General features: G+C 39.9%; 1 protein-coding gene across 1 annotated transcript; it reads left to right on the forward strand.

Annotated features, from left to right (window-relative positions):
* Positions 1 to 24,598: 24,598 nt before the first annotated feature.
* Positions 24,599 to 52,410, forward strand: LOC136863707 (uncharacterized). Its single transcript, XM_067140065.2, has 3 exons — positions 24,599 to 24,673; positions 38,488 to 38,583; positions 50,596 to 52,410. The coding sequence occupies exons 1-3, from the start codon at positions 24,599 to 24,601 to the stop codon at positions 52,408 to 52,410; spliced, it is 1,986 nt and encodes a 661-aa protein (XP_066996166.2).
* Positions 52,411 to 72,089: the final 19,679 nt, after the last annotated feature.

Consider the following 72,089-nt stretch of genomic DNA (forward strand, 5'->3'; position numbering starts at 1 on the left):
TCATTGTTATCATAGGTAAATTTTAATACTTCTTTAGTATTTCTCACCTCCCCTATCTGGACATTATCCTTGTAACCAATAATCTTTACATACTGCTGACTGAATACTTCTGCCTTTCGAAGATCCTCGCATACACACTCCCCTTGTTCATTAATGATTCCTGGATTGTCCTTCTTTGAACCTGTTTCTGCATTAAAGTACCTATACATGCCCTTGCAGTTTTCACTAAAATTTATATGACCAACAATTATGCTTGCCATCATGTTATCCTTAGCTGACTTCTTTGCTAGATTCAATTTCCTAGTAAGTTCCTTCAATTTCTCCTTACTTCCATATCCATTTCTAACTCTATTTCACCGGGCGAGTTGGCCGTGCGCGTAGAGGCGCGCGGCTGTGAGCTTGCATCCGGGAGATAGGGGGTTCGAATCCCACTGTCGGCAGCCCTGAAGATGGTTTTCCGTGGTTTCCCATTTTCACACCAGGCAAATGCTGGGGCTGTACCTTAATTAAGGCCACGGCCGCTTCCTTCCAACTCCTAGGCCTATCCTATCCCATCGTCGCCATAAGACCTATCTGTGTCGGTGCGACGTAAAGCCCCTAGCAAAAAAAAAACCTCTTTCTTTCCAACCTGCACCTCCTTCTTAGACTCTTTACTTCTTTGCTATAATATAGTGGATCTTTACCATTCCTTACCACCTTTAAAGGTACAAACCTATTTTCACATTCCTCAAAAATTGCTTTAAACCCATCCCAGAGTCTATTTATATTTTTATTTACCATTTCCCAGCGATCATAGTTACTTTTTAAAAACTCCCTCATGCCTGTTTTATCAGCCATATGGTACTGCCTAATAGTCCTAATTTTAATACCTTCCTTTCTTTCACATTTATTTTTAACTACGACAAAAACAGCTTCGTGATCACTAATACCATCTATTACTTCGGTTTCTCTATAGAGCTCATCTGGTTTTACCAGCACCACATCCAAAATATTCTTACCTCTAGTTGGTTCCATCACTTTCTGAATCAGCTGCCTTCCCATATTAACTTATTTGCCATTTGTTGTTCATGCTTCCTGTCGTTCGCATTACCTTCCCAATTGACATTTGGTAAATTGAGATCACCTGCTACTATCACATTCCTTTCCATACTATTTCCAACATAGCTGATTATCTTATCAAATAATTCTGAATCAGCGTCAGCGCTACCCTTTCCCGGTCTGTACACTCCAAAGACATCAAGTCGCTTATTATCTTTAGAGATGAGCCTTACACCCAGAATTTCATGTTTTTCATCCTTAACTTTTTCGTAGCTTACAAATTCTCCTTTCACCAGAATGAATACTCCCCCTCCCACCATTCCTATCCTATCTCTACGATACACACTCCAGTTCCGTGAGAATATTTCTGCATCCATTATGTCATTTCTCAGCCATGATTCAACTCCTATTACAATATCTGGTAAGTATATATCTATTAAATTAATTCGATTCCTTTGTTTACAATGCTTCTACAATTGAGCACTAACATTTTTATGTCATCCCTACTTGATTTCCAGTTCCCTGTTCGCTTTACACCGCTCCCTAGGCCACCCCATTTCCCTGAATGTACCTGCCTATAACCCTTCTAAGCAAATTTCCTAACTTATATGTAAGCTATCACTGCGGTTTATGTGAAGGCCATCTGTGCAGATCCCTGTCTCCTACCCACCCATTAGGATCTAGAAATCTCACTCCCAGTTTCCCACATACCCACTCCATAGTCTCATTTAAATCCCCAATCACCTTCCAGTCAGTATCTCTCCTGCACAGTATTCCACTGGTAACAATCTCCGTTTCCTTAAACTTTATCCGTGCTGCATTTACCAGATCCCACACATCCCCAACTATGTTGGTACTTATACCTGCTTGTCTTACGTTGTTAGTACCAACGTGAAACACTACCACCTTCTCCTTTCCCTCTTCCTTCTCTTCTACTTTCCTCAACATAATTCCTGGATAACATTCTACCCTGGTTCCCTTTCCTCCACATACTTACCCCACATGTCTAACGATGGTATCCCCCATGACCAGAGCCTCAACCCTACCCACCTCATTTGATCCCCTCCCCTCCTGTTCAGCCTTATCTTCTCTCACTGCTGCAGAAGCTACTTTCTTCTCCCTTTTCTCCCTCCCATGACCTTGTTCCACCTGTCTTTTCCTTTCCACTACACTACATTTCCCTTTCCTACCTTTTCCCTTCCTCCTACTTCCACACATGGGCGCCCATAGGATAGTTTCTAGGGGGGCTAGACATGGGGGTATGTAGTATTTTTAATATTTTGGAAGATGAATGTCGACTTGTATTCCACGGTAGAATACCACACACGGTATCCCCTATCACTTTTACGTAATTCAGATTTTTAAACCATTTTCTTTAAAGAAAAACAGCTGACTATATTAGATTTTTTCCTTTCCTTGAGAGCTAGGGGGGGGGGGGGCACGTCCCCAATTCCCCCATTTCTTTCCAATCCCTCCTTTACACCTACTGTATCCTGTACATTATTTGAGGGAGGCCTACTTTCCTTCCTGTCCTCTGAGAGAATCCTAATTATCTCCCTCAAACTCTCCAACTTCTCCCTCATACGCCTTATTGCCTGGCCACCCCTACAGTTTCTACACTTGCACTCCTTAGCCATTATTTACGGAATAATGGGAAGAAAAGGAAAAATAAAATAACTTATTCTGTGCAAAATAAAAATGAAAGGAAATAAATATTGCCTATAAAAATTAAAGGAAAGAAATACTGTCTAGGATAGTTCACGAAGATCACACAACAACAAGGTAATTAATATAAGCTGCTACTACACTACAATACTACTTAGTTGTGCGAATTTTTTCTACAACACCCTAACAGAATGAAAATTGCTGTTAATTACTGAAAACCGAAAGTAATACACAAGAATTAGGCCTACACAATTCTTAACTGCAGTTAAGTCTACCCTAATTACTGCAACAGAATTCTAATAAGAGAGTTAATACAGATACCACAGATAATATAGATGCTACAGATACTATACTACACAAATATTTCACAGTAATAGAATAAACACACTAATTTATAATAAGATACCTACTATAATACACTACAATGATTTTAAACTGCGTTCAGACGTATCCTAATTATAATACAACAGGTTATTACTAAGCACAAACTGAAATGGAAATTACAAGTAAAGTTTGAAATTCGCAAGACTACTCAAAATAATAGAATAAGCACTCTAATAAGTCACTACAGTACACTACAACAGTTTTTAAACTACGTTCAGACGTATCGTAATTACAATAGGTTATTATTAAGCACAAATAGAAATGAAAATTACCGAGCTCGATAGCTGCAGTCACTTAAGTGCAGCCAGTATCCAATATTCGGGAGATAGTAGGTTCGAACCCCACTGTCGGCAGCCCTGAAAATGATTTTCCGTGGTTTCTCATTTTCACACCTTTCCTGTCCTATCGTCGCCATAAGACCTATCTGTGTCGGTGCGACGTAAAGCAACTAGCAAAAAAAAAAAAAAAAAAAGAAATGAAAATTGCAATTAGGCCTAAAGTTTGAAATTCGCAAGAACTACCGTACTCAAGGATTACCAACAAAGTTAAACGCGTAGACAGAATATTATTTCTTTAGTAGTACTTTATCCTACTATGCTCTAATAGAAATGAAACCTTGCGTTTGGTTAAATGCTTAAGTATCGAAAGGATTGCCGTACACAAAGAAAAACACGAATATAACAGGCAATATACCGTATCTTCACTACAATTCTCAACTGAAATGTAGTTATGTGATTATTATAGCTGGTGGATTACTATTATTTTCCCTACTCCACGGGACGGAGAATAAAAGTGTTAATTACTGAAAAATACGAGGTTGTCTACAATAATTTCTCAAAAATATTTCTGTCAAAACTATTCCTACTAGGCCTACTTCAGGGGCTTGAATTGCAATGACTGGGATATGTTAACTTTATTATTATTAGCTAACCGCTCATATGTACTGAAAGATCGAGGGAGCGAAATATAAAATACGGGTACTTTAACTACCTACTCAGAACTACAAATGATCGGAATACAAGATCAGCTGATTTTTATTTATACTGTATTTACTTGACTACACTACCGGTACGCCCTTTGTTCACGACTGTAGCCAACAATGGAATATTTTAATATGAAGAGCGACAATAATCAATAACAATACAACGACTGTTAACTATTTCGCCAGTGAAATACTGTATATTCTGTTGAAATCCCTTCTTTAAACAAAATTTACAGCAGTATCGCGTTATTTGAAGAACTTGTTACATTCGTGTCAGGTGGGACAGTCGAACTGCTATTTGGACTGGAGTAGGAACTTGCTAACAGCTGAATGGGAGTGCAAAGCTGGACTTCTGGGCCAGTCCAAACACATTGCCGCCCTGTGTAATTTTGTCAACAATGGAAGGGATTTAAAACAGCCTTCCCTCAATAGTGGGATAAACCAACCAGTTATTAACAGGAATTGTATTCCAATGGAAACAATGTATAAAGCACGCCTAATCAAAAAACCTCATCAATAAATTTCCTTTAAAAGTCTTCAAACTGGCACTATTTCCAGGAGTGAATTTCATTTCCAAATATAAAAAAAACACAGATTGTGCTCTAGCCACAGTATTAAAGGCAGAATATGAAGGGAAATGAGAGATAATTTGTTAGTCTATTTTGCACAAAATGGTGGATAATAATAATAATAATAATAATAATAATAATAATAATAATAATAATAATAATAATAATAATAATAATAATAATAATAATAATAACTGTTTCCGTGTTTTTGTAGGTTGCAGAGAGGTGTAACAAGGTGCAGGATTGAATGGGTGGACAGAAAAAAAGATGAGAGCATACTGAAGAAAACTAAAATTTGAAATTGTATTTCATTCCTTTTTTTCCTTCGAACTTTGATGAACAACAATAAATAACAGTTAACTGGAATTACGATGAGCTCGTCAGCTCTTATAACAATAATGATTTATAGTCCTAAAACAATCATGCACCATAGAGAAAAATGTTGACACAACGAATTCAAAGATATTGTAGCTCCAAAGTGACACTATTTCAAAGAGCACTTTAGCTCCACTCAATTTGCTCTCTAGGAGACTCAGCTCCAAAATTTATTACCGTCCGGCCTCTCAAAGGCACACGTTTTTTTTTATCCAAATGTTATACCAGATAAACCTTGACAACAGCGCTCACTGTCATTTCAGCTCGTCAATCTATAACACACTCATCCATAATTAATAACACCTTAAACAGAGGCAATAAGTGCGCATTCTAAATGGCCTTAGTGGTCAAAGGAAAAGGTTTAAGAAATCGGCCATAAACAAAATGCTAGGAGGCGAAACACTTGCACTCCTTTTGAAATACACTTCGAAAAATACTTAAGATCCTATATGGGCGTATGGCCCGAAGTTACAGGAGCCTATAACTACAGAGGATGACTAGATGGCGAAAATATTAAGTTCCAAAAACAGAGTTAGAAATTTTAGAAAATCATATTCACCCCAATACCAAGTTGAATGGGAATTAAAAGAGGGTGAACGCTCTTTATTCCCTAAGTTACATATTACCCAATAGGGATTTGAATAGAGTCCTTAGACTTGCTTGAAAATTTACATTTAAACGATGATATTAAACTTTAGAAATTTACATCAAGAAAGAATTTTGAAACCTTACCCTCAAGTCAGCTTTCTGGAGCTATCACGTGTTTAAAAGATGTCTGCCATTACCTTGAGCTGGTGGGCCTTCCGACGACGGGCAAGGCTTTTCCCCTGCCTCCACTAACTGTATGCACTCTAGACCGGGGCGGTGAAGAAGACGACAAAATGGCCCAAAAACTCCCAGGTTTTATAGCAGGGGGGAAGGTTCCAGAACTCTCTAGAACGATGGCCTGTACACACCCCCAATTTTGATTGGTTAAAAAATATATATACCAAAATTTCTAATTGGCTAAAAATTTCAGGAAGAAAGAAGTGATAGAAGTGCTAGAAACCTTAGCACACAAAAAGCAATCTACAAACACTTCAGTTTAACAAACTTGGAAAATACAAAATTCCTTTGATAATTAATTGTCACCGGGCCAGTTGGCCGTGCGCGTAGAGGCGCGCGGCTGTGAGCTTGCATCCGGGAGATAGTAGGTTCGAATCCCACTGTCGGCAGCCCTGAAGATGGTTTTCCGTGGTTTCCCATTTTCACACCAGGCTGTACCTTAATTAAGGCCACGGCCGCTTCCTTCCAACTCCAAGGCCTTTCCTATCCCATCGTCGCCATAAGACCTATTTGTGTCGGTGAGACGTAAAGCCCAAAGCAAAAAAAAAAAATTGAAGGGGTCGGGGCAAAAGAGTGCCAAGCAACATTTTCTTAACTTTAAGGGAGAGCAGTTAGAAAGTTTGTTCAAATCGTGAAATCGTACCATTCACGGGAATGATGTAATAATAGCTTTGAACGGTTCAGTAATATTCATTGTATGTGATTTGCGGGCATAATTTCTTTTGGGCTGCTATTTGTAGAGTAAAAGTCAATACATTTAATACCACGTCACAGAATACTGTGGCTTGGCACTTTATTGCCCCAATGGGAGTGACACTTATCTTAGGAATATTATTTTATGATAATGAAACAATGTCTGATATTTCAACTATTTTAATCAGAAATGAAAACTAACACCAATCTTCAACTAAAATAACATTTCCACCAATAATATTTAAATTGGTAGCAGCGGAAATCGGGGTAGAACTGGCAACTGAAACGAAATTTAAATAAATCAGTATAAACCCATACGGAAAAAGGTCTGTTTGTATCTTTTAACTATGATGTTCTTTTCAAAATATGGAATTTAGGGACTTATAACTGCACATGCATAACATTAAAACTAAAAGATCAGCTGCTCCTTTCCTACACTTCTTCAACTTCATTACTGTCTTCAGAATCAGGAATCAAGCTGAGATAAAACTGGTGATGGGCAGGTGGGACGTAGTCCAGGAGTTTCAACACATCTTGCAGTTTATTTTTCTTTATTTTTCGCACAGTAGTGTACTTTCGTTTCAAGCTCAACGTTGTGGTGTTGCCTCTTTTTCGCACCCTACAGTCTTCAAAATCCATATTCACTCTTGTTTTTTAGTTTGATAAACCATGGATTACTTCAAATTTGATCAAATTACGTCTGTGAATTTAAATTCCATGCCACTTACACATGTTTTTTTACTGGTGTTCAGGAGTCCAACTTATAATGCTGCCAGGTCATAAAAGTCGTCTTGTTTCATGTCTGTTACACTGAACTTCTTCTTTCTCCCACATTCTTGAATGATACATTTCTAGTCGGCAGCGTCGTACACAGGCGGCTGATTTCGTTGGTACTTCTCAATTTTAAGAAAGTCTCTGTCTGATAGCAAGAATGTGTGGCCAGATGTTAAAAACCAATTCTCGATCTCATTAAATCGTTTAGTGTGAATTAAATAAGGCCAGAGTGCCATTATATTCCAGCTTTTATTCTGGCCCCCGCAGTTATCAGAAAAAATCACAAGCTTTTTAGCATCGACGGCGTTTGTTTTCAGATACTTCAAATCTGCACTATCTATTTCGTCACTGCCTCTCCTACAATACTCTCATCCCACAAAAACACGCACACTAAGTCTTTACCACAGTCATGAATGCCTACATTGTATGTCCACAATTTCCGTAGCTTGGCTATCCTTCAGGTGTCCTGTATCTCCGTTTTACAGGAATAGCTCCAATACATCCAAATAAACAAGCATTTTGTTTATCAAAATCAGCGAAATCCCAAAACCCATTAAATATTGACAATATCTGTTGTTCTTCAAGTTCAGAACACCTCAGGGGACAGCGACACAGCTCTCCAAGTTTTGCTCCTGGAACAACTTTTCCGGTCTTACGCGCTACATATTCTCTTCCTTCGTTTCGCCTCTTCTTATTCATCTGTATCGTAATACGTCTATTTCTCTTCCTAGAATTCGGGCCTTTCTCAGGCGAATGTTACGGTATCCTTGAATGATCCAGGATATCCTAAACAGTGCAAAACACCAAGTCTTAGTACGAGAAATACCGGTACCCATGTTGTATCCTCTATTATGTAACTAATAACGATACTTTAACAAGAGTGCTGCAAAATTATGCACTAGTTTTTCTGTTGACTCGTATAAACCTCTGGTCGCAAGTGACAATGTAACCTTTCTTGAGAAAAATGATGACTGACAGCAACAGATTTAAAACTGGAGCAATATAGTGCCAAGCCACATAATGAATATTTGTGAATGTTGGTCAACAAAGGCCTTAAACTAACTTGACTAAACTTTGAACTGAAAAAGCCACTTGCTATAGATCCAATAGTGTGTTATAACGGTTCCTAAAACATAACCTAATGACTTAATAAGTTACATACCCCAAGCAACAATGGCGGAAACTTTAGTTATGGTCAAAATAATGCCAAGCAACACTTACCTCACTTCCATTTTGAGAGGAAATTTCACATGCTATGTGAGGAAGATAGTCAGCGTCTACATCAAGATCACTGAGATATTCTTCAGAATCACTCGAAAACACAAGCTTCCTCCTACAATCCATGGTAATCTGCGTCTCCTGGTTGCTTGACACTGTTTTGCTCCGAGTATTTCTAAGAACTGTTGGGGGCAACAAGATGAAAGTCACATGCGGTGCCACTTGAATGTGTTTCTATGCAAGTTTCCAGTGTTTACTGATAGCTTATCATAATCCTCAACAAATGGCACCGACAGCTCAGTTTTGACAAAAATGTTGCTGGGCACTCTTTTGCCCCGACCCCTTCAATTGTCCGTCCTCCCACCGGAGGGGGGACAGAAGTCGACATCTGAAGATTAAAGTTCCAAATTTCTTCTAATACACAGTTCAGGGTTTACATCACAGATGGCCTTCTAAAAGCCGCTCAGTTCAAATGCACGGAGGTGTACCTCCGGTACAATAATAATAATAATAATAATAATAATAATAATAATAATAATAATAATAATAATAATAATAATAATAATAATAATAATACTAATAATAATAATAATAACACCGTGCCCGGTCACCATGCGTGGGGTTTTAACTCTGAATTGAGTAAGGGCTAGTAGGCATAAACCTGCGTGAGACACGGGTGGGGGCCCTCAACCCCGAGCCGGCGCGTCCCAATGGCTGATAGGGAAGTTCCTGTGGATATGCAGGACACGTGTGAGTAAGGCGAAGACAAATTATCACCCGCGGATCAACTGAGGTAAAGAGAAAAATGGTCAGCGGCCTCGAAGGCAGAAGAGGACGTATCCCAATGGCAGAGAGGTCGGAAGAAGCAACCCAAATCCACTTCGCGTCTGACTTGCAGCAAGCGACAAAGTGTTCAGCGTCTGATCACCAGAGATGCGGTTGGAAATTCATGTTTTGGAGCTAACCACTCCAGTCCTAAAAACTGGACCTTGGTCCAAACATGTGATAATCAACTACCATGAGGCGTGGCAGAAATCAAACTTTTACGCCAGGTGGTAACCAATCCGAGGGGCTGCCTGGCCGAGGCGGTAAAGGCGTACTCGGTTCGCCCGGAAGGACGTGGGTTCGAATCACCGTCAGGGAGTCGTAAAATTTAGGAAATGAGATTTCCACTTCCGGAGGTGCATATGGCCCTGAGGTTCACTCAGCCTACACCAAAAATGAGTACCAGGTTAATTCCTGGGGGCAAAGGCGGCCGGGCGTAGAGCTAACCACTCTACCTCATCAAGTGCCGAGGTTACGAATAGTGGAAGCCTTTACCTTCCACCACTCCCAGGGCCTTCATGGCCTGTACGGAGAAGACTTTGCTTTGCTTTGCTTTGCTAACCAATCCACCACTGTCAAGAACAGTACAAGCAGACTGTCGGATTCTGGGTGTCTGGACTGACACGCAAACAGAGGGAGTCGGCCGCTCTGGCCAACTCCGCCCGAACAGCAAAACTTTTTCCGGAACACTGAACATAAATACCCTCATACGAGCAAGAAAGTTGTATGAACTAGAGCAAATACTAAACGAACAAAAAATACAGATACTGATACTCCAAGAAACAAGACTGATGACAAAAGCACAATGGATTTTGGGAACTGCAGACTCTTCAAAAGTAAAACGGACAAATGAATTCTTAAGAACACACCACTTTTAGAAGTTGCTTTTGCAGTCAAGAAAAACGTACTTAATAACAAATGTGCAGCCTGTAACCGACAGACTAATGGCAATCACTGTAAAGTGTGCAAATAAAACATACGCACTAATTAATGCACACATGCCAATCAATGAGGACTATAAAGCAGACCACAAAAAGGTAGACAAATCCTGGGAAACACTAGAAAAAATAGAAGACATTACAATAGCGTCATTAAACCAGAATATCTTTATGGATCAGAAACGCTAATTTTGAACAGGAAAGCAGACATTAAAAACATGGAGGAAAAAAAACACAAAATCTTAAGAAAAATTCTAGGCCCGAAACTCACCGACGGACAATACCAACTCAGAGGCAGACAGGAAATTAAACAATACGCAAATATTCATAGTGACATTAGAAAACGCAGGTTAAGATTCTATGGACATATTAAACGAATGCGCCCAGACAGACTCACAACACGAATAGCCGAATTCTATGAAAACAGGAGTAAAGCCAAATCGGACACAATGAAATGAATTGGCAAAATCAAAACTGATCTGAAACATGCAAGAATTACACCAGCAAATGTCCAGAACCGGGTAATCATCAGAACCAAAATTCATAAATGGCAAGTTGACCAAGAGGAAATACCAAAGAAGAAGACCGAAACAACATAGTCTGAAGACAGAAAGGAAGCCCACAGTAAAAAAATGAAAGAAATATGGGCACAAAGGAAGGCAAACGCACGTCTTTACATACTCTGCGTAGACCTAACGGGCTTATTCGCAAATACGTCGGTGGATGCAAAGTGGGTTTCGGCCCTTGGGTTTCGACCCTTAAGAGGCCACGGCTTTCCCGTGGTCCAACAGCTCTGTACTCTGACCGGCCAACCGAGCAGAGGAAAGTTGACCACGGTTCTACGCCTCTGCATTCGGGAGACGGGCCTGGGGCACAGTGCCGGACTTCACGCCTGGCCCCACCCGTCGGCTGTCCTGAGAATGGTTTTCCTTGGTTTTCCATTCTCCTGCACTAAGGCGAATGCCGGGACAGTTCGTAGTATCGGCCACGGCCGCCCACCCCATCACCTTCTCCGCACATCTCCTTCACCGTAACAAATCTCCCGGCCTGAGAGACGGCGTCACCGTTTAGGAGGCCCGCCTTCCCCTTCAGGGGAGGAATGAAAACGTTTAGTAGTAGTAGTTAGCAAATATATATACACTGCTGAGAAGAAAACATGCAGCATCCTCAAGGACTGTGTTCAGTGGCACCAGCGTATAATATATGCATACTGATGGGTTGTTATGTTAGTGATTCATTTGTTGCGGACATCCTGCAGCCATTTGAACGGGGTCGCATTGTGGGCCTGCTGGAAGCTGGATGGGAGTATCGACGGATTTCTGCACATGCTGTGCCCAGTGTTTCGGTGGTATGTCGCTGCTTTCAGCAGTGGTCTATGGAACATTCCCACACCCGTAGACCAGGCTCCGGACGTCCTCGTAGTACAGACACACGTCAAAGTCAACGCATTGTGCGAGCAGCGGCGGCTGACCGAATACCATCCAGGAACGAAATCCGGTCACATGTTGCATCTGCTGTGTCACCAACGGCCATTGGAAACCGTCCTCTTGGCCGTTATTCTTGAATTTCTAGACCGGAGCCGCTATCTCACCGTCAGATAGCTCCTCAATTGTAATCACGTAGGCTGAGTGGACCTCGAACCAGACCTCAGATCGAGATAAAGATCCCTGACCTGGCCGGGAATCGAACCCGGGGTCTCCGGGTAGGAGTCAGGCGCGCTACCCCTACATCGCGGGGTCGGCTTCCAACCTCGAGTACATGTAATAATTTGGTGGATGGTAAATTATATGTTTTAAATGCTGATTCCCATCACACTTTATCCAGAACGTTGATCTAGAAAGAGCGAGCAGGAACCCAGGCAGGTTAGTGAGGATATCCCGAGATTAAGCTAATGAGACCCACCCCCTTGCTGCAATGACCACAAATCTCGTGTGACTGCTGAGGAATTTCTGTGAGTGGGCACAAGTTGATCTCAGTGACCGCAAATGTCCGTGACCGCAAATATCCGGCAACCGGTTTTTCTCTGGCTAGTCCTGTCATATTTCGTTCCAGCGACACTCCCTAATATAATTTCATTTCATCTATCAGTCATTAATCATTACCCAAAAGAGTGCGACAGGCTTCGGCAGTCGGCAGAGTTCCTACCCTCGCCGCTAGATGGGGCTTCATTCATTCCATTCCTGACCCGGTTGAAACTAGAAACAGGCTGTGGATTTTCATTAAATATGTCTTATCCCCTAGTACAGTACGCCCATAAAGTGGCAATAATTTGACAAGCTCTTCCATACTATAAAATAATCAAAAAACCATTCTAGCAAATAATACAACTTAGCAATGTCAGGACATATCAACACTTTCATCAAATTGGAGTGAAAACTCTTCAGACGATTGCAAATTCTGGTGATGATGATGATGATGACGGTGATGCTTGTTTGTTTAAAGGGGCCTAATGTCTAGGTCATAAGCCCCTAAAATAAATCTAATGTAATTGAGATTCCATGTTACTAGAAATCTGTTCAACCACCGTAGTAACAGTTCGGTGAGACAACTGAAATACTACTTTCGTGAAGCTATAACCGCAGATTTATCTTTATGAGAATCGAACAATGATTCAGCGCCATTTAACATCGTTTGTTTTATTACTTCCCTGTCACTGAAAGCTTTTCTCCATTTAGCAAGGACGTAACAAACTTTGTAAGAAGCTATTGTCAAGTTACGCTTTTGCTGAATTTGCCTCTTAAACACACACTGATGCAAGGCTAATTTAGATCTTAGGACTTTCACTTTGTGTTTTTTTAGTTCAGAATTCACAGGAAATTGTTAAATTTTTGTGTTAGTCAAACAATGTCGCTCTGTATTACTTCTTTTAGGAACAGACATTACACAGTAAACACACAGGTTTTCTTTTGTTTTCAATATAGCAATGCTGGTCCTCCCATTCACTGTTAAAGCTACTGTATAATTTATTTGCCTTTTAGCCATACTGAGAAGAGTTGTGTTTAAAATGCAACCGGTTAATAACTGAATGATTTAAAAGTTAAACAGAAATGAAAAAAGGAACATAAAACACATTGAATATATAACAACACAGGACACTCAAAACGTATTCCATAAGCTCACAAGTAATACTGAATGTTCCCCTGAAAGCAAGGAACTTGGAAGATTCCTATTGCAAGACTGTTAAAAATCGTTTGTTCATGGTTTGCGCACTGTTTTGCTGGGATTAAGGTTACTTTGTGGGAAAAATTCGGTGTCCCATTGAAGTCCTGGTGAAACTCTGTCTTGGTAGGTAGTTTGTAGCACTGCAGTAAAGTGAATCATAAGGAAGCCGTTCTTTTTTTCAGAATAAAAATGCCACTGTACTTGGCTCAGTGAGTAGAGAGGGCCTGAAACCTTGCGCTTGCCCCCTACAGTGACAGGTTGGCAAAGGATTTCTCTTGTCGCAACTACAGACATGTCGAGCGGTTCCTTTCCTGAACCTTTGTTCCATCCTTTCGCTAATTGCGGGCACGAGTTAGTTGGGCCAAGATCAGATTTATGGCTTTATGGGCTCAAGGACTGTTATATTCGGAGCCAAGGATGTAACAAATTTTCTGAGCTTGAGGACGGTGCTTTTAAGACGAAAAGTAAGAATCTTTCACCAAATACAACACAGATGGTTTTCAGATATTAATTAAAATTTTATTTGGATATTAATTGCGAAGGACGTCATAAAAGTGCACGGGCGCCGCGTTGGACAGGGATGTTCTAGCCCCGTACCATAAGACATAGTGCACTCACTGTAAACACTAAGTCTCGCCAGCAAAGGGATGTACGTATTGTACATACATGTAGCAAAATAGAGTAGATGTGCACTCAACTAAAATATAAAAAACGTATTTTGAGCGCTGTATAATATAATAATGTTTTTGGTTATACGTCCCACTAACACTTATTCGGTTTTCGGATACATCATCATCGTCATGATCCTATTTTACGGGTCATTTACATAGATTTTAAGACTTCTTAAAACAACAACCACCGAGCTCGATAGCTGTAGACGCTTAAGTGCGGCCAGTATCCAGTAATCGGGAGATTGTGGGTTCGAACCCCACTGTCGGCAGCCCTGAAGATGGTTTTCCGTGATTTCCCATTTTCATACCAGGAAAATGCTGGGGCTGTACCTTAATTAAGGCCACGGCCGCTTCCTTCCCATTCCTAGGCCTTTCCTATCCCATCGTCGCCATAAGACCTATCTATGTCGGTGCGACGTAAAGCAAATAGAAAAAAAATGTCTACAACCACTATCTTTTTTCTCTGAAAGTGTTTCCAAAAAATGAAAAATTGACTAGTCGAAGGCGCTAGATATAAAATAATTATAGCAATTTCAAATGCCTTTTCTGGCGAGATGTAGTGTTTACAGTGCACTATGTCTTCTGGTATGGGCTAGAATAAATTTGTTACTTTCATTTTCTTGTCCCAGTCTCATCCTTGGCTTTGACAATATGAAAGTGACTGAGGTATGAGCGATGCTAGTAATACCATTCCTTATGCAGTCAGTCCCTGTTAAGAATGGTATGAAAATATTACTCATAAGGTCGGTTTGTGCGTGCATTTCAGTGGGCTTGGCAGACTGATATGTGAGCAACTTCTGGCTCGGTGAAGAAAGCAACGGGAAACTGCCTCACTCCTCATTTCCCTAGTACGCCTCTTCAGTGATGCCTAGACCATATATGACAGCTGTTGGCATAGCTGTGGAGGATCAAACCAGCCTTCGGGCTGAATACCCAACATACAACATACAGCAATTTCAACTACCTATCTTGATCTATACGTGTAAAATATCAGATACATAACTTAAGGTACCAGGTAAATTAGGGCCATCACACTCCCTTGATTATTGTACATGAAAATATTTCCGTAAAAGCTCACACAGACATTTAAAATTACGCGCATTTCCTTAACTGGAATGTGAAATCAATCAATTAAGTTGCCGGTGTGCCCCCGAAAGCCTTAGTCTAATATTTTCGATGACAAATATGGTTTACTCTGTCACTTAGTAATAAATAAGTTACAAGATTGTGAGCAACTGCAACGTGACCTCGAAAATGTTGTGAGATGGACAGCAGGCAATGGTATGTTGATAAACGGGGTTAAAAGTCAGGTTGTGAGTTTCACAAATAGGAAAAGTCCTCTCAGTTTTAATTACTGCGTTGATGGGGGTGAAAGTTCCTTTTGGGGATCATTGTAAGTATCTAGGTGTTAATATAAGAAAAGATCTTCATTGGGGTAATCACATAAATGGAACTGTAAATAAAGGGTACAGATCTCTGCACATGGTTATGAGGGTGTTTAGGGGTTGTAGTAAGGATGTGAAGGAGAGGGCATATAAGTCTCTGGTAATACCCCAACTAGAGTATGGTTCCAGTGTATGGGACCCTCACCAGGATTACCTGATTCAAGAACTGGAAAAAATCCAAAGAAAAGCAGCTCGATTTGTTCTGGGTGATTTCCGACAAAAGAGTAGCGTTGCAAAAATGTTGCAAAGTTTGGGCTGGGAAGAACTGAGAGAAAGAAGAAGAGCTGCTCGACTAAGTGGTATGTTCCGAGCTGTCAGCGGAGAGATGGCGTGGAATGACAGTAGGCGAATAAGTTTGAGTGGCGTTTATAAAAGTAGGAAAGATAAAGTTGGAATTCAAGAGGACAAACTGGGGCAAATATTCATTTATAGGAAGGGGAGTTAGGGATTGGAATAACTTACCAAGGGAGATGTTCAATAAATTTCCAAGTTCTTTGAAATCATTTAGGAAAAGGCTAGGAAAACAACAGATAGGGAATCTGCCACCTGGGCGACTGCCCTGAATGCAGGTCAGTATTGATTGATTGATTAGAAAAAAATTCATGCAAAACATTCCTTGAGCTCTAAGTATAATCGTACAGCCTGCCACAATAGTACACTCCTTTCATAGGAACGTGAACACTATTACTATAAATATCTTAGATTTTTCTCTGGATTTCAAAATAAAATTCAACATCCATAAGCCATTTGTATCGTTGATGATGACAGATTTATAAGCAAAGTTTCATTATTCAAGATGAGGCTTTTCAAGGATTTACAACTTAAAGTTCTCTTTCCACGACAGTTCTGACAAATTTTCCTATATTCATGTTGGTAACTTACATGATAGCCTAATGATACAGTCAACTATCGAGGCTGAGTAGCTCAGGCGGTAAAACACTGGCCTTCTGAACTAAAGTCGGCGTGTTGGAACCTCGCTCAGTTCGTGGTAATTGATGGTGTTCAAATACGTTAGTCTCGAGTTGGTAGATTTACCGAGACGTAAATGAACTCTTGCGGTACAAAATGCCAGTAGCCTGGTGTCTCTGAAAACCGTAAAAGTAATTAATAGGACGTAAATTCATTATTATTATTATTATTATTATTATTATTATTATTATTATTATTATTATTATTATTATTATTATTATTATTATTATTATTATTATTATTGTTCCGAGGTTTCTGTGGAACAGCAGAGGTGAAAGAAGGTGCCGGGGTGATCATTTAGTGTACCATTTGCCACCGAGGTAGACACCTCATTTGCAAATAAAGAGATTTTGATTTGATTTGATTTGATTTGATTTGATTTGATTTGATTTGATTTGATTTGATTTGATTTGATTTGATTTGATTTGATTTGATTTGATTTGATTTGATTTGATTTGATTTTAATGGGTCTAACTACAAAGCCGAGATTAAAATTTCATTGAAGGTTATATTTTCGAAAATAACAAAACTTAACAATGTTCACATAGAATTTCAAAATTTAACAAATAACAACAAGTCAACAAATAACCGACAATCAGGTACAAGACCAGGAAAAGCCAAGATACAGAACCATTCTGGGCCTTACGCACCTCGCTTTACAATTCCCTTGAGCTCATAGCTCAAATATACTAAGCACAAGACCTTCAAAGGCAGAAAACCCCTTCATTCAAGGAGCACTTGCTCCTAATTACAATATCAAGCCCCCTAGAGGCACTTTTCCAACACTAGAAAAGAGCTGACACGCTCTCAGTTTTTCAAGCCTCTTCAAGGCCACACCATACTTTTACAATCACTTGCCATCAAGGCACAAATTACACCACTGAAACGAGGGTAAATTGTACCCAATCTACTGGGCCTTAACAGAAAAAGAACAGGTTAAGTGAATGGCCCGCAATACCAAAGGAATGGAGGCGAGTACTTGCACCCCTAAATACACATTTTAAAACCTAACAGGCACTAGGCCGATGAAACAGGGGCTATTCCCAAACTATGGAGGTGACTCGTATAAATAATAAATTTAACACATTAAGGAAGAGTAGAAAATCAGTTACCAAAACGTAGTCACCTCAAATCAAAATGAAGGGGAGCTCGAGAGGGTAAAGCACTCTCTATCCCCGATTTACAGTTACAGATATATGCAGTTTTTACATAAGCCGGCACAAGTTTACATTTGTAGAAAGGTAGGTTACATTGTAAAAGTTTCGGACTTTTCCCGCGGGTTAAACTGCTGAGCTAGCGAGAAATAAAGATGTTAAGCGGCCATTACCTTACTGAAGAACTGCTGCCAGATGGAAGAAGCGCTTCCCGCCTCCTGCTACACGTCCATACACTAAGTTAGATGTTGATGAAGTGGCCGAGAGACAGGAAAATCAGCAGTTTTTATACCCTCGGGGAAGGTTTGAGACCTTTCATGAATAATTAAGACACACCCACAGGCGTTTATTGGGTAGCTTACAGTTACACATCAAAAATCGAAGAAGAAGGACACGATTGATCAAAAATTAATTACAGAAATTCTGGATTGGCTAAGTTCAAAACTGGCGGAAGGAAAGATTAGTATCGCCAACCCACAAATGAAAGATCGAAATTTATTAAGGACGAAAACTTATGAGTACAAAATTTCTTCAAATAAAGTTCCTTCACTTCGCACCAGGGTGCATGATCATAGTTTTTTTGGTGGAGACATCTATGAGAGAATGTCCACTCTTCTTGATAAATAGTAAACAAAAACAAGTCGAAATTCACACAGTGATATCTTCAGAGGAAAAAATTAAGTTGGTCTAGTTCCAAGTTCAGTGTTTCTCCAGTAGAGGAGTTCTAATTGGCGCAAGATTTAAACGTGCGGCGTAGAGGTGTACAACCCGGTACAATTATTATTATTATTATTATTATTATTATTATTATTATTATTATTATTATTATTATTATACCCACTGAGTCCTTTGGCAGTGCGATTAGAGTCGCGTAGTTGTGACCTTGCATTCGGGTGATAGTGGATTCGAATCTCACCGGAGGTAGCTCTGAGGACGTTTTTCCGTGGTTTCCCCTTTTTTCACACCTTAATTAAGCCACGACTGATACCTTCCTAATTCTAACTCTTTCCCATCCTTCCCGTAGTCGAAAACCTTTGATGTGTTAATGCGACGTTAAACCACTAGCAAAAATAAAAATAAAAATAAGAAAATATCCTCACTAGCTTCTTACGAATGTTGCCGTAGGTCGAATCTCCACTAATGCACGAGGCATTTTGGAAATAAAATGTCACGTCCCCATTATGTGCATCCTAGACAAAATTTAAAGTTCCGTTCATGATTTCAACTCAAGTTACATAAAACTGCAAAGTTGCTTGCTTTTTCTCTACTTTTCTGAGGCTTATATACTGTAAACTTTTATCCAGCAGTATTTCTTTACCTTTTAATAACTTTAAATATACGGGGAGGCGCAATTGTTAAGTGACATCCAATGGCAATAATTCCGGACAACTAAAGTGAAAAATCACGTCCCCGTGTTTCGGTTTCCACGTAATACTCACAAGTTCAGTGCCATATTCAAATCTAGTCAATCTAGGCAGTTGCCTAGGGTGGCAAATTCCGGGCGGTGGCTTTCCTCTCATTTTGAATTAATTGTTCAATTTACAGTGACATTTGTTGGTAAAACTTTTCACAGACAGAAGTTTGTTCACCGAGCTCGATAGCTGTAGTCGCTTGAGTGCGGCCAGTATTCAGTACTCGCGAGATAGTGGGTTCGAACCCCACTGTCGGCAGCCCAGAAGATGGATTTCCGTGGTTTCCCATTTTCACACCAGGCAAATGCTGGGGCTGTACCTTAATTAAGGCCACGGCCGCTTCCTTCCCAGTCCTAGCCCTTTCCTGTCCCATCGTCGCCATAAGACCTATCTCTGTCGGTGTGACGTAAAGCCAATAGCAAAAAAAAAAAAAAAAAAAAAGTTTGTTCTTGAACACCTTGTAATGGCATCCACATATTGCTTTGCTGTTGCATCGTCGCGGAGAGAGTAAAAGGAAAGCACGTAGCTGCATGTATAGCATTACATTATATTAGTTTGACAATGCCTGTATTAAGCGAGAATGAATTGTTGAAAATCAATAATAATAAATAACTACTTTTACACCGAGCTCGATAGCTGCAGTCGCTTAAGTGCGGCCAGTATCCAGTATCGGGAGATAATAGGTTCGACCCCACTGTCGGCAGCCCTGAAAATAGTTTTGCGTGATTTCCCATTTTCACACCAGGCAAATGCTGGGGCTGTACCTTAATTAAGGCCACGGCCGCTTCCTTCCAACTCCTAGCCCTTTTCCGTCCCATCGTCGCCATAAGACCTATCTGTGTCGGTGCGACGTGAAGCAACTAGCAAAAAAAAAAAAAAAAAAAAACACCTTCTTTTACACCGGGCGAGTTGGCCGTGCGGTTAGGGGCGCGCACTTGTGAGCTCGCTTCCGGGAGATAGTGGGTTCGAATCCCACTGTCGGCAGCCCTGAAGATGGTTTTCCGTGGTTTCCCATTTGCACAGCAGGAAAAATTCTGGGGTTGTACCTTAATGAAGGCCACGGCCGCTTCCTTCCCATTCCTAGACCTTCCAATCCCATCGTCGCCATAAGACCTATCTGTGTCGGTGCGACGTATAGCAAATAGCAAATAAACTACTTTTATGGTTTTCGGAGACGCCGAGGTGCCGGAATTTTGTCCCGCAGGAGTTCTTTTACGTGCCAGTAAATCGACCCACACGAGGCTGACGTATTTGAGCACCTTCAAATAGCACCGGACTGAGCCAGGATCGAACCTGCCAACTTGGTGTCAGAAGGCCAGCGCCTCAACCGTCTGAGCCACTCAGCCCGGCGGTTGAAAATCAAGTTGGATGTGTGTTCATTATTTATCGCCATGGAGAGGAACAAAATATCTCAGTTATATTTCGATAAGAAAACGTCAACAATTTGATCACTTTACAGCAGATGGCAGGTGCACTCTATCCTGTAATTCAATATGATAAGGTTCTTAACAATGAGTTAGATATATTTATTTTTACAAGTTGGTTTACGTAGCACCGACACAGAGAGGTCTTATGGCGACGATGGGACAGCAAAGTGCTAGGAATGGGAAAGGAGCGGCCGTGGCCTTAATTAAGATACAGCCCCAGCATTTGCCTGATGTGAAAATGGGAAACCACGGAAAACCATCTTCAGACTGCCGACAGTGGGGATTGAACCCATTATCTCCCGAATACTGGTTACTGCCCGCACTTACGCGACTGCAGCTAACGAGCTCAGTCAATGAGTCAGAGTTTTGCTACAATTCACATTATACTTCCCGCTGAAGTAAGGAATCATATCACCAACGCCAATATTATTTGGAATGCTTAAGAATTATTCACAATGGAATTTTGTTTCAACAAATAAGACTGAATATGTTTGAAATCATTTCCACCAAAGTTGATTTGTCCATGGGTAATATTACTTGAACTTTCGACTTTTTGATTGAATGGTCAGCGTGTGGGCCTTCGGTTCACAGGGCCCCGGATTCGATTCCCGGCATGGCGGGGATTTTAATCGCTTCTGTTTAGTTCCTCTGATTCTTGGACTGGGTGTTTCTGTAAGTCTCAACGCACCATTCGTATCACACAAAACACCACACTACCAACCATCACAGAAACACGTAATAGTGAATACATCCCTCCACATAGCATTGACGTCAGGAAGGGCATCCGGCCGTAAGACAGGGCCAAATCGCATGTGTGACACAGTTCGCACCCACGACCCCACCAAGTGGTAGGATAAATGGAAGAAGAAGAAGAAGAAGAAGAAGAAGAAGAAGAAGAAGAAGAAGAAGAAGAAGAAATTGTACTTGTAATGAAGAATAATCAGCGAAGATGAGGTTGATCAACACAAATAGCAGGGTGGTGATGTCTTATCCAAGGCAGAACAGAGAATGCTGAGTTGTTACGTGTCTTTATTTCAAATAGCATCACAGTTCTGTTTCTGTCAAAAATCATTTAATCACAATCACAAAATGAGCCAACTATATAAAAAATTAAGTGGATCACAGAATAGAACGAATGCTAAATCAAAGATAATAGGGTAGTAATACAGAGTGTAGAAAATTTTGCTGCTATTAGCTTTTACGTCACAGCGACACGGATAGGTCTTATGGTGACGATGGAGCAGGACAGGGCTAAGACTGGGAAGGAAGCGGCCGTGGCCTTAATTAAGGTACAGCCCCAGCATTTGCCTGGTGTGAAAATGGGAAACCACGGAAAACCATCTTCAGGGCTGCCGACAGTGGGGTTCGAACCCAATATCTCCCGAATACTTGGATACTGGCCTCACTGAAGCGATTGCAGTTATCGAGCTGGGTGTGTAGAAAATTAGATGGAGACATATATTCTTTTGTTTCTAGGCTAGAGTCGTGGCGGTGGCAAATTTTAACACTGCCCAGGGTCTGCATTATACTTAAATCTGGCCTACACAAGATCATCTAAAATTACAAGCTTGCATTTTGGTGCTTCATATATGAGGCAACAGCCCGTCACTCACAGATCCCATAAGCGCCTTTGGTCTGCCAGGACAAACCTATAGGCATACAAATTAGTTAGTAAATATATTATTATATCTTCCTAATATTCAACATTTGCAATTAAATGCTTTCTGGTACAGTGACCTCCTATTCCTTTCTGGTGATAAAAAATGCATAACATCATTTTCTACGAAAATCTTCTTCTTCTTCTTCTTCTTCTTCTTCTTCGTTTTAGTCCAGCTCCTGGGCTGAATGGTCGGTTCTGAGGGCCCCGGATTCAAAACCCGGTCGGCTCTGGGATTTTAACTGTGTACTGCTGATTCCTCTGGCTCGGGGACTGGATCTTTATGTTCGCATAATACACTTCTGTTCATCTACACACAACACATCATACCACCAACCACGACAGAAACATGCAATAGTGAATACATCCCTCCGTATAGTGTTGACGTTAGAAAGGGTGTCTGGCTGTAAAACTGGACCAAATGCTGTACACCTCAAATGCTGACCTCAATAAATTGCGAAAAGGCCGAGAATATTATTATTATTATTATTATTATTATTATTATTATTATTATTATTATTATTATTATTATTATTATTATTATTATTATTATTATTATTATTATTATTGCATACTGTCTGATATCCTTTGCCAGTGTGATGTTTGTCTAGTAGGCTGCGTGGAACTGAAATTGCCGGATTATATTTGGGAGTAAAATTCCATATTGTAAGTTTTCGCTCATAGTCAGAGTCTGGCAGTATTTTCTTAATTTTATAATGCAGCGTTTTTTTGGTTACGTTCTTGTCACAGCTAGTTTATCGTTTGAGTAGTTTCAGGCTAAATTGTCGGCTCTGCTAAGGTATGAGATCTGAGACTGTTGCTCCAGCGTCATGAGGACAGTTTGAAGCTGAAAAAAATAGGGACTTGGTTATACACGGCTGTCGGGATCGTCAATATCGGCTTCAGATCTGTTCTCAGTCTACGGTTACTGGAAGATGCAGTGAAGGATAATTAAAAGAAGGGCGTGACATATTCAAGACTTATTTCTCATTCTCACAATTCTGGATAAAAAAATGTTAGGCGTAGGATCACAAGGAACTTTGTCATAAACAACTGCTCGTGATCATCCATTTAGCCCATATCTGATATACCTATATTCCTTACTGTAGCACAGTTTTTGGTACATTTTAGGAATTGAGGACATTTTTATCACGAGACTCAGGATTGTAATCTCTCTGGAAATCTCTGTAATGGTAGTATCTGCAGTAGTAAATGTAACGAAGATCGATGATTGGATACATGTTCCAAGATAATTCTAGTATTCTTTCTGAGAAGATTGGGCGGTGGGCGGGGGGTGGACAAGACGAAAATCACGCTCAGGATAGTAGCTGAAAGTTACTGAAACTCGCGATCGAACCACCGATCTTCAGCTTCCCTGTTTCATCGCGAAACTTCTTAGGACACTCTGGTGTGAGGAATATTCGAGCAATGAGCAGTTATTGCATAATGTCATTAATGAGTTAAACGTTCAAGATGACCGGATTAATTTTAAGGAACTTGGATAAATGAATTCATTGTGGCCAGAGGGTTTTACCCTACTTGCACCTCTGATAGCATGAGGACTCGCACATAGGAAAGAGCCAACCATTCCCCCTTTAATGAAAATCTTCTGGGGCCAATTGTGCATAGAATACGGAATTGCTATTGGATACCCCTGTAGGAGTCCAGACTCAAGGGGACCTATAATACAGAAATTCCCACGGTCGCCACAAACACATACGTACTCCGCTAGTTCTTTCTCTCTCACTCCCCCACTCCGAGTCCCCCACCTCCAGCAAGCAACGGGTTCCCTAGGCTAAGGCAAACTTCCCCTCCCCTTAGCCCTCATCCAAACGCCAGAGCGCCCTGAGCCATATGCAGTCACATACATTTCATCGCTCAGCTGATGTTACCCCTCCCGTCTTCCCCTCTGGTAGTGTATCACAATCCACACTTCAATTCCCCTTCCCCTTCGCCCCACAGTATTTAGCTTCTTATGCTCAGCAAAAGTCTAAATGCCATCGCCTGGAGGTGGGGATAGTTCAGACCGGGAGTTCGAGAGGAGTAGGAGTGTCTATTCCGTGATAATCAGCGGAGACCTCCGTTTAGTAGAAAGAAGTGGGGAGTGCTCAAGAAGGAAGGGTACGGCGGGAAAGAAGTCAGTCATCGCATAACCGTGTGGTGTGTTGTTTGCGCGCAGGTTAACAACAAACAGTAACTAGGTGTATGGGCACGTAACTAAGCGGTCTTTAAAACACCGCATTCCGATGAAGAACTGGCATGTTGGTTGTGTTAATTCCTGAATACTGATAGTGACAGTGAAATTAATTAACGATATGCTGTGTAAAACAAAGTGTCTGTTGAAGATATGCGTACTCTTATAATTACATAGGCTCTTACATTTGTGTTTTGATAAGTGAACCAATAACTTACAAGATGCCAATCAGCGAAGATGAGTTTGATCAACACAAACAGCAGGGTCATGTCTTATCCAAGGCAGAACAGAGAAGGGTGAGTTGTCACATGTCTTTGTTTACAATTAGCATGAGATTTTTTTTTCCATCAAAAATACTTATCCACGCATTATGTTATGCTTATTGATCTGCTTTGTGAATTCTAGCTATTTTTTTTTATTGCTTTGTAAACACTTCTTATTCGGTGAAAATTTGTCGTGATGGTGTTAATGTTTTTATTTTGTTGTATTCTCTGCGTTAACCAAATACAGAAGGTATACATTTAGATCGCATCCTGTGGACCTTGACTACACTGTAGTTTGAAAAGGTTCACATTTAGGTAATTGTTTCTCAGCGTGAGAGTTTATCAATAATTTCTGGTCCGTAGTACCTAACCCTCAGGACGGTCATTTTTCAACCCTGGTTTGTATATGTTTGTACTGAAAAAATATGGGTTAGTCATTGTTTAGATTTTTTCTTCCAATTGTTACATATTTTCTGCTCCTTTCCTACATATAAGAATCCGGATCAATGTAAGTACGTAGCGAAAGTTTGAGTATTCACGATAGTATGAGACACCTGTTCCTAAGTGATAGGTGTCTCGTGTGAAGCGAATGACCTTGAGAATCTTCCCACGTATAGGAAGGATGTTGGCTGTTGTGTGCGACATAATCTCAACTGTTGACTAACAGTTTGAAGAGTTGTGAGACCTTGCAATTGTATTCCATATTATTCTGTGACAGTGCTTTCACCTCTTGTAGATTTCTCGGCACTTTCGGTCGTTGCTGACGACCGACAGGGGAGTTTTTTAGGTGCATTGGAATCTTTAATCTGCGACAGGAAGAAGAAAGGGAGTGGTACCTAATATAACTGATAGAGTAGCACAGCTCGTTAGGCGTTCATGTTCTGTGCATAATCCGGGATCCAATCCCGGCAGAGTTGGTCGGCGTTCAAGAATGCTTAAACACAAGAGACCATTTTGAAAGACGAAATTTAGGTAATTGAGCGTCCCTTAAAACCTCTGGTAAATATTGGTACGTGAAATATTCCTTCTTGCCCCTTTCCCAATTTCTTGGGACGACACTGACCGTGAATTTGGATCAGTTTTAAGGCAGGATGCCCTTCCTGACGCCAACACTATGTGGAGGAATGTGTTCAATATTGCATGTTTTACCGAACAAGTTATCTACGCTATTCGAGGCGTGTTGCTGTTAGCTTGCATTCTGGGTATAGTGGGTTCGAATTCCATTGTCGGCAGCCCTGAAGATAGATTTCCGTGGTTTCCCCATTTTTACACCAGGCAGATGCTGTACCTTAGTTAAGTCCACGGTCGTTCCCTAGCTGGTTCTAGCCCTGTCCAATCCCATCGTCGCCATAAAGATCTCTCTCGTGCCGGTATGACGTCAAACAAACCGTAAAAATGTAATTGTGTGTTGTGGTGGTTGGTAGTGTGAGAATCGACCCCGGAGCCCTGTGAACCGAAGGCCACGATGCTTACCATTCATTCTGCCTATCAAAGCATGCGTACCTTCCTACTCCGCTCGTAGTGTTGCTATCCCGCTCGTAGTGTTGCTATCCCATCCTGCCCACATGATTGTGACAGTACTATCCCGTCCCGTCATTCAAGCTGTCTCATCCCGACGTGTCCTGTAGTACTGCCCTCCTCGTCCTATTTTGTGTCGGACGGGAGTGAGGGCGGTACAGTGAGATTAACTTCATGCATAGAATGATGTCCATATCGTTACAGGATGGTAAATTCCAGCCGATATCGTAACAGGATGATAATTCGAGCATAGAGAGAGTGACAACCGGTTCTTCCGACCGGCCAGGTTCGTGGTGTCCATACATGAAAAACGTTCTTACGTTTTCATGTAAGGAGCTTGGGTCATCGCGGTCAGCAACCACATGTACTTCGTGCCGTTAGGATATCAACATGTTTGGCGGCATAACATAACCTTTACTATACCTTGATGGATGCAGTATATTTCGTCTGCCTCTTGGCACGGACCAGAGCAAAATGTAGCTTCCACTGAAATCTTAGTCTTAGTTATGGCTGTGACACACTACCAAACATCACAGAAACACGCAATAATGAATACATTCCTCGACATAGTATTGTACTGCACTTGTGAGGCAGTACATCGGATATCATATGGGTGATGCTGAGTAATGGCATTCAGATCACGACCACTGCAATTGGATATTATGAAAGACATTGCTCATAGGGCCGGTCGTGCTGCAATAGCACCTTTTGGTCCAGTGAGGAAAGCAATGGCAAACTACCTCATTCCTCGTCATGCCTAGTGACGCTTCATTATGGCGACGCCATCGGTTTTTGCGGTTTTCCTATAACCGCATAACCTTTGGTGGAGCTATTTGAGGATTCAACCAGCCTCTGGGCTGATCATCGGACAGTTTTGGTGGTATTCATACTGTTGTGTGTTAAATAACTGAAATTTCTTCTAGAATGTGCCTATAATATCTCCCAGCATTCGGTGCTACTGTATTGTACTGCACTTGTGAGGCATTACATTAAGCATATCGTCGCTGCTGGGACGAAACCTCCTATGTGAAATATTTTAGCTTAGAACTTTGGCCGGTAAAGTTCTGTCATCTAAGGTGCAATATTGTCTGAATATTGTCAAGGCATTCTCACTCTTCATAATGTATGTGCTGCGGGTCAGTATATCTCCAAAAATATTATCACATAGGATGTTTTGTCCCGGCAACGACGATATGCCTACTTCTGTTCAAAAGCAAGCATACTTGTAGTTTTAAGTGACTGTTGATATCGTGATCACAGCCAAGGGACCTCCAGTTTTACATGGAATCCGAACCACAGGGACGTGACTTTCATTTTAAAAATCCCACACACATGGGCTAGGATTCGAAGCGCGGCAGCCTTGGTGAAAAGCTAGTGATGAAGTCACTCTGATATCACGCCCACATTTCTGTTCCTTTCCTTCATAGAGCAAGAAAGATTATTTTCGGAGAAACATATCAGCATTTTCATACTGAAACTGAGCTGGTACTTAGGTCAGTATTATAATTCTACTTGAGCTGCAGTTGACAGATCAGTCTGTGTCTTGCACTCGCCCATTCCATTCCACTCTCATTCTCTGATGTATAGAACTGCGTGTCTTCCCAATGTCATCTACTCGATATGGGAACACGTCTTTTCTATCTCATCTTAAGGCAGGTCAAAGGATCTTACTGCTCGTGATGTTCTTACATGGTGCAACGATTGCAGTATGCCTATTGTTTTAAGGCTTTGACATGCAATCATGGTATGACATTTCGTATCATCGTCTCTCCTCAACTACTGTACAAGTAAAGTTTCACTGTTCTATACCCAGCAAGTGGCTGCGCTGTTTGGGTCACGTAGCTATCAGCTTGCATTCAGGAGATAGTGGGTTCGAACCTCGCTGTCGTCAGCCCTGAAGATGGTTTCCCGTGGTTTCCCATTTTACATCAGGCGAGGGGCGCTACCTTCCCAATCCTAGCCTTTTCCCATCCTTATCTTCCCAAATACGTCAGCATCGTGTCGGTAGGTTTACTGGCACGCAAAAGAACTCCTGCGGGACAAAATTCCGGCACGTCGGCGTCTCCGAAACTTATCTTTTATATACATTATTTCTCTACAAGGGATGAAATATTATTAACATCAAATACTACTGCAATTTTAATACATTTATGAGTTATTAAAGGATATATATGAATGTAATATGTGGTATAGTAATAATAGTGACAGTGTGATCATGATAAAACAGTATGCGTGTGTATAAAGAAAGAATAATATAAACAAATTATCACGCCATCTCTTGACCAAAATTGGTACTATGTTGTAGTAGAGGTTCGTCTCAAAGTGAAATTATCCCGTTTGAATATGAACAAATAATCGACAAAAAATTGAAATGACTATTATGCCTGTTAAAAACATCATACTACCTTGCGGGAATGCTAATAATCCTGGAATGCAAATTTATTATCGAGGAGCTGTACATATCATAAGCTGTGGCATCGCTCGTTAAACAGCTGTTCGTCTATCATACATTTCTATGACGACACTTGTAACTTTTTACTTGTACATTATTTTGCAGAACAGAAATTAACAACTCCATACCTTACAAGAACGTTTACTAATAACTGATAATGTATGAGATCAGAGGTCCCTGATCCCAAGTTCGTAGCTGAGGTAGTGCATTTTACTCTCTCTCTCTCTCTCACACACACACACACACATACACACACCACACACACACACACATATATATATATATATATATATATATACAATTCCTCAAAAAAGTATTCGTCTAACTAGGATTTTTTTGGTGTACAGGCCAAATAAAGGTTAGAACATTGAAGTACAGTATAAGCTTGACTTGAGTGCTTTATTTATTATGTCCTGCGAATACATTACATATTAACAAAACATTGTTTCCTCTGTTAACAAAAATATGACAAATAAGCATAATCACAATTGTCTCTATTCATGTCAAAAATATATTCGTCTCCCGCACATAAGGAATTGTTTTGACGTATGGGAATGTGGCGTCGTGACTAGGTCGTCTTTTTTTTTAATCTCACGCAACCTTCTTGGCATGGATCTCACAAGATTTTCTGTAGTTTCTCTCGTAATTTTCTTCCACTCCTCCATTAATAGCTCCTTAAGAGCATTTTTGTTTGAGATCTTGTGTTTTCGTAGATTGTCTTCAAGAATGCGCCATACATGCTCAATCGGATTGACGCCTGGTGATTGCGGAGGTGTTTCCAGCCATCGAGATGCGTTGTATAGAAACCAGAGCTTTGTGTTCAGGGCCGTGTGTTTGGGGGTCATTATTTTGTGTGAAGATAGCCATCTTTAATACCCACATTGTTCACACTCTGTGGAAGATGTGAAACTATGTTGATATAAAGTCTGTGGTCCATGTTGCCTTCATTAAAACACAGATCGCCTACCCCATTCGCACTCATACACCCCCACACGAGTACAGATCCTCCACCATGTTTAACAGTGGCTGAGAGATTTTGCATAGACTTACTCTTCCGTTGGATGCGGATATATTAAATTGACTTTCATCGGTAAATATTACCTTTTTCCAGAATTCGTAATCATCATTTGTGATTTTTGGCATATGACAATCTCTTGCGACTATTCACCTCAGTTATGTATGGTTTTCTGCGGGCTATTTGGTTGTTGCATTCAGCCTGATTAATTTTCTTATTGTCTGTGGATTGACATGTCTTCCCGATTTCTGTTCCACCTCTACAGCAATCATTGTAGCACTCAATTTAGGATTTTTTGCACTTTTCTATTTGGCGTTTTTCAGTCTGAGTCATGACTGAAGGCCGATCTGTTCGTGTTTTTAAAAAATGTTTTTGTTTGATTATACCTGTATGTTACTCTTAACAGTCGTAATGGGCCTATTTATTACTTCGGTTATTTGTTTAATGTTTTGTCGTTTTTGAAGACTCGTACTGGAATCCGTCGTTCTTTCTCTGTTGTGTCCGTCTGTTTCCGTCGCATGCCTTCTGTTCTGATGCAATTTCACTGCACAAAGCACACTGACCACAGCACATGTACACAAGCTGAATGAGGGTGAATCATCGAATGAGCTCGTTTCCTTGCTACCTTGCGTGCCAGACGAATACTTGTTGACCTCCAAGTGAAGTGCGCTATAACATTGTGTCATTATTATCAAATGCAGAAAAGTTTGGCTATTTATCACTAAAAGGCGGCCAATAACATTGTATAAACCGGAGACATTGACAGTCAGCTGGCTGTCATTTGCATATCAAATATCTACCACATCGACGGTTTTCGGCGACGTAAGAATTGGGGGAGTAGCGGGCGTGGTCTAAATTAAGGTAGCCTACAGTCCCAGCATTTGCCTGGTGTGAAAGTGGGGAAACCAAGGAAAACCAATTATGGGCTGCCGACAGTGGGATTCGAACCTACCATCTTCCAAATGCAAGCTCATCGCCACGCATCCTAACCGCTTGGACAATTCGCTCGGTAGTCAATTCTTTTGAATGTCAGTCAAATATCTTGGCACTCCACATCATTGCTGTTGGCCATAGTATCCGCCGAGTAGAATCCAGCTTTCGTTGTTTGGTAGCACAATCGGAATGTCAAAATTGTCTTGATGACATCACTTCAGAAGGTCTGCAACTGTGTAGTTGAGGCCGTACAGTTATTATTATTATTAGGCCTATTATTATTATTATTATTATTTATTAATTAACGTCATCCACACAGTTCTCGAGCTTCTTTGAAGACTGCCAGACCTGTGTCGAGAGACGAAGAAACGTACCAACGCTATTGTCCTCAACAGTACAGTATGGGACATATTGTCGTGATTCATCAGTCACCATTCCAGCGACGACCATTACATCGGCTAGAGAAACGTTTTTTTTTTAAATTTGCTTTACGTCGCACCGACTTAGATAGGTCTTATGGCGACGATGGGACAAGGAAGGTCTAGGAGTGGGAAGGAAGCGGCCGTGGCCTTAATTGAGATACAGCCCCAGCATTTGCCTGGTGTGAAAATGGGAAACCACGGAAAACTATCTTCAGAGCTGCCGACAGTGGGATTCGAACCTACTATCTCCCGAATACGTGATACTGGCCGCACTTAAGCGACTGCAGCTATCGAGCTCGGTGAGAAACAACGTACTGTAGTGCAATGACCCAACCAGTTTTCCATATATTGACAACCTACACCCTCCCCTATCTGACACACACATACATATGTACGTGTGAGGTCATGTCAAACATGAAGGGAATCAAAACAAGCTTATTAAGATGACCTCCATGAGTGGAGTGTAAGCATATTTTCAAGTGAGGCCCCCAAAATGGAATTTGCTCCCAGGCTGTATCAACATCCTTGCCACGGTTTCATTGTAGTTTTCTTTGTTAAGATATCTTCGTAAATCAAACTCACTTTTTATTACTAGTGGTTGTGGTTCATTCCTTCAGGAATTCTTTTTGTTTTTGCTTACTCGAGTTTTGTTTTCCAGTTTATCGCCGCCGAGCTTTTCCTCAGTGTGATTGGAGCAGAACGGATAAAACCTTGCTCTGTTTCAAAAATATGTTTATACCTCTACCTACTGTCATTTTCGAAACACAGACATTTTAACACTTTGACAACATCTTCTAAGACACTTATTTGTGTTTCTTCATTTATGTACGTCTCACCGACACAGATAGGTCTTACAGCGACAATGGGACAGGAAAAGGGTAGAGGTGGGAAGGAAGCGAGCGTGGCGTTAATTAAGGTACAGCTCCAGCATTTGCTTGGTGTGAAAATGGGAAACCATGGAAAACCATCTTCAAGGCTGCCGACAATTTGCTTCAAATTGGGATATTCCACTTACCAGTCACCTCGTTTATGGCGAAAGCTATGAATGGTGGTTTTTTTTTTTTTTTTGCTTTACGTCGCACCGAACAGATAGGTCTTATGGCGACGATGGGGTAGGAGAGGCCTAGGAGTTTGGAAGGAAGCGGCCGTGGCCTTAATTAAGGTACAACCCCAGCATTTGCCTGATGTGAAAATGGGAAACCACGGAAAACCATCTTCAGGGCTGCCGACAGTGGGGTTCGAACCCACTATCTGCCCGATGCAAGCCCACAGCTGCGCGCCCTTAAGCGCACGGCCAACTCGCCCGATAGCTGTGAATGGACCAGTCATGCGTGCTCCCCTGGAAATTTACTATCAAGGAGTAGAATGCTCCCGTTTGATTCACAGATTGTTTCCCCATTCTCATGGAACCGTGAAAAATAAATTAAGTTCAGTTCTCATTCCAGGCTTAAATCATCTTAGGTGAATATGCTGTTCTTTGGAGGGCAAAGCTATGCCATTTTAGGAATCGCTTGGTAAACGTTAAGTCATTTCGTTGGTGGGTCTTCTGCCGTTCCTCCGAGAATAGATTTCATTAACAGTAACGTCTCCTTTTGACGTGTAAAACGGGAAAATAATTTAGTCCGCTAAAGCAGTATGAAACCTGAAGCGACAAAGATTGTAGTTATAGTTGTGTCTTTGTGTACTTCACTGCTTAGTTGCTGTTGCTTCATCTGAAACGGTTAAACAGATTTCGTCAGCGCAAATTCTGAATAACTGACATTAGCACCTGTGTTCGTACCCAGTGTTCTGGAATAGACCAGCTTTCCACTCCTTTCGTAACTAAATGCGCTCGGCTTCAAATATAAGTAATTAAGGTACAGCCCAAACAGTTGTAATCTAATAGGAGATGAATACTGGTTGAGTAGTCCTTTTGTAGGTTTTTTGAAGTTTTTTCGTATGGACCGGTGGATTTAAGTGATAGTTCGGAACAAATCTTTACTGTGCACACCTAGTAGTAAATCATTTTTCTCCAATATTATTTCAGCATTACTAATTGCCAAGTGATTGTCTTGTTATCCAATTTCACAATGGTGAGCCCAGAAGTTGAGCGCCTTGTCACCCACAGGCGGCTAGTAATGATTATAAACTCTTAGCGACAGTGTGAACGAGTTCAGGGAAAGGGGTACTTGTGCTAGCGCTGTGAAGAGGAGGCGGACCTCCTGTTGATTGAATCGGATAATACGATTACAGCGCTCCTCCGGAGACCTCCGGTAGTCCTCCGATTGAATTCACTGGCGGAAAATTCAAATGCTTTGATGTGGGCAATGTTGCAACGGTGATCTTAGGAGGAATTACAATTTAGATTTCAGTACTAATTCCACAGATGCATGTGTTCCCCTACATTTGTCATTCAAATGATGTAGTCGTTTCAAGATCGCCGCATTATTTGTTACGTTATGAATAACAGATTTTGATCTGCTGACGTTCAGTTTGCAATAGGTGCAGGTGGATAGAATACTGTAGATTGAATATTGGCATATATTATCATCATCATCATCATCATCATCTGTTTACCCTCCAGGGTCGGCTTTTCCCTCGGACACAGCGAGGGATCCCACCTCTACCGCCTCAAGGGCAGTGTCCTGGAGCTTCAGACTCTTGGTCGGGGATACAACTGGGGAGAATGACCAGTAACTCGCCCAGGCGGCCTCACCTGCTATGCTGAACAGGGGCCTTGTGGAGGGATGGGAAGATTGGGAGGGATAGGCAAGGAAGAGGGAAGGAAGCGGCCGTGGCCTTATGGTAGGTACCATCCCGGCATTCGCCTGGAGGAGAAGTGGGAAACCACGGAAAACCACTTCCAGGATGGCTGAGGTGGGAATCGAACCCACCTCTACTCAGTTGACCTCCCGAGGCTGAGTGGACCCCGTTCCAGCCCTCGTACCACTTTTCAAATTTCGTGGCAGAGCCGGGAATCGAACCCGGACCTCCGGGGGTGGCAGCTAATCACGCTAACCACTACACCACAGAGGCGGACGGCATATATTATACCGTTGCAAATGCGTTAACAATATTATTAATACTGGTAGTAAAATAGTTTAAGTGGTAATTATATTCCATTGCATGTAAACATGTATTATATACGATGTTCTTATATTAATTATACTCGTAGCTCATTTATTACGGAACAGTACATCCGGCTCCATGGCTAAATGGTTATCGTACTGGCCTTTGGTCACAGGGGTCCCGGGTTCGATTCCCGGCAGGTTCGGGAATTTTGACCTTAATTGGCTAATTTCGCTGGCGCTGGAACTGGGTGTATGTGTCGTCTTCATCATCATTTCATCCACATCACAATGCGCACCTGTATCTGGTGAGCCGAACTTGTCCTCAGATACTCTCAGCACTAAAAGTCATACGCCATTTCAATTTTTACTGAAGAGTACGAACTGATTGAAACTGGTTATATGCTGTACCGGGCTGAGTAGTTCAGACGGTAGAGCGCTGGCCTTCTGAGCTCAAGCTTGCGGTTTCAGTTCCGACTTTGCTCGGCGGTACCTGAAGGTGGTCAGGTGTACCGGCAGTAGCGGCGATTGGGAATTAGAAGTAGGGGGGCAAAAAATGTAAAGACAACAAAGTACCCCAGTTTGTGGGATGTAGCGGGGGGGGGGGGGGGGGGTATATACGTTATACATTAAAACTGGAAAGAAAAAAAAAAGCTACTAAATGGAATTTCGACAGAGAGGTAAAGATTCTCAGCCTACCAACGTACCTGTGTTGATAATATTTATTTGAGATTTTGATTCAATACTATACAATAAAACTTTCACTAGAGGAACAATATTACACATGTATTACAATTAAATAGACGTACGGCGTGATTATATAATTAAAATCATTTAGTATTTGACTACAAACTAAAAGAAAAACTAACTGGCACTAAATAGACTGCCAGACTAACGAATGCACGCGTACCCTTCCTCACAGCACATACAAAGTCTCCACTACAGTACTCGCTGTGGCGCTATACAAATCGGTTAACCGCGTGAACGACTTTGTTGCGTATTTCCGCTAATAATTTCGTTGTTAATTAAAGCAAATAATTAGCTGATAAGACAACAGGGCTTGTACAAATTGCTTGTTTTAATAATTCCTATAATTCCTTGTTTCATCCAGCTAAAATGGAATACAAATGCAAAGTTTTCTCCACAAAGTAGGGGGGCGACTGTCCCCTCCCGTCCCCCCCCCCCCCAATCGCCGCTACTGTACCGGCACATGAAAGAACTCCTGTGGGACAAAATGTCGGCACCTTAACGTCACAGAAAACCACAGAAGTGGTTATGGGAGTACAACAATAATAATAATAATAATAATAATCATCATCATCATCCTTCCATCAATTTACCCTCCAGGGTTGGGTGTTCCCTCGGACGCAGAGAGGGATCCCACCTATACCGCCTCAAGGACAGTGTCCTGGAGCGTGAGACTTTGGGTTTTGTTTTATGTCGCACCGACACAGATAAGTCTTATGGCGACGATGGGATAGGGAAGGTTTGGGATTGGGAAGGAAGCGGCCGTGGCCTTCAGTTAGGTACCATCCCGGCATTTTCCTGGAGGAGAAGTGGGAAACCACGGAAAACCATCTTCAAGGCTGCCGACAGTGGGATTCGATCCCACTATCTTCCGGATGAAAGTGGGTTCGAACCCCACTGTCGGCAGCTCTGAAGATGGTTTTACGTCGTTTTCCATGTTCACGCCTAGAAATTACTCTCCTTAGCCGTTCCTATCACATCGTCGTCATAAGACGGCATGACGTAAAGCAAATTTTTACAAAAGTAATCGACAAATGAAACACGAACGATAAATGAGAATGTATATATTTCCTATATTCTCCTTCGTCATACTTATAGAGCAGTATTTACTATGTTGCTAGCACATTCGTTGCGCACCACGGATGGAACGGCAAGCGAGGCACACATTCAGTACTGTTGCTCCGTCCTCCGCTCGCCCTCCGCTCGCGTGCCGAAACACCGATTGGTTTCCCAGCAACAGTTTACTACCGGAGAATACCGGAGGGAGCGCTCACTCGCACTACCGATTGCAATCATAGGAGGAACTGCTCCGTTCCCAGCTCTATTCGCAACAGTAGCTCCGAGTGTAAGGACTTAGTGGGCTGTAATTTCAAACTTACGTCCATGAATGTAGGCGCCCTATAAAAATCGTTACCTACATAAACAAAAATTGATCTATATCACCGATATTCCATACAATACCCCTTAACAAAGAACGTATAGTCATTCAGAATAATTAATGCATCCTCTCATTTGTTATAAAGAAAATGCAATTATATCGACATATAATACATACCCCATATACCTGTAGGTATAAACCCTGTAGATACAACAAACAATATACAGATTCAGTTGTTTCTCAGAAAAGTGCAGGCCCTACCTGTGCAGAACTTACACAGTACATGCATTTCGTTCATTATTATTATTATTATCATTATTATGGAAATATTCCCATTGTATTGGCACTAGAATACAGTAGTTTCAAAAATTTGAATTAGCTTTTAATTTCTGGACATATGTAAAAAACGCGAAAGACGTGCAGAAGTAAAGGATGATTATTTACGAGTGGACGGAGGAGTTCAAGCGGTTCAAGTCTGTAAGTGCTGCTCTGTAAAACATGGCACAAACAACTCGTAAACACCGGTCTCACCGTGTAGGTGGCAACGCGTCCGCCTGTCACCCGGCGGCCCCGGGTTCGATTCCTGGCCGGTTCAGAGTTTTTTATTTAAATTATTAATATCACTGGTCTGGGGTCTGGGTGTTTGTGTCATCCTTAATGTTCCTTTCATCACATTCAACACTTTACACTACCGCCATTTACATAATACACGCAGGTTTCCTCACATATGGTGCAAGTAGAGGCAAAAGATCTTCAAAGGTCGACGCCCCGAACATATAGCATTAAAAAAGAGTTAAAGAAGGAGTGTAGTTTCGCGCAATAATAGCGACAAGTTATAAATTCATATGAGATAGCTCGTTCATTCCTCCCGTATGAAGTTCACATTACGCGCTTGTCATTCAATGTCTTTTTTTTTTTTTTTTTTTTTTGCTAGTTGTTTTACGTCGCACCGACACAGATAGGTCTTATGGCGACGATGGGACAGGGAAGGGCTAGGAGTGGGAAGGAAGCGGCCGTAGCCTTAATTAAGGTACAGCCCCAGCATTTGCCTGGTGTGAAAATGGGAAACCACGGGAAACCATTTTCAGGGCTGCCGACAGTGGGGTTCGAACTTACTATCTCCCGAATACTGGACACTGGCCGCACGTAAGCGACTGCAGCTATCGAGTTCGATCATTCAATGTTTGTACGTTAGAATGCTATCTGTATTATCGACCAATAATAAGGGTACCGGTATAAACTGAGGGACCTAGTTTCTCACGATAATAGTGACAAGTTATAAATTCCTGTGAAAATGCTCGTTCATTTCTCCCGTACCAAGTTCACACTACGCGCTTGACATTCAATCGGAGGTTCTGCTACATAATTACGTTTGTACGTAAGAATGCTATCCGTAATATCGCCAAATAATTAAGGTATTAACTGAGGGGCCTAGTTTCGCACAATAGTTGCGACAAGTTATAAGTTCCTGAAAAAATGCTCGTTCATTTCTCCCGTACCAAGTTCACACTACGCGCTTGACATTCAATTGGAGGTTCTGTTATATAATTATTATGTTTGTACGTAAGAATGCTATCTGTAATATCGCCAAATAACTAAAGTATTAACGGAGGGGCGTAGTTTCTCACATTAACAGCGACAAGTTATAAATTCCTGTACAAATGCTCGTTCATTTCTCCCGTACCAAGTTTAAATTACGTGCTTGTAATTCAATCGGAGGTTCTCCGGAGGCACCGATTGAAAGCGCCCAGAGCCTCCGCTCCGTAAACAACCGCTCCGTTAACAGCGCTAACTTGTGCGAATGGACTTGAATAGAACGGGTACGGCGAGACACTGCTGCGTGAATGTGTGGACTGTGTGTACGCAGCGTAACATGGTCATTGTCTGATGTCTCAACATAGATAAGTAATAAGATTCGCTTCTGTACAGACAGCTCTACAGACAGCTCTTGCGTACATTTCCTGACACGAATACTGAGCGGATATCATTATTTATTTATACATTCTCTAGTGACCGATTTTTCAGCATTCTTAATTGTTACTTTTCCGAAACTATTCTTCCTGCCTGCTAATAAGCTCATGATTAAAACATTTTAACGTCGAACTTTTATGCAGTGTATTTTTGTTAGTCATCTAGTTTCCTTAATATTGGCAATAAAACAATTGGTTTCTTAGTGCTACAGCAAAATTTACGATGTCTGCCTATTTCCCATCATAATAATATCTGTAGGTTTGTTATTCAGTTATTCATTTATCACAAACATTTAAAAGCTTTATCCTGCAGTCTAATTGCTGTTTGTGGAATGACTCATGATGTGCGATGTTTCTGTCCACAGAGCAATAAGCCTATTATGGAGAAGCGCCGAAGGGCAAGAATCAATCACTGCCTCAATGAGCTCAAGTCTCTCATCCTAGACGCCATGAAGAAGGACGTAAGTCGCTTGCCATCATGACTTATTCAAGTAGAGTAGTTAAGCTTCCATTCAGTAAGTGTAGTCTACATCACTTACTGCTTGTAAGACTGTGGAGTATTTGTTGTTGCTTCATTCCCGAGTTGGCAAACATGATTATCAGCCTCATGTAATAATAATAATAATAATAATAATAATAATAATAATAATAATAATAATAATAATAAGCATAATTTATTTTCATTACCTTCCGAGTTCGAGCCCCTGTTCGGTTCAGTGGTATTTGTTGGAAGGTGCTCAAATACGCCAGTCCGTATCGGTGGGTTTACACGTAAAAGAACCCTTTTGACACAAAATTGCGATATATCGGCGTTCCCGAAAACCGTAAAAGTAGTTAGTGGGACTTAGAGGCAACAACAAATACTTTCCAAATTTGGCCATCTCGGATTTAACAGATAATCGCATCTCAGTACCACCAACTGGCAGTGTCGTAGAGCTGGACACTTATCTTGGCTTCAACTGGCGAACAGGGACTGGCCTTTCGACTAGGCGGCCGCGTTCCTTAATTCGAACAGGTCCTTTCAGAGATGGGAATTACAGCCCCGCATGACCGAATATGAAGAGCATTGGTGAAATGAATTAGCTCGACGCCCGACAGTATCGGCAAATCACGAAACTTTTCTGCGAAGCAGTATTGTGTTCTGCATCGAATATGAATGCTCGGCTCAGTCTATTTGTGTTCAATCCTTTCTGGTAATTCCTTTGCCGTAAATAGTATCACCAACATCACCACAACCGATGACGACAACAATCTAATCATACGGTATGGTGTTTTTTCTGTTTTAATTCCTATTATGGGCGAGAAAATAATTTAGTTTCTGTTATTATACACTAGTCATTAATAAATATATTCTTGTTAACACATTAACCGAGTCCTTGGCTAAATGGCCAGTGTTCAGGTCTTTGGTTCAGAGGGTCCCGGGTTCAATTTCCGGCAGGGTCGGAGATTTTAATTCCGTGTGATTAATTGTTCTGGCTCGGGGACTGGGTATTTGCCTTTTGTCCCAACCCTCTTCTCTTCCTATTCAGACAACACATCACACTACAAACCACCACAGGAGGGGTGATTACATTCCTGCACATAGGGTTGGAGTCATGTAGGGTGTTCGGCCATAAAACTTGGCCAAACCCACATGTGCGATACAGTTCGCACCCGCGACCTCACAGGCGTAGTGAAGAAGAAGAAGAAGAAGAAGAAGAAGAAGAAGAAGAAGAAGCAGAAGAAGAAGAAGATTCTTGTTAAAACAGTGAGAATACAAGTGTATATGTCTACTCTCTAGTCCCGTTTCGAAGCCAGGACCTTCGTGACCGGAATCTCTACGTATCCCGACACCGCGTAGATGGTATCCGTAGCTGATAATAATAATAATAATAATAATAATAATAATAATAATAATAATAATAATAATAATAATAATAATGTACGTGCTTTCCACTCCTTCGAATATCACATAACTTAAGACGGCTGAGTGCCAGACTTTTCCTATTCTTTCTGCGGCTCGAGGTAGGGTGCGTGTTTCCATACACTCCCCTTCTTCCAGACACGTGACTTGACGCTGCAACAATTGTATAGTCATACGATGCGTGAATTGGTCGTAAGGACATAAATTGTAACACAGTGGGATGGCTCTCGAAGTTGTATACTGTAGGTACTGAATCTTTCTTGTAGCATAATTTGACCTCACAGCATGACGGTGACTGATGCACCTTGCCAGCGAAGACAAACGTAGAACATGTCTCACACCACCCACCTCTCGCCAAGCCGCGCCTTCGCGGTTAAGTCACGTTAGGCTCTCGTGTGCCGGACTGCCGTGCATGGGTCTCTCGCATTTAAGCACTCTTTAATGCCAATCGCCTGCTCCGAGTTACGATCCCACAACATTGAGCGTAGAAGGCGAGCGTCTCAATCAACTGTTTTACGCATTTCTGTTAATAGTGGGCGAGTATGAATTATTATTATTATTATTATTATTATTATTATTATTATTATTATTATTATTATTATTATTATTATTATTATTATTATTATTATTATATAGCTCCAATTAGAGCTAACTTAGATATAGAAATTGTACGAGATGATGCGATTGGTGATAGTGATAAAATCAAATTTTTTGATTGAACAACTCCCCAGAATAATATAGGCCTAAATTCTCGTCGACTCAGGATGTAAAACTACTTTTATTTACCATTTCATTAATATTTATTTTAATTCTTACCCATGTTTCTTTTCTCTGAAATATGACTATTCCATTTTTTACGATTAGCTTTACATCGCGCCGACACAGTTACAGTAGGTCTTATGGCGACGATGGGATAGAAAAGGGCTAGGAGTGTGAAGGGAGCGGCTGTGGCCTTAATTAAGGTACAGTCCAAATATTTGCCTGCTGTGAAAATGGGAAACCTCGGAAAACCACCTTCAGGGCTGCTGACAGTGGGGTTCGAACCTACTATCTCCCGAATGCAAGCTCACAGCTGCGTGCCCTAACCGCACGGCCGACTCGCTCGTTTATTCAAATCTTTTTTACTGGTGCTGTAAATTCGTTTGGGCATATTTTTCTTCAAAAGTCACTGAACCACTCCAGTCAATTTTTTGCTGGTATGTTTTTTTTTACAATTGGTTTTACGTCGCACCGATACAGATAGGTCTTATGGCGACGATGTGATAGGAAAGGGCTAGGAGTGGGAAGGAAACTTTTTTTTGCTAGTGGCTTTACTTTGCACCGACACAGAAAGATCTTATGGCGACGATGGGATAGGAAAGGCCTGGGAGTTGGAAGGAAGCGGCCGTGGTCTTAATTAAGGTACAGCCCCACCATTGCCTGGTGTGAAAATGGGAAACCACGAAAAACCATCTTCAGGGCTGCCGACAGTGGGATTCGAACCCACTATCTCCCGGATGCAAGCTCACGGGAAGGAAGCGGCCGTGGCCTTAATTAAGGTAATTTTTCTGGTGTGAAAAAGTGGGAAACCACAGAAAAGAATCTTAAGGCACAGATGTGGAGGTTTGAACACACCATCGGCCTAATGCAAGCTTCTACGTATACGGCTCGAACCGCGCAGCCAACTGGCTGTAAACATTTCATCATAATCAGTGAAATTCTACAGGTCGGATTATGCAGTTTTCGTCGTAGTGCCAAATGTCTTTATCTTTAATTACCAAAAATGCTGCACACATTTAAAAATAAATATTCTTTACAGAATGTGTCAACGTCTCCTAATCTTTCTAGCATTGTCATGAAAAATATTAATTTCAGCGTAACGCCAACACATTGTTTGCAAGTCCGTTTAAAATAACAAGCGGTTCTTATCTTTGTAGCTAAACCGACATAAAGGGATAGAATTAACTCTCGTTCTAGACAGTTTATTATTCCTCTGATTACGTCAGACAAGGAAGATCATCGTCTGGAAAGCAGGTGCTCCGTGTCACATCCTGAGAGCATAGTCACTCTAAAGGTCATAAGGGCGAGGGAGAGCTCCTCGCGAAATCCTTACAGCTTCTGTCGGAGCCGCGCAGGTCTCAACTGGTTGGATTGGGACGGCACTGCTGCCTTGTGTTCCCACGCTCCGTAATGAACGATTCCAGTCTCTTAAGGTTGCATAACCTCTCACCCTTCGCCCCTTCCCTCTCCTTCAGTCTCTTCCCCTCCTCCTCGTATACCTCGCACTCCGTCCGCTAGTCCCTGTGGTTGTAGGTCAGACCTTCAGGGATTACCGGCATCAGCTTCCTTCCTTTTCCCTGTATCAGCTGGCTTTGTTCTTTATTTTTCTACAGTGTGTGCCGTATGGACAATAACATCTATTGAAAGACTTAGCAAGAACCATAGGTCAACTGGCATTGAAGGTCACACTTATTTCGGGTTCTGCCCAAACATGTATTTTTAGCCCTCTGAAATTTTCGTTCAGAACCAAAATTCAAGAACCATAGGTCAACTGGCATTGAAGGTCACACTTATTTCGGGTTCTGCTCAAACATGTATTTTTAGCCCTCTGAAATTTTCGTTCAGAACCAAAATTGATTTAATTCCATGTAAATTGAACCCTCGTCTTTGAAAATGAACTGGCTGTTATGTCCCAGATGCCATGTGTGAGGTAAAGCACGCCAAGACTCAGTGTTCTTTACCCACGAAATAAGAAGTAGAAGAAGAAAGGAATTCCCTATTGAAGTACAACATATTTGGGTCTTTTTAAATTTATCCTTCCCCTCGTCTGACTGAAGTGGCTTAGGCGTTAGAAGTACTGGCCTTCTGAGCGCAAGTTGGCGGGTTCGATCCCGGCTCAGTTCGGTGGTACTTGAAGGTGCTCAGATAAGTCAATCTCGTGTCAGTAGATTTACCAGCACGTACCAGAACTCCTGCGGGACAAAAATTAAGACGCCTCTGCTTCTCCGAAGTATAATAATAATAATAATAATAATAATAATAATAATAATAATAATAATAATATGATTAATTATTTAGAAGGACGTATAACATTATCATTCATCCACAGCTCTTTTAAGAAAACCCACCTGAGACATACGGAGACGTCTCGATCAGGATTAAGAGACAGAATTAAGAAAGAGTCTCGTGTGTTCCCATGAGACAATAATAAAGCATATTCTTCTACATTGCACTCATCGAACCTGTCAGCAAACATTAACAAGTGGTATAACAACTATAACTAAACCAACGCCAACCGTGCCAAGCGAAGAGTGCCTACCGCTGACCTTGCTGCCCAAACTACTGTACAGACGTACTTGGTGGTGATCATATACTATATAAATTTTGCGGATTTTGACCATGTGGGTCATTTCTACCGTTCACTCGACCTATCTATAATCACTTTCTGTGATAAGAGATCATTCGTTTCACATGCGAGTAATGATCACGTATGCGCTGGAATTGACGCATCTGCTATCAACAGGATGCAGTGGCACATTCAGATGTTGGATCTGTGCTTGTTCGGAAGGAATAATTTCCGGGTTTTTCTGGGGAGTTTTAGACGCATCCTATATAGGCTATCCTGAGCAAAGTAGCACTGTAAGGAACTCTCCTATTTTTGGTACGATCTTTTCCATTCCATTCACACATTTCACCTTTCTCGTCCTGCTTAAAGAATCGCGGTCCATTTATGGTTGGGTGAAGAACAAACTGGTACTAAAAAGACAACTGACCTTAAAGAAACTATAATGTGGTCGGACAGGTCTGCAGTATTATCAGGTTTGTGACCAGCAACGCGGAAAGTGTGGATCTGTATGAGAAAGGGGAAAAAAGGATTGTCTGCATCATCTGGTCTCAATGCTTGCTGGAAACTGTCGGTCAGCTGTTCTCTGATACCGTAGCTTTGTTTCGCGAGTGACCGTTTGTTGTTTGTTTCACCGTAGAGGGAGAGAGAGAGCGAGACCTGGGAAGGGGAGGGGGAGGAAAGTAGGAGGACTGTTGGTTTTGATTCTTATTTTGTTTTACTCTTTCAAAAACAAGCTGACCCTGTGGAAGCAGAAAGGAACATGGTCCGTTACTGAACTCTACGTTTTGCAACATTGATTTTCTTTTTACAGTTTGCTTTACGTCGCACCGACACAGACAGGTCTTATGATAACGATGGGATAAGAAAGGGTTAGGATCGGGAAAGAAGCGACCGTAGCCTTTGCCTGGTGTGAAAGTGGGAAACCATTGAAAATCATCTTCAGGACTGTCGACAATGGGTTTCGAACCCACTATCTCCCGAATGCAAGTTGACAGCTACGTGACCCAAGCTACACAGCCACTCGCTCGGCCAACACTTATTGCCTCGCTTTGCTCGTTCTAGACCTGAATTAAAATTAAAATTGTTCGCCCAGAAATACTGATTTAATCATTCCAATACTACTAGTAGAAATAATATTTAATGTTTCATATTGTGGGCGGCATGCATTATAATGCTGTTTTATACTGTATTGCAATTTTACACGTAGTGCTTGTGAGCAAATTATACATTTAATATTCTTACCATATTCACAGCAAAAAATGCGTCGTCCCATCCTATTTGAAACTTTCGTTCCGTGGAAGTGTAAATGGTTTCGAGAGTGAGATTGCGATACACCAGTAACAGCACGTCAGATACAATACCGGTAATGGAAACGAAGTCGACTGCCGACCAGGGGCGGGATGGGGGTTGGATGTGTTAGGAAGCAAGAGAAATGCATAGCGAGTTAAAATGCAATTGCGAATCACATTTTCACCACGGCTGAGTCCGCCTCCGTAGCGTAACGGTTAGTGTTATTAGCTGCCGTCCTCGGGGGCCCGGGTTCGATTCCCGGTACTGTCAGAAATTTAAGAATGGCAGGAGGGCTGGTATGTGGTTCAAATGGTACATGCAGCTCACCTCCATTGGGGGTGTGCCTGAGAAGAGCTGCACCACCTCGGGATGAGGATACGAATTTACTTACTTACCACGGCTGAAAAGTTTAATTGATTTTATCGTGGTAATAGTGCAAATAACTGGTTATATAACTGTCCGACTCGTTGGCTGAATGGTCAGCGTACTGGCCTTCGGTTCAGAGGGTCCCGGGTTCGATTCCCGGCCGGGTCGGGGATTTTAATCGCTTCTGATTAATTCTTCTGGCTCGGGGACTGGGTGTATATGTCCGTCCCAACGCTCTCCTCATCATATTCAGACAACACACTACACTACCAACCATCACAGAAACACGCAATAGTGCTTACATCCCTCCATAGAGGGTTGGCGTCAGGAAGGGCATCCGGCCGTAACAACAGGGCTAAATCCACATGTGCGACGCAGTTCGCACCCGCGACCCCACAGGTGTGGGAAAAGCGGCAGGAAAAGAAGAAGAAGAAGAACTGGTTATATAACTCGATTTCGTAGATTGGAAAATATTGGGTGGACTATTGTACTTCTCACCCGGTTCCTGTCCTTGCCCCCTTTTCCGTTGTCTGGAGATACTGAGGTCACACAATTGATACCGGTACTATAACAACTCGCCAGACGATGGGGAAGGAGATCCCCGATGGTCTCAACCTCGTCCAGTACGGTATCTAACCTATCAACTTGCAAGATATTCCTCCGGATTGAATAACATTTTGCAGCCAGATAAACCAAGTCAACAGATGGAAGAAGAACCCTGTCCGTAGGACTAACGGTGCATCATTTATTCGCTTGGCACAAGATGTTCGCAAGTATTTTACAATTCAAATCTCATCATCATGGCGCGACATATGGCATTACTCACGGTATTGTGGCCACAAAATTACTCCCGTCACATTAATGGAAATGACTTCCAACTTTCTTGAGAATTGGATTACAACTGGCATTCCGTTATTGTACGTACCCTGTTTCGTGTCTGACGTGTTTTGGTACTTGTTCCACAGAGATGAAAAATAATGAGGATATCCTGTAATAATTTCGTATAATAATGATTTCGTCTAACAACATTCCACACTACCAACTATCACATAAACACGCAATAGTGATTACATCCCTCCATAGAGGGTTGGCGCCAGGAAGGGCATCCGGCCCTTAAATTAGGGCCATATCCACACGTGCCACGCAGTTCGCACCCGCGACCCCACAGGTGTGGAATTAGCGGTACGAAAATAATAATAATAATAATAATAATAATAATAATAACAATAATAATAATAATAATTTCGTCTGAGAGGTTTACTTATACATTTTTTTTTTTTTTTTGCTAGTTGCTTTACGTCGCACCGACACAGATATGTCTTATGGCGACGATGGGATAGGAAAGGCCTAGGAAGTGGACGGAAGCGGCCGTGGCCTTAATTAAGGTACAGCCTCGTCATTTGCCTGGTGTGAAAATGGAAAACCATATTCAGGGCTGCCGATAGTGGGGCTCGAACCCACTATCTCCCGATTACTGGATACTGGCCGCACTTAAGCGACTGCAGCTATCGAGCTCGGTCTTATACATTTTAAAGAATCCTTAAATGTACCAGTAATTAGTTTCACTCAACGAAGTCTTTAAATAGTATGTAACCATTTCTTAACTATCAAGGGATTTATGTCTTCAAAAGTCATGAAGTCACACTGAATTGGTCTGAAGTGTGAAGTTCAGATCCATACTATTTCCCGTTTGGGTCCTTAATTGCGACTTTGTGTGGCGTTCCCTTCACTACAGGGAAATGTTAGCTTAGTACTTAATATCGATTCCAGGACCACCTCGTCAATTCTAGAACAACTTGATTATCCTTCAATCTGTACATTGCAGTACTGGACACCACGGCTGCATATATTATAAGGCATACATACAGGGACCGCTGAGCGTGTTGCTCCATGACTAAATGAAACAGCAAGATCAAAATTGGCAGAAAGTATATCTATCTCATTGAGGTATCCTCATTTTCTTTTACATATCCCTTGATGACTTTGCTTGTAACATGTAGTGTTAAGTTGGTTGCTGCTGAATATTAAACTCCTGTCTGACTTGGATAAAGACCGAGAACGAGGGTAAATAATAATAATAATAATAATAATAATAATAATAATAATAATAATAATAATAATAATAATAATAATAATAATAATAATAATAATACACTGCCCTTGAGGCGGTAGAAGTGGGATCCCTCGCTAAGTCCGAGGGAAAAACCGAACCTGGAGGGTAAACAGATGATGATGATAATAATAATAATAATAATACTAATAATAATAGCTGGAGTGCTGGAATTTGAAAAAACAAATCTCATTAATTAACAACACCTAAATACCAAACGAAACAGCTAGGTATTCAAACCTGCAATATTGAGTCTAGAAGGCCAGCTAATGCAGCTATTATTATTATTATTATTATTATTATTATTATTATTATTATTATTATTATTATTATTATTATTATGTCCGCCTCTGTGGTGTAGTGGTTAGCGTGATTAGCTGCCACCCCCGGAGGTCCGGGTTCGATTCCCGGCTCTGCCACGAAAATTTGAAAAGTGGTACGAGGGCTGGAACGGGGTCCACTCAGCCTCGGGAGGTCAACTGAGTAGAGGTGGGTTCGATTCCCACCTCAGCCATCCTGGAAGTGGTTTTCCGTGGTTTCCCACTTCTCCTCCAGGCGAATGCCGGGATGGTACCTAACTTAAGGCCACGGCCGCTTCCTTCCCTCTTCCTTGCCTATCCCTTCCAATCTTCCCATCCTTCCTCAAGGCCCCTGTTCAGCATAGCAGGTGAGGCCGCCTGGGCGAGGTACTGGTCATACTCCCCAGTTGTATCCCCCGACCAAGAGTTTGAAGCTCCAGTACACTGCCCTTGAGGCGGTAGAAGTGGGATCCCTCGCTAAGTCCGAGGGAAAAACCGAACCTGGAGGGTAAACAGATGATGATGATAATAATAATAATAATAATAATAATAATAATAATAATAGCTGGAGTGCTGGAATTTGAAAAAACAAATCTCATTAATTAACAACACCTAAATACCAAACGAAACAGCTAGGTATTCAAACCTGCAATATTGAGTCTAGAAGGCCAGCTAATGCAGCTATTATTATTATTATTATTATTATTATTATTATTATTATTATTATTATTATTATTATTATTATTATTATTATTCCATGGTCTAGAAAGCCAAGAATAATGGCCGAGAGGATTCATTGCACTGACCCTGCGTCACCTTGCAATTTGCAGGCCTTTGGGCTGAGGAGCGGTTGTTTGGTAGGCCGCCTATCAAGGCTGTAGCACCATGGGGTTTATTATTATTATTTATGGATGTTATGATAGAAATACTGTGTATTAATTGCTTATGCAATTATCAAATTGATTAGAAATTAAACAATAACTGGTTGGTCCTATGCTCTCAGGTCCTATGAACCAAAAATATGTTCTGGAGTCCAGGCTAGATCTGAATGAAAGCAATTTAGTAGTCTTGCATAGAGTTGGTTTTTTTTTTGTGATGATAATATAATATGATGCTATGAATACACAAGTTTCGCATGGATCATAGCATTTCAGTGAAAGTAAGTTTTGCCCTTTTGTCCAGAATCCATTTTAGAACACTTTTTACCTTGTTCATTTTACATTTAATGACTGGATGGAGCTAGAGTATGAACTGACAATCTGATATTGCATTGGGACAGATGAAAGATGATCTAGCTTTGAAATATCATCAGTTATTAAATAATTGAAAATGCTGGCAACAAGAAGCATTTTACTGTCATACATAGCACCCCTGTATTCTAGATGCCAAACTTGATTCTTTGTCAACAAGACCTCTTCACTCACACCTAACTCTTAGCTATGTATAACCAGAGAAGTATTCTTAGCTTTTCAGTTAATAATCAGGCTAATTTTGCTAAAGTAAATTATTTCATTAAAAGTAGTGTATTCTGTAAATTTGTACTACTGAGCATTAATATTCCTTGAGTTCTGATGAGCTTTGAAGAGCAAAAATAATATTCTTGAGGAATAAAGCTGATGTTTTGGTCATGGTACTCTCTCATGATCTCTGATTCAAAACTTGTTGGTGTGTTGTGAAGTGTTCTGTATTATGGTTGATGCTTTAAGGTGTTGAAAGATGGACGCTAAAGGCTACGTCAATGAACAGACTGCAAGCCTTTGAAGCGTTGACGTGCCACAAAATATTGAAGATCCCACATTTGCCAGATTATTAACTGAAAAGCTAAGAATACTTCTCTGGTTATACATAGCTAAGGGTAGGTGTGTGTAAAGAGGTCTTGTTGACAAAGAATCAAGTTTAGCATCTAGAATACAGAGGTGTCATGTATGACACTAAAGTACTTCTTCTTGCCAGCATTTTAAATTATTTAATAATTGATATTTCGAAGCTAGGTCATCATGAATTTTTTTTTTTTTTTTTTTTTACTATTTGCTTTATGTCGCACCGACACAGATAGGTCTTTTGGCGATGACAGGATAGGAAAGGCCTAGGAATGGAAAGGAAGCGGCCGTGGCCTTAATGATGATAATAATATAATATGATGCTATGAATATACAAGTTTGCATGGATCATAGCATTTCAGCGAAAGTAAGTTTTGCCCTTTTGTCCAGAATCCATTTTAGAGCACTTTTTACCTTGTTTATTTTACTGTACATTTAATGACTGGTTGAAGGTAGATTATATCTGACATTCTGATATTGCTTTGGGACAGATGTCACACTGTCAGAAGGTTAACCAGCACACTAAGGAATCCCTTTTAAGATATAATTCTGGCCCACTATTGTCTGCTCTTCTCAAAGTATCTTGGCAACCTTTTTGATCTGACAGAATAATGAGTGTAATATTTTACAAAACATGCAATATAGAACTGTACATTACACTTCTTGATACGGTGTTCTTCCTGAAGATTTCTCCAGCACATCACTGTCTTGTACAAGGGACATTTACATGTTTCATGCTACAAAATCTCCATTAATTAACATTTTTTTTCCAAGGCTGGTCCTTCTAGAGCACTTTGGAAATATCCAACAGAGACCTTAGAGTTAAGCCAAGGGTACTGCAAGAAGGCATTGTCACCAGGGTTCATGTGAAGTAGTGTAGCCAGTTTTGTTCCACTTGTCCTCATAATCTTGGGCCACAAAATTGTAAAAAAAATTCTACCACGGTCTAGGATTAAATTTGTCCTGCTAGCATAAGAAGCATAACAAAACCAGTTGTCTTAAGACCAAGTGCTTATGAATCTATGTAGTGTATGGATTTACTTAACAACTCCAAAAGTAGTTTTACCTTTGGTCTTTTAAATGAATGATTGTACAGTTTATAATGATATATTTATTCCTTATTGGGATAAAAGAACATCATGAAAAATCTTGCTCCAATTCCCCACACTCCAAAGAGATACAAATCACTACTCTCCTAAAAGCACAGAATTGAACTGGGCTCATCCCATTTCAAATCCTCCAACATTTTCTTTGATTTCTGTCAAATTTTCCCCAGTTTGGTTATATTGAATAATATTGCACTATTTTTTAAAACTCGTGCTGTAAATCATATTTTAACATCTGCAATTTTCTTTTATAGCCTGCCAGACATTCCAAGCTGGAAAAGGCAGATATCCTGGAAATGACTGTGAAACACTTACAAAACATTCAGCGGCAGCAGTTGGCGGTAGCAGTCGCAACAGACCCAGCTGTTTTGCACAAATTCAAGACTGGTTTCAACGAATGTGCTGGTGAGGTGAGCAGATATATCAGCAGAATGGAAGGTGTGGAGCCCGGAGTGAAGCAGCGACTAATTGCTCACCTTGCTCATTGTGTGACAGGACTCCAGCAGTTGACGCCCTTCTCTTTTCCTGGTGTGGTACCTCCTCCTCAACCACAACAGCCTAGTGTAACAGGAGACGTCAATAACAATCGTGGTTTACAGCTTATACCAAGTCGCCTCCCTAGTGGTGAATTTGCTTTACTTTTACCAAATGGTGGGCAAATACCAGGAATTCCATTCCTCCCCGCTCCACCTTCTCAACCAGGTCTTGCAGCAACTACAGCCAATGCTGCATCGTCTACTACTGGACCTAGTGCTACTGTTACTAGTGGTTCCATTGTGGACCGATCACACCCCAGTGCTTTTACAGCGGTTCTTACAAGGTCCATGAGCCCTACTCATGGTAAAACTAGCACCCCAGCTTCACTTTGCCAACCCTCCTTTCCACCTCATAACTCTCGAAACCAACATAGCCCTCTCTTAAGCCCTACGTCTTCAGTTTCCAGCTGTGAAGATGGTTCCATTACATCAGAGCCATACCTTAGTTCCAATACCCCTCCAGCAACTTCTGTTAGTTCCTCTCAGGTACACCACCAGCCTCAAACTACTAGTGTCACTTCTCTTCCCTTGGTGGTACCAGTACATAATGTTCCTGTCGTGGATTCGACACAATTCAAGATACCTCTAATCAATCAGTCTGCTGCTTTTAAGACATTCCATATGGATGATCAAAAGTCTCAGCACACTGTATCATCCACAACTACTGCTCCCTCCGAACATTCCTCATTGAAACTTGTAACAAATCCTGTCTCGAATATGTCAGGTGTGAAAGGTACAGCAACAGTTGGAGTTGGAACATTGACAGAAGTCAAACTTGAATTTAAGACTATCCCTATGACTGGAGGATCAGTATTTCCTTCAGGTGTTACCTCTTCCCAAGCAGTACCTGTTACTTTAAGCTCACCCCTTCAACTGCCTCTGTCTGTAGTAACTAGCCAAGAAAGACCAGCTGTTATTAAGACGTCAAACTCTCCTACGGATAAACATTTTGACCACCATTTCGCATCTGCTAAAGATCCTCTTGACTTTTCCATTAAGAAAGAAGAATATCCTCATGATTTCCAAAGTTCATCAGTACAGATGGTAAAAGGACCAGGAAACAAGCGACCCTTGCCTACAGAATATCATTCTGGCGACCTTATTAGTGGTGACCACGTATCCTCCACATCTTCGTTACTTATCTGTGCTCCTCCAAACAAGGTACCGAGGTTTTCCTTCCATGTGGCAATGGGCAGTGACATTCCTCACTCAGCAGCGATGGGACAGAGTGAGACTTCAGGTGCTGGAGAGCCCCTCTTGAAGTGTATCGATAGTAAAAGATATCTACCTTCTACAGTGCAGGAGTTATCACATGGAGAACCTGGTTTTAAGTGTGCTGATAATAAAAGGTATCTTCCTTCGACAGTGCAGGAGTTGTCTCATAAACCTTCAACATCTGTGACACCAGCAGCAACAACTGCAGCAGCAGCTACTACTATACCTACCACTTTGGTTACAGTTCCTGTCACAAGCTCCACACAAGGAGCATCTGCCACCAGTGCTGCTCAAAAGGATATGTGGCGTCCATGGTAATTGCAACTGTCATGAATTATTTATCTGTTTGAAGATAAAGACAGAGGCAAAATTCTGATTTTGAGTCATCATGAGTTTTGAGTTCAAACAAAAAGAACTATGGTATTGAATTTTCATAGTCTTGAAGTGTTTCTTTTTGGTGCCTTATTTTCTTCTTTGTATTTAAATATATAAAGACTATTTGAGAGACTAATTTTATATCATACATGCAGAGGTAATAAAATAAAAGCTATACCAGTCACCAAATGAAGAGGCATAGAGAATCAGTATGAATTTGCTTACCTTTTATGGTATCTGTAAAATAATACCTTCTGTTACTTAAAGCACATTTTTTTCAAGAACCAAATACTTCAATATCCTACAATAAGCTACTTGGAAATCATTATTCTTTATAGAGAAGTATGCATTATCAATGACAGTTGTTGGAACATTTGTTAAAAATTTTAATGTATATTTAAAAACCCCACAAAGATTGATTAAGTATAAAATGTACAGTCTGAGAGCAGTATTATTTACCAGCTATAGTGTAATGCAACATAACATTAAGAGACAAAAATCTTGATGTGTACATATGTTTACGAATTCATACATTGCATTCATTTACGTTTAGACTCGGATATCAATAGGAAGGAGCCATCTTGTCACAAGCTCAACCACAGAGATTTCTAAGCACAAAAAGCAATCCAAGAAATGAGTGGTTACAACTTGCTTAAAAGTTTAGTCACTCTTCCCCTTTCTTGTGCCCTGCTGGATATTTTGTTACAGCTCTTCCAACAAAAATTTGACAATCCACCTTACCCTTCACTCCCAATTGTAAAACAAAATCCTGTGGATGTTCATGTTTGGTTTGGAGGAATTTTTTGATGTGTGTACGTGTATAGAAAGGTTGCAAAGTAGTCAGAGATGCTTTTCTGACTTGCGTGATTATTATTCAGAAAGTCTGCTGAAGTGTTCAATGCCTCGCTTTTGTTTGGTGTTTTGAGAATTAGTAATGACAGTTGATATGGTGACACAACTTGGAGTCAAGTCGTCTTGAGCATTGTTGTGAATCATTCATTTGTATCTTCACCGACGCACATTAACTAAAGTGAACTCTTGTGAAGTAATTGGGAACTGTTGCCATATTCTCTAGTAGTGTATGTGGTGGAACTGCCTTTGGGAAGAGGTACATGGTGAAATTGCCTGGAAGTAGACACCAAACATGAAGTGAAAAAATATCCATACAAAACTTGTTTTATGGTTTCTTCATCTGACTCCAGGATCAATTGTCACCATTCCTGTCTTTCATTGTCTTTCAAATGGTTAAAATTCTGTGATGTAATATTAATATTTAAAACATTCCAAAGATATACTTAGTGTACAGTTTAATGTGTAACTCTTAAAAATATAATTTTTATAATATTTCCAGGTTGTCACATTGCTCCAAATCATTCTTTAGCATAAACAGCCTGGTAGTTTCATCATAGGAGTGGATTGAATGATTAACAAAGCTAAGCTTTGAAATATGATAGGTTCTTTGTACATATAAAAGTAAATATTACAAATATGTAAATTGCCAAAGTTAGGGGTTTGTCTTGATTTAAAAAAAAAGCTTTGACATGATTATTTGTGTATTATTAAACGTATGATAGGCAGGTATATGAATTAACTTTAATTTGTATTGTTAAATTGTATGCTGAAAAAGGAGACTCTTCAAACAATTCCCAAATTAATGACTTGGTTTTGTTGTAGCATAAATACTGTCATTGGGAAGGAACTCTCTTAACCAAGTGTTTTAATGAATGACACTCTAAAGCAGGGCATGTTTTCTAAATACAAGTTTCCCAGAACTTTGCCATCTCCCTTCGTAACTCAAGAAAATGAAATATAATAGATCTTTGAAGTTTGCATTCTTTGACATTCGTCAAATTGATATTGTATATATGAAATTAGATTAAACATCAACGCAAAGGTGAAAAAAGTTGTAAAATACTACCATCCTGAGAAAATACACATCCTAAATACTTGATATGATCTACTTGTTCCAGTTTTGTATTCTTAATCTGATATTCAGTTCTCTTAGGTTTCTTCCCTACTGACATCACTTTAGTCTCATTGCACCTATTTTCAGGTTCCAAGATATTTGATTGCAGGCTTTCAGCACAGTTTGGTATTAGCCAAACTGCTTACTACATTTCTGCCTAACTGAATTCCTTCCTGCCTCTTAATACATTTCAGTAGATGATCCATGATGAACAACAAAGGTGAAATATTATTACAGCCTTGTCTAATTCCTGTAAGGACCTTGAACCAAGAACTCATTTTACCCACAACAGCTTTAGGAGGTGGACAAATGCACACTGCTCTGGAGAGATGTGGTAAGGTACAGCATTTCTCCACCTCCTAAAGCTGTTCTGTTTTCCACATGAGGTTTAATGCATGGCACTATCTTGTGACAAACATTTCTCTTAATATATATATTGTATTGTTCATAACCTGCTTCAGCAGATATGGGTGCTCTGTATGCAGATTTCAGAAAAGATTTTAAAATGTTTCTTCTCATACTATTACAAGGAGATTGTAATCTGTGATTTTCTTAACTAAATATTTATTATATTAATGTATTCTGTTCTCTTCATTCACTACAAGTCCCCTTCTGTCTGTCTGTTAGTTCCTTCCTGATGAAATATAATACATAGTATTTTCTGTTTTAATAAATGAACTAGAGATGGGTTGAAATCAGTTTATGTCGATGCTCATTACTTGATACCAATATGTGTTTGTCTCGGTACTCAATACTCTGATCCTTTCATTCATGAAATAAAATAGTAAAATACAAATTTCTAAATACAATATTATTTATTAAATAGGCATTTTTCTGGGAAAAATAACACTTCAATATCTGTATATTTAATTCAAATATATTGTCGTATGTAGTTCTACTTAGTAGTTAATTACACATCTTTCCACAAACCAAATGTTAAAAAACTATTCAACTCCATTAAAAAATTAAAAATTAAAACAAATGATAAACAGTAACTTAATAGTGTAATAAGATTTTGTTTAATAATACAAGCATTCTCTGTCAGGGTCAAACCTACTTCTGTCTCACGAGTCATGCTGTGCTAAACAGTCTCTCAGAAAATCCTCTTCCTGGTGGCTTACATAAATATATCACAGCTAGTTTTTAGCAGCATTGGAAACTTTGTATTTGTTTTTCAGTAATTGTAAACACCTGAAAGAGGGGAAAACAGGTCTTCTTTCTGGTATGTTGCGATTTCATCTTTAGAAATGTTAACTGACAATGAAATTGTTGTGTCATTTTATTGCACAATGCTGCCATACAAGCACCACATACCTTGCAATTTTGCTGGCTCCGAAGAATAAGTCGTCTGAAATAACTTTACTGTGATACAGCTTATTAAAATGGATTTATAAGCTTACCTCTTCATTTGTAGGTTTAGGACCCTCCTGTTAATAAGCAAGTTGCAGCAGCAGTCTGTAGCAGCGAGAACACTCAAACTGAAAAAAGCTCTTCTCTTTACGTGGGGTCAAACAACGTAGCGATGGAATATATTTCGTTCTCTTCAGTGCCTTTGTACCGCATATTAATTGCATCCAGCAATGACTGTCTTATTGTCAGAATTCCTGATCCACAGTATGACGGCTTCTGAACACGAGATATGGCACTTTTCACAATAGGGATTGTCTCAGACACTGACACTGTAGATGAACTTAGGGTGAGTGTTAATTGATTAAAATGTTTAATGTATTGATCAATACATCAGTATGTTCCCATTGCAATGCTGTAAGTGTGAGATCAGAAGTTGGGAAAAACAATGGCTCTCTTCCGTCCTTGAAGTCTTTTTAACATATGAAGAATCAAATTCTGTGTAGGTTCATCTTGCATCAGGCGGTGTTGTGGTAGAGAAAGATGTTTCTGTGCAACTCTGAGAAGTTTCGAGAATCTTTGTGGATTTTAAGGAATGTTTGAAACTTTCTACTAATTTTCTGCAAAATGCAATAAGATTCTCAATATTCTTTCAGAACAAGTTGTAGTGTATAAGCTACATGGCAAAGGAAAATTTTTCCCAAAATCAAGGCACCTGCTACATTATGTCTATTTTCATGAATCACAGCCACTATTTTATTCATTAAGCCCCAAGTTTCTAACGTCTTCTTCAAGAATTTTCAACACCGAGCTCGATAGCTGCAGTCGCTTAAGTACGGCCAGTATCCAGTATTCGGGAGATGGTGGGTTCGAACCCCACTCTCCGCAGCCCTGAAGATGGTTTTCTGTAGTTTCTCATTTTCGCACCAGGCAAATGCTGGGGCTGTACATTAATTAAGGCCATGGCTGCTTCCTTCTCACTCTTAGCCCATTCTTGTCCCATCGTCGCCATAAGGCCTATCTGTGTCGGTGCGACGTAAAAAATAATTTCAATATTTTCACCTTATATATGCTGAAGTTTGGTGTACAGTGATATTTAGGTAGTCGTCAGTTGCTGTTGATGTCCACGAATACGTTGAAACAGCTATGCTGTCTGGATTTTGTAGCTCATTGTTTACTCTAGATCTTTCTTCTTGATACAGTTCTGGAAGGATGTCATTTGATATGTGGTTACGAATAGGCTTAGTATACTGTATCTAGGTTCAGTGTGCTGAATCAACTTCTTAATTCCTTAATCTTCTACAATGTTTGTCTTGTTCATGTTCTGTAAAAGCAATTTTATGAACTGAGGTGCTGGCTTCTTCAGGCTGCTAGTGTTGGGAGATTTAACTCCTCATGAAAAACTCTTTTTACAAATGTGGCAAATGGCACAGTTATCACTGATAGTATCCAACTGGAAATAGCACCACACTTTACTCATATTATCCAAAACTGGTAGATTATGAAATGCACCAGCTTCTGTCACTTACTTATTTAAAATAAAAAACAGATTTCATGTTAAAGGAACCAACATTCTTTACGATATGGAGGAAGATCCATTTTCATATGAGATAAGTAGAGCTATAAACTAGCCCAATTTCTTGTTATAACTCTCATCTGCTATTTTGAAATTTATATGTTGAGAAATGTGCTCCTTGCAACCACTTTTAAAATGGTTACTTCTGACAAGTTGACAATATTAATTTAAAAAAATTAGTATTCTATTAACATATTATTGTTCAATATTGAGGTGTCAAAAGTATCGAGAACCCATCTCTAGTATGAACTAAAAGCTTGTTGTAGATTATAAGTTTTGTTAATAGTTGTAAATGTGGAAACACTTGTTATGTGAATCCTACTCATCAGGTAGGGTGAATATAAGGATGTGTTTACATTAAATCGACCTAGAGGCAATCGTGTACCATTAAAGATGAAGGTGTGAATATAATTTTTTATTATAACTTTCCCTTCCAGAAGAGAAGCCCAGAGCTTGAAAGGAAACCCATCCACTGGCAAAGTCATTTTAGAAGGAATTTGAGGTTTTCTTTTTTTGCTCTGTATTTCATTCAAGAAGTAACTAGAGTAAATGCTTGACTCTTATAAAGTCTTGAATAGTCAAAAAATTTTAAGAACTAGTTTACCAAATATAATAATTGTCTTGCATTCCTGTAATTTATTTATCATGATAAATAACACTGAACCTCCACATTTTAGAAAAAAATCTGTACAAACTTCAGCACCATTCTCATTGAAACATTCTTGAGATCTCATTTGAGGCTTGGTGCATCATTATTTGATTTAAGAATGCATGTGTGATGGAAGTATCTTGACAGATGTTGACATTGGTCTTTAAAATAATTATGCGTTAAGTGGAAAATATTCCATACACTCTGGCAGCTAAAATCCTTGTACAAGTTGAATCACTGTTTCCTAATGCTAGACTTATGAGGAATGTGCATGTTTTTCATACTAATATGTATTCACTGTCACATAATACACCCACCATTTCAGAATATTGCATTCCCACAGTTACCATACTTTAACTGTTGTATGAAAAAACCTTGAAATCTTGTATCATACACTTGTTACTTCGAAGAAAAGGAGCTGTATATACAGTATCTGTATTGAGATTTTAATATATTCTTTTTCTGGTACACTTTGCCTCTAGGTACAGTGACTTCCTTCCTCTGTTGAAGAAGAGGTCACAGATTCAACAATGAAACTTTAATGGCATTATAAAAAATATATAATTTATTTTCCATGAACTTGTTGTTATGGATCTAAGTAACTATACTTCAGAGTGTCTAGCAAGAAAGTGCGGAAATTAGGTTGGTAACAATATAAACCTATAACGTTTCTCAGTAATTAAGATTTTCTGATCGTGGGAATCTAGAAAGTGAGGTTGCCATAAAAACTACTAAAATGCTAAAATCTGGTTGTCTTCTGCATCCTCGGCTGGCACTGCGATTTATTGTCAATAATACTGGTCTTTTACCAGTTAGAATTTATGAATGCATTGGGTAAAGATAAAAAGAACTGAGAAGTAAAAAACATAAATGAATAGAAATGACCATTGAGAACTGTCTTCCAAGAACTGATAGCCATGTGACATTTTACTTTTTGACAGTTACTACTGTTCTCTTTTGGATTATTCTAAACCAGTCATTATTCAAGAGGGTTTAAGGTTAATCATCCTTGAAATTCACATCGTAGCTCAATGACGATAGAATATGTTCTAGTATTGCAGAATGGTCTGCTTGGTGGAGTGAGATGTTTGTTTCATGCTCCTTGGTATGAGCACCAATGGATGAATAACTTTCCCCTTTACAGAATTTGGGTACAAGTACAAAGAAATTACATTCTAGAGTGTACATCATGGTATATTTCTGACTGAAAGATCTGGATTTTAGCATTTTAGTGGTATTGCATCTTATATTTTATAATGTCAAATTGTTATGTTTGTTGGTACCTGTTATCTTCATTTAACTGAAGGAAAACCAAGAAAAAAGTTATTACCCACTTTTCATATCTGATATAAATTCTAATTCTGTGACAACTGTGTGTTAATCAGTCGTCATAGTTATTTAACATTTTTCGAAGTCTACTAAACCATGTACACACTTTGGTGACAATTTTTTAGTCGTTTCTTCTTTACTAAATATAAAAGGATAATGTAAATAAGTAAGGGTAACTTGGAGGACGTTAAGCGACTTGCTGAACAAATTTGTGGTAAACATCACCCATATTCTGTAGATACCTCATTGAAATTGGAAAGTGGGTCTCAACGCTTATCTTGGTATATCTTCAAGCGTTCAGTTTTCAACTTTGTTTTCATAAGGAAAAGGTATTTTGAAAGGAAATGTTAATATTAATTTTGCTCAGATTACTAAGAATTGCAAGTGCTATTGCAATAGAGGTATGGTGCCATTATTACAAGTTTTCAGTGGCATGAATATAATGTACCAAATGTGATGTGTTTGTTTAACTTTAGAAGTGGCATGATAAGTGTAACAAGAATATAGTTTCATAGTTTCAAGACATTCTTCAATGATGACGTTTTAATTGACATTAAGTGTAACAAACATTAAATATGTTCAAATCAGGTAATTGTATTTATCAAAATCAAAAATAATCTTCTAGATCTTGCAACAGCTGTTGTTAGAGTTTCAGATTATATGTGTCTACAGTGAATATCAGGGTTCAAATAAAATGTTTTGATAAGGGGTGGGAGGGTTAAATGTTAATGCAATATACTAAAATAATTATACTTAACTCTTCGCAGCTGGAAGCGCTTAAAGTCAGTCTCTATGTGGACCAAAAATATGGCAAATTAAACTCATCTAAACATATTGTTACGAATAAAACTCCATCTGTTTCATTACTCTAATTTATTTCAGTATTGACCTAATAAATCTAATACATGAACACACACATATAAACACACACAATTCTAACCAGCTGTGAATGGCCACACTTACTAATTACTGTCTATTTACAAATCTCTCTTCTGTATACACACCAGGGAGTCCCGGGCGGGTAGAATTACCTAGGGATGACTATAACCCTTACTTTCACACTCCCCAGTCAACTCGTACAGCAGCTGTGTGTAGACTGCTGGATTTGAACACAGTGCCACTGGCTACACAACACATGATGACTGTTCGTTGGTTCGATTCCACAGACAGTCCAGTAATTCACAGTCACATGCAGTGAACAACTAAACAACTCAACAGTATTCAACAGCAGGATGATTCTCACAACGGCGATCATTAACACAGGTCCATTTACCTTCACACTCGCGATAGTGGCTGTCCTTGCTGGGTCACGGTGATCTTCAGTCCAGAGAAATACACAAGCACACTGTTCTCTCAGGTAGTACATGTCTGCCGTTCTGTTGTCTCCACCTACACACTGCTCTCTCTGGCACCACAACAACAGCTCGCTCGTTCAGACCTCGGTGGGACACTGGCGACAGCCAACACCTCTGTCGCCCTCAGCCCAGCCGCCAAACCCCAACACACTGACTCCACCTCGGAGCTCAACTCTCACTTCGAGTCCAGTACTGACTGACTGTCCGTGGCTAGCCTCCCGTTTTATACCTCCAGCGATTTGACTCAGAAATTTCGCGATGTCACTAGAGGCAGAACATTCCCACTAAATCTCCAAGAAACTCACAGGTAAGCTGGCCGATGAGAACGGTATACGGAAAGGTCGGCCCCACCCTACAAGCCGGCTGGGAAATCTCACGTCGTGTGAGTCACTAGCCCTTCCTGGAAGTACTGAAAGGGGCTACCACCGAGTTGGCACATAACAATATTTAACACTAGCTATAAATATGCATATGTATGTAATATAAATGATTTAGCTTGAATATTGGACATACTCCATCGTAGAAGGACATAGGAAATTATGAAAATTTCTTGCAGCACCATGTTAGCACATGTACAGCATAAGAGCCATTCCACAAAAATAAGTCCTTATATCAGTCTTTGAATCTACAGTACATCTCCTAATTGGAGGTATTGCCTATTGTTTCAGTTTGTCTCTCTGAATTACTGTTTCCTGGTGAAATATGTAAAATATTTAGGTATCAACAAATAGTGAAAAATACTCTGTGAACTTGGTTACTATGTCAAAATGTGAGGGTGACATTGGTTTTTTATATGTTAGATATTGGAACGGTAGTCGAAAGTCCTTTGTCTAAATTACTTATGTCAGTCCATCATCAGAAGCACTTGAGCATTCAGAAGACTCGCCAGTTGAATTTCCATCTTCCAACTTCAGACAAAAAATCATTTTTATCTACATCTGTGGAGTCCAAACTCAAAACAATCTCTTTTTACTCTCCATGTCGCAAAATATCTCTACAATTTCCAAAAAGCTGGTCTCAAAACTCACAATTCAGGATTTCTTCTCACTGCTTGTAATAAGCCAGGAAAATGATAACATCACTCAATTCAGGGATTTCCCAAACAGCTAGAGCGAAAAGTGTTGTTTTGTTTCCTTCTATTCATCTCTTTGAGAGCTACATATGCCAGTAATGCTGTATCCCTGACTGTTTAATATATTAAATTAAGCCTGTTATGGGATTTAAAATATTATATTCTGCTTTCTGAGGGTTAACTTTATGTGTAATCATACTAGTGCCTGCATGCATTTATCCCTTTGATACAAGCTAGACTAGTGTTGCATTTTACTGTCTTTAAGAGCACTGTAATTTCGAATTTCTGAACAGTGCAAGTATATAACCCCTCTGGTATTGTTTGACGAAAGTCAAGGGCAATTTGCTTTCCATTTTTGAAGTCCCTCTTCGTCTATACATACCCCAATTAGATCACACTTAGTCTTGTATTTTTCACTGTTTGTTTTACTTTCACTCACACTTGTCCACGCTACTGCTGAAAATTTCTGCCCGTTGAGAAGAAGGCCTATTACTTGATGCTTGAGACTCCAATACACCAGTTCTGTTACTGTTATCTTAATCACACATTTATCCATTTTGAGCTTCACTGAGTATTAGGCTATCTCTTAATATAGCCTGATATTCACCAATCCACTTTCTTTAGAAGAGCTGAACTGACAATGACCACTGAGCACCTGAGATGAGCACACATTTGAATTCAGAGAAACATACTTTATTTACTTCATGTCACTTAAGTTTGGAGGTTAAACAGTTATGGACACAAAACAGTAATATGAATCGTAATGATGTTAAGAACATTATTTTCTTTGGTACATCTCTGTCACATACTTAATGTAAAAACGCTCGTTAGCCTATGTGATTTATATTCCGGTGCAGAATTGCGTTATGCAGGCAATTTATTAGAGAAGAAATTTATATTAACATGGTGACAGTTCATAAAATAGAGCAAATATTTTTCCCTGGCAGGAAAGGAATCCCTTCTGTGACAAGTCTGGGAAATTCTTTTACCGGAGGGGGAAATCATCCCTCTACCAACCCGTTCATTTGAACATCGGTAACTACCACACTGTGTCTATGAAACCATACTGGCGACAATGTTCTTATATTTTCCTTGTTTCAGAAATCATTAATTATAGGATTGTCTCTGGATGAAGGAAGTCTATAGAAAAGGATGAAATATATCATTGTTTTAGATTTAAATAAGGATCACACCAGTTTATTGCTGTACCTTGAATTAGACTTGGGGAGAGTTTATACAATCTTTATTTACTTGCCCAGCGAAAAGGTGAATGGTAATGAGAAGTGTATGAAATAATAAGCAATGTGTGTCCAGAGGTTAAAAATCATGAAGCTAGCGATATTCTCACTAGATGTGCCTACCTATTACATGGCAGAATTAGTATAGTTCCATTTAGAAAACTAAGTATTACTAAATCATAATTATTAATGTACTGGGCACACACTGCTTGTCACCTTTGAGCCTCTTATTATTGTTCACTAAAGTTGAAATAGAATATTACCCTGTTAGAAGATATGTGTAGTGGAAAACTTAAAATGACGGCCTATATGCTGTAGGATCTCTGTTAATCTCAACCTTTTCCATTTTCTAGTTATTCTGGCAGAAACAAATTGATATTTGGGGTCTTGCATTTCCTTTTGTTTGTTTTATTTGAAAATATTCCTGCAGCACTTGCAGGTTGCAGTGACAACAAAGAGCACCTAAAGGCATGCAGTTAGTCACTATGGAAAATTACATATTGGCATTTTGATATATTAAAAAAACATCTTGGTGAAATCAGTGAAGTGTATTAAGGCCTGTAAGCATGGTTCCTAAATGTGCAAGGACCTTCAAGTACTGTTATGACAAGCGTGTTTATGAAGGTTTCAGCAAATCCAAATAATTTACAGAAGTTGATAGAAAATTTAGGGTTGGTCCCTCTGGTTCCTATCATCAAGCCGGTCACAGTAATTTATTTAAGATGGTACGTTTTATTGAAAGAAATCAGTAGTTGGCTTAGGTGCTCTCTTTGGTGGTGTTGCCTTCCTCGGGCTGGTTTTTGCAGTCTCAAACTTGATAGCAGGAGAGTTTGGAGAGTTTGGCTTAAATGTGGCTAAATCTGCCCATTGATTTCTGTCAACATCAGAGAGCCCATGCACCACTTCACAGGCATTGAATCACTTCTCCTTCAAGGTGTTGGCTATGGTTGATCTGGTAGTACACAGGTTTTGTAAGAGTCCATCATGATCACAGAATTCTAGAACAGCAAGGGTTTCAAACTCGCTGTGGCAATGCCGACAGATTGGTGCTCTGAGACCTGCCGGGTATATTATGAACAGTTGATGCATTTGCAGTCATTTTAATAATTATTTTGTTCTTGATGTCTTTACTCCAGAGTACATGATATTCATAAAACAGAAGGTATAAATCTGTGGTGTTTACCAATTGTCATATTAGTAATCTTGTTGAAGTAATAGGAGCATTTTTATTACTGTCACACAGTCATTTTTCATATTGCCACTTCCAGGGTTGAATTAAAATGTTAGCTGAAATTATTACAGTTCCTTCCATTATGTTATAGTACAAAGTATACTGACAAATACAGGAAAAGTTCGCTGTGAAACTTCCCATGTGAAAATTTGAGTTGATACCTTAATTTGTTGTAAATAAACAAATGTGAAAAATATATGGGCATTATCATGTTCTTTACTCCTTTGCCTACTCCTTCATGTAGTACTAGACACTCCTTACAACTGTGGGTACATTGAAACAAATGGAGAACATGATTGATTGATGCTTGTTGTTTAAAGGTCATCGGCCCCTAATGGTACGAAATGAAATGAAAAATTTAAAAATCCAAAATCCTCCACTGACCACAATTCAAAACGTGAGGACGAAGAATGAATGGATAGATGGATGGATATGAATTTAAAATGATCAGTGGAACCGACCCATAGTGCCTCACATGCACAGAAGCTGGCATAAAACAATAGTATTACTGATCAAGGGACTGCTTCTATAGCACGATACTGAATAGATGATACTTGTAGTCGAAAGGAGTCCAAAATTCAAGTCATCGGCCCCTCATAATGGTACTTATCACTAGAAAAGTAGAACCACGGTATTTGTCATGTTGCGGTACTAATCAAGAGTAGCGTAGACTCGCAGTATTCCACATATTATGGTACTACTTACAGGTAATGAAATTCACACATGTATTACAGACCTACTGTGTTTCGCACATTGCAGCGCCATTGACAGGCAATGCAAACATATGGTGTTCATCACCTAAGTGTACTAACCATAGGGACTCGTACTATCCCGTGGTGTTCCTCATAATATAGTGGGTACTAATCATAGGCAAGCCAGAACCATGGGTTCCGTCATCGCATGGTGTCGCTCATATAGTGCTACTATTCACAGGTACTGTAAAAGCCATCGTGCTGTCGTTTGCTACTAATCACAAACCTATTTGGTACCTAAAATAGTGGTAATACGCGCAAGTGAAAGGGACACGTGGTATTCCCCGCGTGGTGGTACTAATCACTAGGAGTTTCATGGTTCTAATATAATCATCCTTTGGTCGCCCCTTTTAGTCGCCTCTTACGACAGGCAGGGAATACCGTGGGTGTATTCTTTGTCTGCGTCCCCCACCTACAGGGGGAAATGGAGAACAGTGACTTACCATGTAAGCATTCATGGATAAGAGTACACACAAGAAACACATAGGTTGAAAATTTTCAGATGCAGCCTTTTTCAGTGGAGAATAGACTAAGAGTGGTGGTGATCATTGTTGACCAGTAGATGCTGTTGTGAGAAAAAGAGAAGGGGGGGAAATAGGCAAGACATGAGAATACACCACAAAAGCATATGAAAGTACAAATTTTTCACTTTATTTACTGTACATTTCTATCAGTTGCTTGCATATAATTCAGATTACATTATGCCTTAATTCTAATAATTTTCCAGACTACCTTGCTGATGTATTTTGAGATTAGTGAAATATTTTGTCTTCAGATTTGTGTTTTTGTATTCATAGTACATACCTGCTTGCTATGATATGGTTTCTGTGAAGGTGTATGAGGTAGTAATTATTTCAAACTACTACTACTACTACTACTACTACTACTGAAGTACATGTCCTGGAACTCTTAATATTTTACTATTCATGCATTTATCTTAAGTGAGGGTGAGGAGGAAAACCAAGGTAAACTACACACATATGAAAACATTTCCAGTCAGGTGAACACAATGTACACATGAAAAGGTAAAACATAGGAGTGTAAATAAAAGTGTCACTATATACAGAATGACATGTTTTGTCTAATTCAATGAATATCTTCTGATTCTTCAAATCTCAGCAAATCAAAATATCTATGACTGCTAACTACAGATGTGTTCATATATTGTAAACTTGTTGCTGTGCTGGAAAAACAAGTAGGTTACATTGTCAAAAGTTAAATCTCCCGTGGCCTACAAACAAAAACTTCACAATTATACCCAGAGAAAATAGAAACTGCAACACCATGAAGGAGTGGGTCATTCGTGTTTATATTGGAGATATGAAATGGTGATGGCTAGATACATGTAAACCGGGTGAGTTGGCTGTGCGGTTAGGGGCGCGGCTGTGAACTTGCATCCGGGAGATAGTGGGTTCGAATCCCGCTGTCAGCAGCTCTGAAGATGGTTTTCTGTGGTTTCCCATTTTCACACCAGGCAAATGCTGGGGCTGTCCCTTAATTAAGGCCACGGCCGCTTCCAACTCCTAGGCCTTTCCTATCCCATCGTCACCATAAGACCAATCTGTGTTGGTGCGACGTAAAGCCACTAGCAAAATAATGATACATGTAACATACTTGTTTCAGGTCATTTTGATTGTTTATTAGCCCTCCCTATATGGTCACAGACAAAAATACCACTTATATGCAAAGTCCAGTAGAGCTTATTTGGTATGTAACCTGTGAGGTGCAGTGTTCGCCAGTGAAACATGCCTTACTGACAGGCACATGAAGTTTATGACAAATGGCATAGTGTTGGAGTGGTAAATTGCACTGTTGTCTTGGTCACAATGATTGTCTCAATCGTGTTCGACTGTGTACTGGGGAGAGGGGCCACATCGATTTTATTGTTGGGAGGCGCATGGGCCCAACCCGTCATTGCAGTTTGGGGAGCTTTTGGCTTTCATCTGAAATCACCATTATTGATTGTTGAGAGTACAATGACTGCTTAAAAGTTCATGGGCAATGTTTTGAATCCAGTGATTGTCCCTGTGATTGAGACTGTTGCAAATGAGATGTTTCAGCAGGATTACTCCAGAGATCTCCAGAGAAGCTCTTTCAGACATTGTTTTGCAGTGGCCTGCCAGGTCCCTGGACCTAAGCACTGTTCAACATGTGTGGGACATGATGGGTAGATGCCTATACTACTCCCCTCAACCATCCCAAATTGAGCCTAGTGGTGCAGGAAGCATGGGCTGCAATTCTGCAGGACTTGATCCAGGGCCTTATTGACTCCAGCCCATGCAGGATATACGGTGGTAATGTATTGTAGCTCGGAATACACACATCGTCCACTCACCTGCGTCCATGTATGCACACAGAGGCACCTGAAAGGTTTATCATCACTAGACCTCAGATTTTTAGGTGCTAAAATTTGTATTTTAGGTGCCTAGAATAGGCTCTCAAATATGTAAAAATAGGTTCTAAAAATATGCTTTAGGCAGCTTCATTTTTACATATTTTAATAAGCACTTATCAATTAAAATACCATTTTTATTTTTGTAAATCTATATATATAAAATAACTTGTCCTGACTGACTGATTCATCATCGCCCAGCCAAAACTACTGGACATAAAGAAACAAAATTTTGGGGAGACATTCATATTAAAATGTAGGTGCTCGCTAAGGGACGATTTTTGGATATTCCATCGCTAAAGGGGTGAAAAGGGGAGGTGAATTTTTGAAATGAGGATTTCTATATCTCAAAAACGTAAAAGTGTACAGACATAAAAATTGGTATTTGGAATCTGCTTTAAAAATAAAGAAACACATATTTTTTGTTTTTGAAAAATCCCATTAAGGGAAGTGAAAAGAGGGGGAAAAGTGGTTGAACACAGTTTATGATGAGACTTATATCTCAAACTGAAGACGTTACAGACATGAAAATTGAAATTTGGAATCTCCTTTGAAAATAAAGAAACATGTATTTTTGTGTTTTTGGATAATCCGATGAATAGGGGGTGAACAGGAGTGATGAACGGGGTGAATTTAAAAAAAGACTATATCTGAAAATTATCTCAGACACGTAACATATTTCAGATTTGAAACTGGTATTTGGAATTTCCTGTAAACGTAAAGAAACAAATATATTATTTGGAAAATCCACTTAAGGAGAACGGAAAAAGTGGGTGAATTTTTAAAATTAGCGTATCTACAGTATATCTCAAAAACGTAACATGTTGCAGACGTGAAAATTGGTAATTGGAACCTCCTTAAAAAATAAGGACACACGCATTCTTTGGTTTTCGGAAAAATCCTTAATGGGTGGGGGGGTGTGTGAAAGAATTTAAAAATTAGTTGAATTATTTGTAAGAGAATGTACATATATACCAAAAATTCTAAAGATATTACACACGTGTAAACTGGTAGATGCAATCTCCTTTAAAAATGAAGAAACACGCATTTGGTGGGGGAATCAACATGGTAGGGTGCGGGGGGGTGGAAACGGAGATGAATTCCTTTTACGAGGATACATATATCTCAAAAACTGAAGATGTTACAGTCGTGATAGTTGATATTCGGAAGATAATTTAGAGAAACGGGTACTGTTTGTTTTTGGAAAATTCACTTGAGTGAAGAGTGTGAAAGGAAGTAAAAAAATTGAATTCTTTATCTGGAGAAACTTATATCTCAAAACTGAACGTTACAGACATGGAAACTGGTATTTGGAATATCCTTTAAAAATAAAGAAACACACATTTTTTGGGTGGGGGTGGGGGGGAACCAACTTAACGGCAGAGGTGGGGGTGAAAAAGGAGTTGAAGTCTTTTCATGAGGATACTTATATCTCAAAAACTGAAGATGTTACAGACATGAAAATTTGAATTTGGAATTTTATCTCAAAGTAAAGAAACATGTAGTCTTTTGTCTTTGGAAAATCCACTTAAGGGGGGTGAATTAATTGAAAATTTAGTTGAATTCTTTGTATGAGGATACTTATATCTCAAAAACTAAAGATGCTACAGACATGAAAATTAGTATTGGGAATCTCCTTTAAAAACAAAGAAACACGCATTTTGGGGGGGGAAATCAACATGGGGGGCAGGGGCAGTGAGAAAGGAGTTTAATTCCTCTTTATGAGGATACATATATCTCAAAACTGAAGATGTTACAGTCGTGACAATCGGCATTTGGAAGCTCCTTTACAAATGAAGAAACAAGTCTTTTTGGTTTTAGGGTGAAAGGAAGTGAAAAAATTTAATTCCTTTTATGGAGAAACTTAGATCTCAAAAACTTAAGGTTACACACATGAAAATTTGTATTAGGAATCACCTTAAAAAATAAAGAAGCACAGATATTTTGGAGAAGGGAAGGGGGGGAATCAACTAAACGGGCTAGGTTAAGAAAGGAGTTGAATTCTTTTTATGAACATACTTATATCTCAAAAACTGAAGATTTTAGAGGCATGAATATTTGTATTTGGAGACTTCTTTCAAAGTAAAGAAACATGTGTTCTTTTGTCTTACAAAAGTCCACTTAAGGGAGGTGAATGAATTGAAAAATGAGTTGAATTCCTTGTGTGAGGATAGTTATATCTCAAAAACTAAAGATGTTAAAGACGTGAAAATTGGTATTCGGAATCTCCTTTAAAAATAAAGAAACGCACAGTTTTTGGGAGGGGGAATCAACTTAACAGGTAGGAAGGGGGGTGAAAAAGGACTTGAATTACTTTTAAGAGGATACTAATATCTCAAAAACTGAAGATGTTACAGATGTGAAAATTACTATTTGGAATCTCATTTACAAATGAAGAAACGCACATTTGTTTTTCTCGGAGAATTGACGTAAGGGGTGTGGGGTTGAAAATAAGTAGGTACATAATGAGTTGAAATATGTTTATGAAGAGAACTTTTCTTAAAAACTGAAGCTGTTACAATCGTGAAAGTTGGTATTTTGCATTTTTTTCAAAATAAAGAGACATGTATTTTTTTTTCGGAAAGGCTACTTAAGGCGGGAGAGGGGTGGGAAGAAGAAGAAGAAGAAGAAGAAGAAGAAGAAGAAGAAGAAGAAGAAGAAGAAGAAGAAGAAGAAGAAGAAGAAGAAGAAGAAGTTGAATTATTCTCATGAGTATACATTTATCTCAAAAACTGAAGGTGTTACACATGCACAGGCATGAAAACTGGTATTTTGGAATCTCCTTTAAAAATAATGAAAACTTTTTTTTGTTTTCGGAAAATCCAGTTAAGGGCCTGAAAAGAATTGGAAAAGCGGTTGAGGTATATCTACATTACATGTCAAAAACTTAACCTGTTAGAGACAAAAAAGTTGGTATTTGGAAAGACCTTTAAAAATACAGGAATCTGTACCTTTTTGTTTTCGGAGTTGGCACTTAACAGGGGGTGAAAAGGAGTGAAAAATAGTTGAATTTTTTAAAATGAGAATACTTATATCATAGAAACTGAACATGTTACAGACGTGAACATTGGTATTTGGAATTTCCTTTAAAAATAAAGAAACATGTACTTTTGTCTTCTGAAAATGCACTTAGATGGAGGTGAGGGTGGGGGAAGGACTGATCAAGTGATTGAATTCTTTTTATGGGGATGCTTATGTATATCTCAAAAACTGAAGATGTAACAGATGTGGGAATAGGTACTTGGAATCTCTTGAGAGAAGACTGGCTGAGCTCGAGAGCTGCAGTTGCTTAAGTGCGGCCAGTATCCAGTAATTGGGAGATAGTGGGTTTGTACCCCACTGTCGGCAGCCCTGAAGATGGTTTTCCGTGTTTTCCCATTTTCACACCAGGCAAATGCTGGGGCTGTACCTTAATTAAGGCCACGGCCGCTTCCTTCCCATTCCTAGGCCTTTCCTATCCTATCATCGCCATAAGACCTATCTGTGTCGGTGCGACGTAAAAGCGAATAGCAATAGCAAATAGTAGTAGAAAGAAGACTGTTTCCCACATGTACGTTTCTATGTCGCATGGTCGTCTTAGCCCCAAAAGGTAATACCACAAACATGGTTTACAAAGAATTTCTGGGGTAAGTGAAACTCAATTTTTTGGTGAGCTTTTATACTTTAGGAATTTTCAGACAATGTCTTAGTACAATGCCGAGGAAAGATTACTTTGATCACGCGGGTAGTTGCTAGTTGATAATAACTCTAAATGCATACAAGTAATAAGGCAATAACATGTTATACAATATTTCACATACAAAATGGTTCACCACATTTTTGAGTTTTTATCTCTAAATAATTAAAACATTGAATTACAAGCACGTTATTGCCCATAACTTGATGCACAGTTAATCACTAGAACTTTTTCTAAATTTTCTGTTGTGAAACTACACCGCTTGCATGACAACACTAGCTTGTAGGCTGAGAAAGTATGCTCAACGTCAACAGAGGTTACAGGGCTGTATTTGAATTTTGGTACAAGACGTGGGGAGATGTCACATTCAACGTTAGTTTTGCCAATCAAAACATCAGCCACAGCACAACGTGTTGACAGTCCTGGGTTCTTCTGTAGTACTTTATTAAGCTTGTCCCGAATTCTATCCCCAGCGGGGCCTGGAGCTAAGCTGATTTTTTCTTTCACCTCTTCTAACAAATCAAATTGTTCATAAACAGGTTTCCCAGAAGACTGAAGTGCAGAAATAACAGGGACCAAAAAAGTATAATGGGACCTGATGTAGGCAATTTCTTGAGAAATGGTTACATCCTTTAGAACATTTTTGGCCGAAGTAATGCACATGGCGTCTTCATTTAGGGCGAAAACAAAACTTCTGATTGAATCAAAATGTTCACTCTAGTACACAGTGGCCTGAAGCCAAGTACCCCAGTGCATAAGGATGGGCTCTGGTGGCATGGAAGATCAGGTAATTCATTGCGGAACAACTGGATTCATTTGGGAGCCTTTACAAAAATTTTCTTAGTGGAGGAGATCATCTTCTTGACTCGAGGAAATTCTGCACTTATCTGCTCAGCCATGCGATTTATAGCATGAGCAAGACAAGTGACGTGAATCAAACCAGGGTAAAATACATTCAGCAACTTAACAGGAGCAATCACGTAGGTGGCTGCATCAGTAAATATAACAAGCACCTTATTTTTGGCCATGTTATTGGGGA

Source organism: Anabrus simplex, chromosome 2, assembly GCF_040414725.1.
Source record: "Anabrus simplex isolate iqAnaSimp1 chromosome 2, ASM4041472v1, whole genome shotgun sequence".
In the NCBI taxonomy this organism is placed as follows: Eukaryota; Metazoa; Arthropoda; class Insecta; order Orthoptera; family Tettigoniidae; genus Anabrus; species Anabrus simplex.

Bases quoted from the DNA above. Each gene is read 5' to 3' on its own strand.
- LOC136863707 (XM_067140065.2), top strand. From the start codon at position 24,599: ATGCCAATCAGCGAAGATGAGTTTGATCAACACAAACAGCAGGGTCAT. The intron at 24,674-38,487 runs GTGAGTTGTCAC...TTCTGTCCACAG, and splicing joins CCAAGGCAGAACAGAGAAGG to AGCAATAAGCCTATTATGGA. The intron at 38,584-50,595 runs GTAAGTCGCTTG...TTTCTTTTATAG, and splicing joins TAGACGCCATGAAGAAGGAC to CCTGCCAGACATTCCAAGCT.